The following is a 72,089-nucleotide window of genomic DNA, read 5'->3' on the forward strand; positions in this document are numbered from 1 at the left end:
TCCTCCAAATTAGTAGGTTCCTCCCCTGTCTCGATGCGCGACAGGTGGTCAGGTCCTGCGTTCAATCGTTCAGGCTTCACAACAACTTCAAAATCATATTCTTGGAACAGCAAGAGCCATCTGTAGATGTGCCCCCCCAACACAGGCTTATTGACCGGGTACCCCAGTGCGGAGTGATCCGTATACATCTTAAAGTGACCCCCTAGCAAGTAGTGTCGATACTTCTAGAGCGCATACACCATAGCTAGCCCCTTGCATTCAGTGGTGGAATAGTTCTTTTCTGCTTTGTATAATCTGCAGCTTGTGAACTCGATAGGGTGGTCCAAGCCTTCTCTGCCATCTTGTGTTAGTACTACTCCCAGCACTATAAATGACGCATCAACATGTACATGAAATTATTTCTTCCAATCCGGGAAAACTAGAATCAGTGCGATAACCATCTTTTCTTTCAATATATCCAAACTTTTCTTATAGTCATCATTCCAACAGAAAGAGACATCCTTCTTCAACAATTTTTCCATCAGCGCAGTGATCTGGGCATAGCCTTTGATAAATTTTCTATAATATCTCATATGTCCCAAGGTAGTGCGCACCTGTTTCACACTCCATGGCGCTTCCAAGTTCAGAATCACCGTGATCTTTGTGGGGTCTACAATCAACCCTTGTCTAAAACCACATGTTCCAATAGGTTCCCAAAAGTAACGCAAAATAGACACTTCTTAAGGTTGAGCGCGATCTGGTATCTTTGACAGGTATCCAATTTCAAATGCAAGTTCGCTACATGGCACTTAACCAGTCGAAATACAATCCATTCATCAAAATAGACCTCCAGGAACTTATGAATAAATTCCTTGAATGTTGCAACAACCACGCGTGAAAAGATAGCAGCCACATTCTTCAACCCAAACAACATTACAGTATATTGAAAGCAACCCCACTCAGTCGCGAAGGTTGTCTTGCTCCTATCCTCCGATGCGATTTTGATTTGGTGGTACCCAGAGAACCCATCAATGAAGGAGTATGCTTCCTAGCCACCTAAATTGTCCAACATTTCATCTGTGAATGGAGTTGGGAAAGGATCATGCACACAGGCGTCATTCAACTTTCTAAGATCCATGCATATCCTTATCTCATCCTTTTGTTTCTTCTCTTGCACCACCATTGGGCTTACCCAATCGGACTCTTCCATAGGCTCAATGATGCCTGTTGCTGGCATTTTGTCTAGCTCTAAGTAGACCTTCTCCTTGTATTTCAGATTTAGGCAGTAAGGCCTCTACTTAACTAGATTCGCGTCGGGCTTTAGTGTGATCTTCATCACTCCCAGGTCTCCGATTATTCCATTCAAATCCGTAAACTTGGTAGGGAATAAATCTTGATATTCATAGAGTAATTCAATGACCTTACCCACTGTCACGTTGTCCCAATAGTCTCCAATCTTCGCGAACTTGGGTTCTACCTCCATACCAATGTTCACCTGTCTAGTTTTCATTGGCACGGTTATATCAGGGTTCTCAATCTGTGGTCCTTGAACCTCGCGGTGGCCTTCTGTCTCTGGAATGTTAATCTTCTGCAGATCCTCGTCCTCTTCTTCAATAGCTACATTATAACATTCCAGCGCGTGACTCAGCTGAGTAGCCCATTCAGGCTGCGTCAGGTCTAAAGGATCCTGCAGTATCCTAAAGATGGCTATTTTCACCTCTTGTAGTGCTTCATCAATACCATCAAACCCGTCCTCAAAGCTAAATGTCATCATGAATCCTTCGTGCAGGATATCCTATTCACTTGTCCCATGGAAAAGCTCTATTTCTACATACCAGTTCATTGGGATAACATCCAGGGTATGGAAGAATATGTGAACCCACTCAACTTGTGGCTTTTCTCCATAAAACTGCATCCATTTGGCCATATGCGTGCACAGATTAGTCTGCCCATCGTACTTGTATGACAGTCACATCTTAGGCTTCCCAAATCATGTTCGCATCATATTTCTACATTCAAGCCAATCATCAAAACTCCCCTTGTGCGTACCCCACCATCTTGTGGGCGTAGCACGCATTGCCCAGTCTATGGCCTAGAAGCATTGTTTTTTTAGCACTTCCCTTTCGAATGCATCCAAAAGATATCTACCTCATTTAGTCCATCATAAGTAGGCAGATTTCTTTCTTCTGACGACACACAATGCAGTGACTGGGTCATCATATTGCAATTCAGCGTAGTTATTTCATGTAACCGATTCTGCTAGCGTTCTATTTCCTCGTCGAAATCCAAAGTGCAGGAGCTCTCACACTCCCATGTAATACACCCATCTACGGTGGGATTTACCTAGTCTTGGTCTCACGTTGTTATCTTATAGATGTAGTCCAAGTCATCATCACTCTCATAATCGTGAACCAGCTCCGTATAGCTTGATCCTTCAGCAAGATCCAGGGGTATTATTACACACAGTGATTTCTTCTCAAAGAATATTTTTTGCTTCTTCAGATTGATTACCCCGTTCATATCAATAGCCCGGTCAATTCCCAATAGCGCAGGGTAGGGATTGTTGTCATCAACAGTCTCTATTACTTCAAAATCTGCTAGTGTGCTCGCTCCCTCAATATCCACGGTCAATCCCTGTAGCCACCCCATGGGTATTATTTTTTGCTGATTCCCGATCCTTAGCTAAATCGGAGACCATTGCAATGTAGGTCTCCCAATTCGCTCCCATGTTTGCTTTGGTAGAACGTTCGCATCTGATCCCAAATCTAGAATGACTTTATCCATTTCGTATTCTTTGATCTGTGCAGTGAGTCTCATTTCATGCGTCGTCCTTGTTTTATGCTTTCCAATCTTGCGGAATACGTACGGTTCACCTGGCACGGTCCCAACACATCTATTGATAAATTCCTGTAACCCTTTCACAGCCTTACTATCACGCATTAACTTCATATAGGTTTCCAGGAAAGTTGTGAGCATGGATGGATCCATCTTCGACTCAGGCTTATCCTTGCTTCCTAAAGTGGAGGCCTGAGCGAAGCTCTTCTTAGCTTCCATGAATGCTTCACGAGCGTACTCCAAATCAAACTTGACCTCTTTCTTTGGGGCTTTGTGAACCCATGTACTATCTTCCGGCTATTTTCCCTTGTCATTCTCTGTCGCAATTCCACTCCGGAGCACTATATTTACGTTCGGGTCTTCCTCGCGTGGCACAGACCTCATCATCTATAGGTTCTAAGTCAGGGGAGGTGGTAGTGCCCCTTTGTCACGTATCCTAGCTATCAGTGTAGGAAAATATTTTGTTTCATGATCAAACAACATGCAATACTTGCACGACAGGCACGTTGGATTAGTGCAATCGTGGGAATAGTTTCCTGGTCCTCCGCAATTGTAGAAAATCAACTGTCCATGACCTCTACTAGGTCCTCCTCTACCTCAGCCTCGTCCACGCCCCTGAAATCCTGTCTGCACCATCCCTGCATTTTGGTCAAGGGTTCGCGTTTCGGCCTAAACCCTATAGGTGGGAGTTCTATCCATCATCAATTCATAGCTCTTGCAGGTACGCTCATCATGTCCTACCGATCTATGAAAATTGCAGAACAACTGTTGCAGCATTTGCACATACTTCTATAGTAAGTGATAGTTATTCGTAGCATGTTTTTCGGCTACCTGACAGATACCACACCATAAAGAATGTGCCACGCTAGGTCCTGCTTGATATTTTGGACTTAAAGGCATCGATCCTCCTCCTATAAGGTAATTTGTAAAGACTGGGCAGTGGTCTTTGTCATGACCATGACTCTTGCATTTCAAACACCATACCTCCTCATGCACCTCTAGTCAAAGTGTCCTGTCTTGCTTCAAACTTTTCATCTCAAGGCACAGATTCTGCAGCTGCACGTGGATCTCCTGAACTCCTAGATTAGGATCTTGCATCAGAGTCTCATGTAGTCTCATGGCAATCTCCAAGGCCTCTGCCTAAGTTGTTAGCTTCTGTTGCGACAACGCGCTCCTTAAGTGGGGTAGTAACGAAGCCACAAACCATTCACGATGTTGTCCATCTGTCAAATTCATATTGGCTTCGCAGATTTACACTTAAATATTTGATCCAATTCCCATGGTGTCTCGCCTGGTCGCATTGTGATTTCTTTGAATCCCACAATCGAGGAGACTTGGACTTAGGCCTGCTAAATTCCATATTTAGTGATGCTTGGATGTCCGCTACTCTCGCATTCGAGTTATTGTTAGAGTACTTAATATACCAGGTCAGCAAGAGATCCTGTGAATGTTGACCAGTGTCGCTTTCTTTATATGGTCATCTATAACACCTTGAGCTTCCCACACAGCCCTTACAATGAAACAGAATTGGTCCAGATCCTCATTTCCCAAACCTTTGAACAAAGCCAACTTCACTGTGTTTGCCATACTGAATCGCGGTGGTGGTGGAGGTGGTGTGGGTGAAGTTGGAGGTGATGGCAGTGAAGATTAAGGTGGTGTGGGCAGAGGTGGTATTCATGGAAACCCTTATCTTATCAACTGAATAGCACTTCGTGGATAGACCTTCGCTATCCCTTCTCCATCCCCTCGCGCAGGTGAAATAAAGGGGCTATACTCCGGACCCTTATTTTCTTCGTTTTTGTAACTTTTTCCACTTCGCATAGTCCCAAACATCAAGGTAGCTACATAACACATTTTTCACACAACAACGTTTTAATCCAAGTATTCAAAGATTTTGCGTACTTACCTTGCGGTCCTTTGAAAAATCGTCGCTCCGCCTTGCTATAATCGATTGAGGTATCGACCGTGAATTCAGTAAAAAAATCCTCCTATAATGTGATCGAGCCAATGATCAAAATCGCGCGCGATCTTATCCCCTAATGCTTCCAACCTTAGCACTAGCTCTCGGGTCCACACAATAGGACCATCAAGTTTCCACCTCCCTTCGCTATCTGCTAGCTTCGCGATCCACTCGTATAGCTCAGTAGGAAAGGATGTGAAAAAAAAATTTGTGGATCTCTGTATACAGGTATTGGTCTAACTACTATTCCTTTGACTGTCGTAGGTTTCTGTTCTCCTGCATCGCGAACTCGTGAATCCTTCTGTCCAACCAGCCTTCGATTTCTTTCTTAGTTGGATTCCAGTGATACGACATCACACATATTTATGCAGATTCTGGTCCCAACAATGGAACCATTTTTTGGCTTGTGGGAGCCTGACCCAGGTTCAACATTACTTAGCCAAACAAATCCCTACACTACTGGCCCTTTTGGCATCAGCCCGCAGAGTGCGGATTAAAATCTCACCTGAAGTAGTATGGGGATGATGGAACCAAGTTTTCACACCCTTGAGATGGATGTGATGTCGTTTTATTCTAGCTATACCTGCCTTCACACAAGTTTTTTAACCCTCTGTTCCACCTTACAGTACCTCCACGAAAGGGTACAATCATCTTTCGCACAGCCCTAACCAGGGGCTGAAGTCCTTTCGCACTACTAGGGCAACGAAATGTGATATCTTCCTAAATAGGCTAAGTGTTTTATTATCAGATGTTATTTAGCTTCGCGTAAATAGATGTTCCTACTTGTGGTCACTTATCCATCACAATTACATACAGTCGCGCATCATATAAGCATTATAAGTGAAATTTATACCCAATATAACAAATGCATAAACAGGAAATAAGGACGCATAAATTGTAGAATACTTCTCTTTATTGATAATTTTGAACGATTATAGACTCGACCAACCCTATGCACTCAGCTGCAGGGGTCCGCGTACTTAGTTGCGGACTTCTAGGCCTCTGCGCACTCAGCGACAGAGCCTCTACCTACGCTATGACCCAAACTTAGACTTCTATTCAGATCTATCTCTCATACATCATTCCATAATTCCATTATCTTATTGATTATCTCTATGCCTTAACTACTTAGAGCTTAGCTCTATTTATACAATCCATGGTTCGCGAACCATGGGTAGATATTCTATAGTTGACGTTACATTTTCAAAATAAGGGCGGACAACCCTATGAATCTTTAACAACTACACACTCTATGACTGTCTAGTCAATTTAACGTCTTAAATTGATCTACATAAATTATCAATCTGGGTATCATAAACTGATGAAGTGTGGTGCACCATATGTGCTTAGTTAACCTTTTTCTTACTTCGTTGTTTTATAGTTTTTGTTTTGTTTTGGGGTTTTGTTCTTGTTGATCTCCTAAAGTGTCTAATACAAATGGAAGTCCTATTCCTAAGTCTCTAGAAGGCAAGTATGGATGTAGATTTTAAGGAAATTATGTCCTCTATAATGATTTCCAGAACTTAACACTTCAGAAGGTCTTAGAATGTACTAGTGATGATAGTAATGCTTGAACAAGAATGGAAAATGTGCTGCTATTTAAACAAGTAAATAATGAACTACTGATCATGAAACTATTATCTCTGCTGCTGTCTAAATACAGAAAAGCGATTTAAGCTACTGCACTCAAAGAAATAAAAAATTGCAAGGAAAGTAAAACTAAAATCAAATTACACATTCATAATTCGATCCCTTGCCAGTAGTCCAGCTATGGCTTTCAGAGGTAATCATCAATGTCATGAACGATCTGATATCTAATTGCAAAAAAGTAAAACTAAAATAAAATTACACATCCCTAGTTCAATCCCTCGCTAGTAGTCCAGCTATGGCTTTCAGAGGTAACTGTCAATGATATGAGCAATTTAATATCTAATTGCAGAAAATTAAAACTAAAATCAATTCACAACATTCATAATTTGACCCCTCGCCAGTAGTCCAGCTATGGCTTTCGGAGGTAATCATCAATGACATGAGCAAGTTGATTTCTAAACTAACCAACAAAGCAAGTAAAGAAGACTGAAATCAAAACAGAACTGGAATTAAAAAAACTAAGAAAAGCAAAGTCAACAGAGAGGTTAATCTCATGTCACTAGTTGATGCAAAAACATGTAAAGAAAAACTAATCTACAATCAACCGGTTGAACACACTTGCACGAATTAAAATTGCATGAATGAAAAATCTAATCTATCAAACTTGAAAGCAATCAAATGACATAATGAAATCAAAGAAAAATTACAAAATGAAATCTACTCTACCTTACATTCTAATATGCTCCATGACATCTACTTCACATCTCCTTCCATGTTGAGAACATCAAAGCTTTATTCAAGTTCTTCAAAACTACAAAGTACAAAAAAGTTGTCCAAAGCTTTCAAAAGCCATCTCACAAGCTAACAAGCTTAAGAACTAACAAACTAACTTAAGAACTAACAAATGAAGGAGAGAAATCTCCTATTTATACAAAAAGATGAGAAGCCATATCATAATGAGAGTCCATGAATCTCTCCCTCTACCTCTAGAGTCCTAATCAAAATAGGAACTGATAAGACACATGTCTTCTTAGAGTTACAATATAATTAGGAGATGTGACACATATCCTCATGATCCCATGATTCTTTCCACTCAAATTCGAATATAGCCTTAGAGTGCCACATAAGGGTCTTCTAGAAGCCTCCTTTCAACCTACACATGTCAACAATCTCAACCCATTTGTTAGGTATAAGCATATGCACATTATTTTCTAATTTTTAACCACAAATTCACTTAAAAAGGCTTAGAATTAATAAAGATTGGAAAAACATAAATGTGGCCCAATGATAATGAAAGTGGGATGAATGTAGTGACATAGTAGTGAAATGGAGGTGATATAATGGACATAATAGTGAAAGTGTAATGGAAATGAATGACATTTTCAAGACCCAACATACTCCCCAATTGAAGTTATTGCATGTCCTCATGCAATATATATTACATTAACTTTTTTGATCCTTGAGCTTTGGCTTAACTTTGCATGATATCATTTGATAACTTCATATTTTTGCAAAGTTTTTTACTTGAATTGCAACATGGTTGGTTTTTGTGTTACAACCAATTTTTTTTGTTGTTGTTGCATTCTATTTTGATATTTTGAACTTTGCATAATGATATTTTGATTATTGTTGCAAAGTATATCTTTATTGGATTGCATGATGGTTGGTTCTTGTGTGACAACCATGATTTTGTTTGTATCCAATTTATCCTTTAAACACTTTTTGAAAAGCCATTGTATGCTCATAATAACAATGTAATAGTTAATATATGTTGGAAGTATGTGGGCTCCTGAATATGATATGGACATGGCAAGATATGAATATGAATGTATTTCCTCCCCCCCAACTTATGGTATTAGAAATTTTATGAAATGAGGAATGTTTTTTCAACAATTATCATTCTATCTTTTTATGGAATTATATGTTCAAAAGTTAGAAAATGACGTACCTTAACTTACCCTTTAGAATGGATGAGTTGTATATGTGGTGGCTGCAAAATTTTGATCATATTCTTCTTCAAATGGCTGAACAAGAGGAGTTATGGATAAAGAGTTAAGATGACTTCTTATTGCTTCTACTAAAACTTGTTGAATCTGCTCCAAAATGCTGAAAATAATAGTCTTCATGTCTTCAAAACTCATTGGCACAATTCCTACTATGTGAAAAGATATTCTGATGTCGAACATAGTAGGAAATTGTTGACTTAGTGGCCATTAATGGATGCCACTAGTCAACACGAGAACTCTCACCATTGATGACAATGAGAGTCAAGATGTCCAAACACATCTTGCTAGGTACGAATGATTTTTCCGATGTCGAGTCACCTAAAAGATCTGACGAACAAGGGACATTAATGTATTCCCATTGTTTGTCAGCATGAGGACTTACCATTAAGGCATGCAAGCCTCAAGGTGTTTTTACAAAGAACTTAGACTCAAAAGATTATGGACTCAATAATTTGCATTGAAGCAGGGCTTATTTGCGAAATGAAAATGACAAGAAATGGAAGATGAAAATGGAAGATGGAAATGGAGAGTAGAAATGACAATGGGCAATAAGCATGTGCATGAGCCTCTTTCTTTTATTTGTGGGTTATGAATGGACAAAATGAGATGGAAAGTGTATGTGAATGTAAATGGAAAATATGGAGTGAAATGAGATGAATCATTTATTATGAAGTATGAATGTGATGGAGACAATAGTATCTGAAGGTTTTTCAAGTGTTTGGATCTGATTTTGCATCAGCATATTTCCTCTTTGTTGTTGATCATCCTCTTATGAAAAAAATTGGTCTTTTAGAGAGACACCATTCTCTTGTAGTCATTTGTCCTTCCTCCTGGAACCTGCAAAAAAATAATACTTCTTCTGCAATGGAATGTAAGGTTATCAAAGGAGAGAGGTGATCAATCTCTCTAGTTATGATATTTACACACAAAACTAAGAATTTGTATTAATGAAACAAGTCGTCAAAGGAAAAATCAAAAGAATTTATACCTACTTTGGAATTGGTGCCCCAAGTTGAATGTTGCTTCTTTTCAGCAATTTATTTCATTATTTTCCATTTCAAACTCTAATGATGGATTTCTCATTGTGTAGATATTGTTGAGATCTTTCCAATGGTACTTAAATCATTAAAATATGATTTTGTATGAAAACGTTAGGCTGTTTTGAACAATAAGGTTTTTTTCAGCTGCGGAATTGGACTTTAGCTGCAGAATGTGCACGGTTTCTGTAGCTAAAAATCTTGAATACAAAGTTAGCCATTCATCTTTCATCATCAGTCCAAAATTAATCAATACCTTCAAAAAAGTGAGCAAATAACTTATTCATTTCATTAATTCAAAATTATTATTTTTTCTTGACATGCAGCGACTTAGTGTAGCGACTCGGTGTGGCGACTTAGTGATAACACACAACTTGACTTCCCTTTGACCAGGGTCTTTTTCATCGAATTGGATCAAATGAATATGATACCATCCATATACTGACATTTTCCCAGCTACCCATGTGGCTTGTTTTTCTAGATGACATCTGCAACCTAGAGTTTAACAAAAACAGCTGCGGAAAGTTGAATCAGTGGCGAAAAGTGGCTGCATTCCACAGCTAAAAGACAGTCAACCATTAGTTTTCTGATTTAGTTATTTTCTTCATTGTCTGCATGTAGGAACTCTGTGAATGGTAGTGGCATATGAAGCAAAACAGTTTCAGTGATGGAAATGGAATACCAGGATACCTCCTCTTGTGCTGCTCATTTTTTTTTTTTAAGATATACTCAAAGTGTCACTTTCCTACTGCCTTCTAAATCATAAATCTTGAAGATGAATTCAATCTTTTGGTTACTTAGTAATTAGGCACGGAAACAATTTTAGAGCACTTCGACTATAAAAAATATGCTTATGCAAGAGCGCAAATATGCAAGAGCTAGTATGCAGAAATGATAGATTATTTTCAAGATCAAACGAAAACCAATGATTTCAAGAATACCATTATAATGCCCCAGACTTTGATATGATTCAGATCAGCCGACAATTAGCATGCAAACAGTCCCAAAGTCTGACTTGAAAAACAAACAAGTTAATACTTATTGAGCCTTTAAGTGTATTTTAAAATACGTCTGTGTGAATAATGGATGAAGAAAAATCCATTATGTGTTAGCGGGGAATTGACATGGTTTTATGGAGAAAAATCCAGTGATGGTAAATGGAGAAACAAAGAACAAGTGGCTGGAATGAATTCAGGAAGCGGAGTGGAGGCTTACGTGAACAGGGTAGAAATGCAAATGTAACTTCAATAGAGCAGTAGGGGAGTAAAGTGAACCCGACAGAGTTTTAAACTGGACAGCTGTGGAGTTTGTGCAGCAGAGAAGAGCCGTGATCAAATCAATTACGTCCCCATAATTACAGGTGGAGTGTCAAAGTACAGCCAATATGAGTTAAATCCGAAGGCTGATCATAAAGCCGTTTGAAAATAAATACAAGAGTTGTGGAGGAATCATATAAAGGTCGTGGAACGATTATGGAAGTCTTCATGGATTCGGACACGTCTAACAGGTGTGATGAAGTATGAGTTGATTAAGGATGGGAGGTGTGTAATCAAGTTTTATATGCCAACACATAGTTAATTCCTAATTAGAACTCCCTTCCTCAGGCACGCCGAATTAAATCACAACATGTTCGTTAAGATCCGTTTTTCTACACGCAGCACGCAAAAATGGGCTCCAAATAACCAAGAAATTCTCATATACCGCCACAAATATCTTAAAATGATTTCTAGGTTATCTAATTGACCCTACTGGAGAAGAAACCCATGTTTTATTTTTTCGAAATTTGCCTTCGTTTGGCCAAATCGTGCTCTCAAAGTTTGACGTTTTTCTCTGTTTACATTTTTTTGAGTTAATGTTTTCACTGTTCTGCATTTTATGAATTTGTTGCATTCGGCCTTTTGGATTTCATTTGCTGTGTAATTTCTTTAGTTGTGCTTGTCACTAATGGTGGTCCACCTTCACGGAGCGAGAGTGAATGGTCCATAAATCGATTATGCTGGCTGAAGCATTACATAAGGAACCGAAAACAAAGATCCTTACAAATATGTTAAGCTCACTAAATGAATGCATTCAGATTTCAGGTTTGTTGCTTGGTCCTGGGCAGATTTGATGAATTCAAGCAGGTTATTCAGCTATCATGAGCAAAAAAAAACGAGAGCGCACTGAGAGATCAAGGTCTAAGGATTTTGATGCTGAGAAGGTTTAAAAATTTCTGCCACACAAATTGGACGCTGCACACATTATTTTGAAAGCCACACAAGGGTTTTTTTTCAATTGGCCTCATCTTAACAATCCATGCAATATGTTGAATTTGCACCTTCTTTCTGTTATTTTCTTTAATTTTTTTTTTAATTCTTTATTTTGTTAATAAAATTACATATGTTATATTTCCAAAAATTAAAAATATACATATATATTTTACTAAACAAAATAATAAAATTATATATATATATATATATATATATATATATATATATATATATATATATATATATATATATATATATATATATATATATATATTGTTTTGTTAATAAAAATATATGTTATACTTTCAGAAATTAAAAATATACATATATATTTCATTAAACAAAACAATGATTTTTATTTTTTTTTTAAATGTTTTTGCAGGTTTGTTTTAAGGCCAAAACTTGAACAGGGATGCAGATTTCTTATTGAGGCCATAGTGAAAGCTAGGATTCAAGATAGCCATAAATTGTTTCCCTCTCCTTTTTTTTTCTTTCTGAAATTGTAAATTTTTATAAGAAGGATTAATGTTTTTCAATTTCAGGCAGCAAAGACTTCAAGTAAAACGTGCTAAAAACAAGACTTTGACTGAGGTCTTAAGCTGATTTTTTATCAATCTAGGCTGGGTGACTAAGATAGGATCCATGTCGGGACAATTCTGGAGATACCCATGTGGTCGGTTTCTTCATTGGACGTCTGTAACCTACTAAACCTTGAAATCAGCTGCGGAATTCTCAACTAGCTACGGAGTTAGGCCACATTCCGCAGCTAAGTTGCAAAACCTTATTAAAATAGGATACAATATTTTGAGGACCACTACAAACCATAACCAGTCAATCTTGGACAGTTGAACCTATCAAAGCAGTTGAGTTTCATTTTTTTTTTTTATTGAATCAATTGAAATGATGAAGTTTATTTTGTCTCCTCTTTTTTTTTTTCTTTTTAGCATAACAATTATTTTTCTGATCCTCCAGATCACACAAAGTGCAGGAGGAGAGCATACTCAAGAATTATTAAATTATTTTTTTTTACATAACAATCCTTTTTCTGATCCTCCAGATCACACAAAGTGCAGGAGGAGAGCATACTCAAGAATTATTAATTTTTTTATTTTTTATTTTAGATGTAAGAAATAAGGTCTCTTAATTACACTTCCCTGGAAATGGTGCCAAAATGTCTAGTCAATTTAATGTCTTAAATTGCTCTACATAAATTATCAATCCGGGTATCGTAAATTGATGAAGTGTGGTGCACCATATGTGCTTAATTAACCTTTTTCTTACTTCGTTGTTTTATAGTTTTTGTTTTGTTTTGGCATTTTGTTCTTGTTGATCTCCTAAAGTGTCTAATGCAAATGGAAATCCTATTTCTAAGTCTCTAGAAGGCAAGTATGGATACAGATTTTAAGGCAATTATGTTCTCTATAATGATTTCCATAACTTAAAACTTCAGAAGGTCTTAGAATGTACTAGTGATGACAGTAATGCTTGAACAAGAATGGAAAATGTGCTGCTATTTAAACAAGTAAATAATGAACTACTGATCATGAAACTATTATTTCTGCTACTGTCTAAATACAGAAAAACGATTTAAGCTACTGCACTCAAAGAAATAAAAAATTGCAAGGAAAGTATAACTAAAATCAAATTACACATTCATAATTCGATCCCTCACCAGTAGTCCAACTATGGCTTTCAGAGGTAATCATCAATGTCATGAGAAATATGATATCTAATTGCAGAACAGTAAAACTAATATCAAATTACACATCCATAGTTCAATCCCTCTCCAGTAGTCCAACTATGGCTTTCAGAGGTAACTATCAATGATATGAGCAATTTAATATCTAATTGCAGAAAATATCTAATTGCAGAAAAGTAAAACTAAAATCAATTCACAACATTCATAATTTGATCCCTTGCCAGTAGTCCAGCTATGGCTTTCGGAGGTAATCATCAATGACATGAGCAAGTTGATTTCTAAACTAACTAACAAAGCAAGTAAAGAAGGCTGAAATCAAAACAGAACTGGAATTAAAAAAACTAAGAAAAGCAAAGTTAGCAGAGAGGTTAATCTCATGTCACTAGTTGATGCAAAAACATGTAAAGAAAAAATAATCTACAATCAACCGGTTGAACACACTTGCACGAATTAAAATTGCATGAATGAAAAATCTAATTTATTAAACTTGAAAGCAATCAAATGACATAATGAAATCAAAGCAAAATTACAAAATGGAATCTACTCTACCTTACATTCTAATATGATCCATGACATCTACTTCACATCTCCTTCCATGTTGAGAACATCAAAGCTTTATTCAAATTCTTCAAAATTAAAAAGTACAACAAAGCTCTCCAAAGCTTTCAAAAGTCATCTCACAAGCTAACAAGCTTAAGAACTAACAAACTAAGACTTAAGAACTAACAAATGAAGGAGAGAGATCTCCTATTTATACAAAAAGATGAGAAGCCATCTCATTAATGAGAGTCCATGAATCTCTCCCTCTACCTTTAGAGTCATAATCAAAATAGGAATTGATAAGACACATGTCTTCTTAGAGTTACAATATAATTAGAAGATGTGACACATATTCTCATGATCCCATTATTCTTTCCACTCAAATTCGAATTTGGCCTTAGAGTGCCACATAAGGGTTTTCTAGAAGCCTCCTTTCAACCTACACATGTCAACAATCTCAACCCATTTGTTAGGTATAAGCATATGCACATTATTTTGTAATTTTTAACCACAATTTCACTTAAAAAGGTTTAGAATTAATAAAGATTGGAAAAACATAAATGTGGCTCAATGATAATGAAAGTGGGATGAATGTAGTGACATAGTAGTGACATGGAGGTGATATAATGGACATAATAGTGAAAGTGTAATGGAAATGAATGACATTTTCAAGACCCACAGTGACCAAAAAATGTGGAGTCTTTACATTTGGATTATAAAATTGGAACAAAATCTGGGCTTTAAGCCCCAAAACTGCCCTTGGGGGATCCCGCGCCCAACAATCAATCAAAATGGAAACAACTCAATCACAAAGCTTACCTTCCATATTAATAATGGGTGCCTAAAGGTTTGCATGCAAGTTATCAAGTGTTGCATAGATCTAAGTAATTCTCTTACCAACATCCCCAACAGTCTGTGCCTCCTGAGCAATGTACATCTATGGCCTGCCACACTGGTACAATGGAAAATCTTTCTTGTGATAGTATTTTCCACAAATCCAACACTGCAGTGGTTCTCTGCCACTACCTTTATTTTCTACTCTCCAGGCTGAGGTCCAGCTCCCTTATCAACTTCATTAAACTTCTTGTAAGGAACCACATTTTCTTTCTCACTTGTATCCTAAGGTCTTCCTCACTTTTGAGGCCATTCTCTTTTAGCCTTCTCATTCCCCTTCCAATCACACTTAGGCTCATACTTGTGCTTCAACTGCTCATAACAATGCTTCAATTTCCAAATGAATTCCTCTAGTGACTGAAGCTCGTCACAATCAATTTGATCCTTGAATTCTAATAACAGTCTACTGAACCTTTGGACTTTTGTCTTCTCATCCTTGAGATAAGGCACATACCTCAACAACTCCAGAAATTTGGTCGTGTACTCTTCATCTGTCATGGAACCCATCTTCAACTCATAGAATTCCTTAGACTTTCCATCATAATATCTCTTAGACAAGTACTTCTTCTTGAAGAGTCTTTTAAACTCATGCCAACTCAACTCTTCTACCTTGATGCCTTTGACACAGTTCACATTTTCCCACTAGATATTTGGTTTTCCCTTAAGACCAGAGATCACTATCTTGGCCTTCAAAATCTCTGAATAAGCATGCAATTTGAAGAAATTCTTCATCTCAATAAGCCATGCTTTTTCATCTTCTAATTTATTCACATCCCCATCAAAAGTAGGAGTCTTAGATTTCCTTAATTCCTCTAGAAAATACAGCTTCTCACTCCTCCTATCAGGATGTTGGCGATGATGATGATGATGTCTCTCTGAACTAGAACTAGAATATAACCCATAAGCACTACCTCTCTTGTCAATTTTATCCAACCATTTGTGACCTCTAACTATATCATCTATGTCCAACCTGTATCATAATTGAGACCTACTACCATATTCCCCATCAGTCCTTTCCTCATGTCCATGACTAATCCTTAGTTGTCCTTTCCTCTACAAATTTGATAGGCTCTGAAGGATCATTTCATTAACCTTGGCTTGATTTTCTTGAGCTCTGGCAAGCCTTTCCTATGTCTTAATCAACCTATTATTATCTTCCTTGCAACTTCTTATTTTTGCCTTCAAACTTCTCAATGTATTTGTTATATCAGGAGAATACTCATATCCTTGTTTCTCGACTGATCTATAAGGAGAGTCGCGAGAATTATAATCCACCATTATTCTCATCATCTCTGATCTTCTTCTTCCTACAAACATACCATGTAAGATCAAATGAATAGAAAACATTATCAAACCATACCTCAATGTATCTCAGGGAAGGTTATCTCATCTGCAAAAATCAGCCCATATTAGCACAATATATATATATATATATCAGCATATCAACATCTCAACATCATACATGATGAAACAAAATTGCAATAATAACCACATGCATGATAGCTATAACCATCCCAATACATGTATATTAGGCACATATAAAATCAACATGCATGCATAACTACATACATTTACCCCGATGTCCAGTGCTGCAACCTTGCTCTGATACAACACTGTAATTCCCCCTCCCACATTTACCCACTTTTACAATATCTCCCAAGTAAACATGAGATGAGTGGCACTATGACATGACCCAACCTCCAAGTTCTAGTTATGGAAGTGGGGCCCACAACTTGAAAGTTTACTGACATCCCTTAGGGACTACATATCACTTAGGAGCATTACAACCACCCTAGGTGATCAATCCCTAAGCTGGAACTCTTTTTCACTGACTTAACACCCAACCATGCCCTTGATACATTGTACATGTGGTTATGAGGCTCCAACCACAACCATAAGCCTTCCTGTCATCCGTTGGGACCAAAAATCCCTTGTTTTTTGCATGTGATCGCAAGGTTTATGCCACGTTTTCAAGTAAGGACACAAACCACTACCTGTAACTTTCCAAAATCATAAATAAGGTGATGACAAGGCTAACCATTCAAAAACCTAACAAGATCTTGACCATAACATGCCTACTACAAGATAGAAATTTTGTCAAACCTATGATAAACATATAAGCTACATGTCATGAATGCATATATGATCATAAACTCCTGAACTTCATTTGAGAATCACCATGAAGGCTCAAGGCCCTCTATAACTAGTTGCAACAACACTTGTTATCCCATGTATTCATCAACCATTCAATGACTTGTCAAATCATGAAAGTGATACATAGCTAGAGCGCATCATATAACCATGCTTATAACCAACATATAACAAAAATAGAAACCATGAAAAAATCAGCCATAAAATCCACACAATAACAAGTACATTGTAAAAGCCCTGGTTTAAAAGTTCATGTAATAAAAGTTAATAAAGGAAAAATAAGACCAAGGTCTAGGGACACTTATTCCAAGATGAATGTTGGAAAAAATATCTTAGTGGGCATCATTTGTTATGTATTATGGCTAAGGGAAATTGGCAAAGGCAATGGCAAAGGCTTTGAAAAGGAGAAAGGGTATTATTGGCATTTTACTTATGAAAATAAAGAAAAAAAAAGGGGGGTGAAAGGTCACATGTTGCATGGGAGACATCAAAGCATCAGTTGGTAGCCTTTTGTCAATTCATTTTCAGAATTGGTTTTCATAGAGGAGAAGAGCACCAAGAAGAGAAGGAAAGCAAGAAATCAAAGGAAGGACAAAGAAGGACAAGGAAGGTCAAGGAAAGCAAAGGAAAGAAAGGATCAAGCAAAGAAAGGTTGGATCAAGTAGCTTCAAAAGGAATTCTTGCAAGTAACAAGTTGCATGGATGATTTCCTAGTTGTTTTTGGCATGCATGGTATGTGCATATGTGTATTTAGTTTCATTTTTTTTGGTGGCATGGATTTTTTTGGATTTTGAAAGTGGTTTTTAGCTTGCCTTTCCATTTCTAGATAGTCATGGTTTGATGGGATTCTTTCTTGATTCAGCTCTAGATCGCCGAAGGTTTTGGATCAGGGTGAGGTGGTCTCAAGAAAATACCATGGGTTGGGGGTGGAGATGGTCTTCTCCAGGAAGCCCTAAAAAAATGGGTGGAGACAGGAAAAATCCTCAAGGGATGGTGAAGAAATTATGAGGCATGCAAGCTTGGTTTGGTTTTGTGATCTCAGATCTAGTTTAGGTGAGATCACGGTATTGTGAGGGTGGAGGTGGTTTAATATTTGTATTCTCTTGGTTATTTATGGATTGGTTTATCCCATGATATCCCACATTCATGCTTGGAATATGGCACTGGGGTGATTGGCTGAAAGAAATATTTTCTTCAGCCCAATCTATGGTTGGGTGGTATGTGGAAGTCCCTGACTTGGTTGGATTTTGTGTATGGTTAATAAGAGCTAAGTTTATCTTCTCTTTGATAAGTAAATGTACTTTTTATTATGTGGCTTTAATGGTTGTTCTATCATTGTTATCTATCTGGTTATATGTTAGTTATAAGCATGGTTATATGACAGATCTAAGTATGGATCTTATCCAATTTCATTCAATGAATGTCAGTTTAATTAATGCATGACCTAATTGGTGTTATGAAATTTATCGTAAGAAGGCATAAATCCTTCTTGTTAAACCTCAAATAGGTTTTCAGATCCTTATGTTCAGATATGCATTCATGACCTATAGGTTTCATGTTCATCATGTGTTTGACGAAATGTCAGTCTTGGTTGGGAGAGTTCAGGTCAAGTCTTGGTTTAAATTTTGGTTTGGAATCCTTGTTTCTATGTGATTCATCATTTCGGGAAGTTTCACTGAGTTCTAGGCAAGGACCTAACTCTTATCCCTAAAAAAGTGGCTCAGAATTTGGGGTTGTTGGCATAGAAATGAGTGACAAAATCCACATTCATTGGGAAGCAGGCATATCAGAGTGACTGGAGGGTTACAGTTTCTTCGAGGCCTTGGCAAGGGAGTGATCAAGGCTCTAGGCCAGTGAAACAAAGAGTTAACTCAGGGTTTAAACACTTGGATGAGTTGGGTTGCTCCTAGAGGTCTTGTAGCACCTAAGGGAGGTCAATAAAGTATTAATTTGTTGACTCCATTTCCTTAAGGTCATATAGGAGGTTGAGCCTTATCATAGTGACCCTTAGCTCATGTTTACACTGGACAAACTGGTGAAAGTGGGTAAATGTGGGAGGAGGTGGTTATAGGGTGGTATAAAAGCAGTTGTGCTCTCTTTGGGTAAAATATGATGTTGTCAAAGTTATGGTTGTCATGCATGGGGTTATGGTATACATTTGGTATGGTCATGCATGATGTTGTTATATTAATGTGATTATGATTAGACATGTATCATGCTTATGTGTTGAGAAATGGCAACAAGAAATTCTAGTTTAATTTGTCCTTGAATTAAATTGAGAATTAAAATCAAATTCTATTCTCATAGCAACTTGTAAATAGTTAATTAAGTTTAATTAACTTAATTAGCTTAGGAATTTCGAGTTGGAAGTCTTTCTAAAGTCATGTATATGTTCTCCCTAAGTTTTAGGGGTCCAGGATGAGTTTAATTGTGAGTTGTAATTAGATCACTCAGTTTATTGATTTATGTTTAGTTAAATTAGTTCCAAATTGTTTGAGGAACTAATAGAGAGTTAACAATCAGTTGGTGCACTAGTGCATCCACAAGTGTCACTCTAGTTAACTGAAGATTCCCTCATCAAAAACTCATGCATGTTGATTCTGAGAAAGACCCAGTTGAGACTAGAGTGCATGGATGGTGTTATCAGTTGTGTGATTTACTGAGTTGTAAATATCATGCATGCAATCAGAGAAGGACCTATGTTTGGATTGTGCAGTTTTGGAAGCATGAATTCCCTTTAAATGTGGGTTATTCATCCTAGGAATTACGTAAGGGATTAGGGGCTTGGAGAGATACTAAATAGGCTAATAATTTGGCTTGATCTAGCTTGTGAGCTAAGAGAGTTGAGCATACTTGTGCGGAATTGTTTTAGTGAGCACGAGCTTTGTATCTTCACTCATATTTCTGATTTAATGCATTATAGATAGGTGGGGTTTTCAGCTGAGGATTTCCCCTAGAAAACTTATTGTGTTATGTGCCATTGATTTGTCTTCTTCTTGTTCATATTGTTTTCATCGATCTATTGGTTTCCGCTAGTTGAAAGTAGAAATAGATTCTTGTCCTATGCTTTAGTAAATTGCATGATCTTGTGAATCTACAGGATTTTCTACATGGTATCGGATCTGAGAACAGTATACTAGAGGAGATTTCAAAGTTTTAAGTTTTGTATTATAGGTGAAATTCGAATTTGCAATACATACTTCAGGATCGGCAGATGGTGCTCTATAATTTACAGCTTGAGTATGCCTTGGAAGACAGTTCCAATTTTATATCATAAATGGACATAATGGAGGTTGTGATAGTGTTGGATTGAGGGGGCTTGGACCTTCAGAGTTAGTTGCACTAATAAAAAAAATACTACAATACTAGCCCTTTCACCAACAACTCGCGTAGCGCAGGCTACGGTCTCACTCAAGGCAGTATCAAGGGATGCTAGAACTCGTTTTCTGCATCCAAAGGACTATGTGATGTGTCTCTATTAAACTTAGGGATTTATCTCAACCTTTGCGAACCCTAACCCTTAAAACCCAAAAATTACAGCAATTAACAGTTAACAAATTCAAACCCTTCGTCGATTGCACTAAACATTCATAACATCATGTAAATAAATAGATCTACATCTTTCGCGCATCTATTAAGTACTTTTTAGATTAATTGCATTCAACAGGTCAATAATACGGTAAATTCAAAGATAAACAATAACACATAGATACATGGATAATGCTTCAAAACATCCTTTATTATGCTTAGATCTTCAATTACATACTCTTCCAACCCTTCACACACAGCTACAGGGGCCCGCGCCCTTAGCTGTGAACTTACCAATGTCCCCGTGCACACAAGTGCAGGAGCCTTCCCCTTCACCCAAGTACAAAATAGGAAAAATAGACCCAACACTTTCCTTTTTATGCTCTTCACTATCTCCCTATGACTCTTCTATGACTCCTTTTTATATGATACTTCATTACAATACCATGGTCTGCGAACCATGGGCGGGTCACAAAACAACTTAACTCTTAACAAACTAAGGGGATTTGACCTTCCTAAATCCCCTTTGACTCCTATCAACCTGCGTCCTCCGCTCCTCAAAATGCAAAGACTTTACAATATTAACAAAACTTTTACAAAATTTAACCCTAGGGGACCATGTCCAAATAGCTCGAGGATAATGGCTTGAAGGAAATTATTGATCAAGAAATTCCTAAGCCAACAACATCAGATGCATAGAATTTGGCCGAATGGAAGATGTGTGTGGCGAAGACGAGGTGGATAATCGTTGAGGGATTTCAAGACCACATTGTCTCGAGTCTCCATGGTAAGCAAACTCTATATGCGATGTGGAAAGCATTGACGAACTTGTATCAGATCAGCAGTGACCAAAGGAAATTGACACTGAAGGATGACGCCCCATAACCCTCAACAGAATGGGGTGGCCGAGAGGAATAACAAAAGGATAGTAGGGGAAGTAATGGTGATGTTGCATGATCAGGGCCTACCATTACAATTGTGTGTTGAGGCATGCAACACAGGGGATTATGTTCAAAACTGTAGCCCACAACAAATACTTGAGATGAAGACACCAGAGGAGGCTTATTCTAGTAAGAGGCCAGATGTTGGTCACTTCAAGATTTTTGGGTCATGGTTATATTTCCATGTGACCAAAGATGCATGGAATAAGCTTGAGCTGATAGCAGAGTTGGGGATATTTCTGGGGTACACTGATACACCACACAACTAACGGTTGTACTTGTCAACCAACAGAATGACAGTGGTTCACAGGATGTTAGATTCAATGAGTGGAAGGCCATGCAAGTTCCCTCGAGAGGGAGCTTGAGCTACATTCAGATGAGGAGATTTTAACTCCTAAGGTTGAGGAGCCTTGGATTGATGTGGAGCAACCACATGCAGAGGATTCGGGATTGGAGACATCCACTCAAGCAGAGTCTTCTAGAGATGGGATAAAGCACACCAGAGAGGCTGAAAAATTGTTCCATGATGCATGGTAGAATGTGAGAGCACCCACATCTCAGTGTGGGAAAAGGAGGTCACCTGAGAGGTACACTGGATACATGTCTCTTATGAGTGGATGTTTTATGACAAAGCCATCTTCCTTTGAGGGAGTAGTGAAGAAGCCGGTTTGGGTTGATGCCATGGTGGAGGAGTATGACTCCATAGTTCGTAATAGTGTTTGGGATGTGTTCCCAAGACCAGAGGACAAGTCAGTGGTGAGATCTCGATGGATTTCCAAAGTAAAGCAAGTTGCAGATGGTAGTGTGGAGAAGCATAAGGTAATATTTTTGGCCTGTGGCTTTTCACAAGTCGAGGGGATTGACTATTATGAGATCTTTTCTCCTATAGCAAAATACTCATCGATCATATCTATATTGGCAATATCAGCACATATGTGTTGGAATATACATCAGATGGATGTAAATATAACCTTCCTTAATGGCATGATTGAGGAAGAGGTGTACATAGAGCATCCTAAAGGTTTTGAGACCTTTGACCATGAGTCGCATGTGTGCCAGCTGAAAAGAGCGTTGCATGGGCTGAAGCAAGCACCTCGTGCTTGGTACACCAGGATAGACATTTACTTCACCGGGTTGGGCTTCAAAAAGAGTGAAGTGGATTTGAACCTGTACCACATAGTGGTGGAAGGTAAATTGTTCATCATTTTACTTTATGTTGATGATCTCATACTGACAGGTGATGATCAGCTGATCAAATCTTGTAAGGAGGACCTTGCAAGAATGTTTGATATGAAGGAGATGGGGCTCATGCATTACTTTCTTGGCATGGAGGTATGGCAAGGAGATGGGGAGTTTTTTGTGTCTCAAGGCAAGTATGCCAATGAGATACTCAGGAGATTCTGCAGGGAGAGAAGAAAACCCATGGAGACTCCTTTAGTAGGTAATTGGAGGAAGGAGGATATTAATTTAGGGGAAGTAGTGGAAGTTATTGTTTACATGCAGCTTGTGGGTTCACTCATGTACTTGGTGAACACACAACTAGATATGTGCTATGTAATTAACCATCTTAGTCAAGTGATGGTTAGGCCTACCAAGTTGTATTGGAAGGAGGCAAAACATGTGTTGAGATACCTCAAGGGCACTTCTCAATATGGTTTATGGTACAAACGAATAGAGGGAGTGAAGCTTCAAGGCTTCACCGATGTAGATTGGGTAGGGATTCCATCTGACAAGAAGAGCACATCAAGAGGGATCTTCGATATTGGATCAGTGAAAATTTCTTGGTACAGTAGGAAATAGAGATCGGTTGCACTCAGTTTGGTAGAGGCAAAGTACATGGTTGTGAATCAGGGATCGTGTGAGGCCATTTGGATGAGGAAGATTTGGGTTGATTTGTTTGATCAACAGATGGATCCAATTGTGATTTATTGTGATAATCATAGTTGTATAAAACTCTTTGAAAATCTAGTTTTTCATGATCAGTCCAAGCATATTGATATCTGATATCATCATCTCGAAGATTGTGTATTGAGGCAAATTCTGTTGTTAGAGTACATTCCCATGGAGGAGCAAGATTCTGACATTTTTACAAAGGCTTTGTCAAGATGTAAATTCGAGTTTCACAGACATAGGATCGGGGTAGAAGATAATCCCTTTCTTGTTGAGAGGGAGTGTTGAGAAATGGAAACAAGAAATTCTAGTTTAATTTGTCCTTGAATTAAACTGAGAATTAAAATCAAATTCTATTCTCATAGAAACTTGTAAATAGTTAATTAAGTTTAATTAGCTTAGTAATTTCGATTTGGAAGTCTTTCTAAAGCCATGTATATGTTCTCCCTAAGTTTTAAGGGTCCAGGATGAGTTTAATTGAGTTGTAATTAGATCACTTAGTTTACTAAGTTATGTTTAGTTAAATTAGTTCCAAATTGTTTGAGGAACTAATAGAGAGTTAACAGTCAATTGGTGCAATAGTGCATCGACAAGTGTCACTCTAGTTAACCGAATATTCGCTCATCAGAAACTCACGCATGTCAATTTTGAGAAAGACACAATTGAGACTAGAGTGCAGGGATATTGTACTATCAGTTGTGTGATTTATTGAGTTGTAAATATCATGCATGTAATCAAAGGACCCATGTTTGGATTGTGTAGTTTTGGAAGCATGAATTCCCTTTAAATACGAGCTATTCATCCTAGGAATTACACAAGAGATTAGGATCTTGGAGAGTTTTTGAATAGGCTAAGGATTTGGTTTAAGCTAGCTTGTGAGCTAAGAGACTTGAGAATACTTGTGTAGAATTGTTTAGTGAAAACAAGCTTTGTATATTCACTCATATTTCTGAATTAATTTAATACAGATAGGTGGGGTTTTCAGTTGAGGCTTTCCCTAGGAAAACTTATTGTGTTATGTTCCATTGATTTGTCTTCTTATTGTTCATATTGTTTTCATTGATCTATTGGCTTCCGCTGGTTGAAAGTAGAAATAGATTCCTATCATATGCTTTAGTAAATTGCATGAGCTTGTGAATCTACAGGAAATTCCACATTATGTGGACTGGTTTTGTAAATGAGATAAGCCTCCCTTGAACATCAATGAGGTATGGTTTTGATTTTGGTATCGATTTGGTTTTTCTAACATGGCCTACTTGAAGGAAGATGAGAATCAGAGATGACGAGGAAAATGGTAGACTATAGTTCCTATGACTCTCCCTACATATCAATTGGGCAACAAGGGGATGAGTATTCTCCTAGCATAGCAGATACATTGAGGATTTGGAGGGAAGAGATCAAAATTTGCAAAGCAGACAATGACAGGTTAGTTGAGTCTCAGGAAAGACTTGCAACAGCTCATGAAAAGCAGGTAGAATTCAATGCAGCAATTCTTCAAAGCTTGTCAGAATTGTAGAGACAGGAACGGTTGAGGATCATCCAAGAGAAGGAAGATAAAACTAATTGATCATATGGTGTCAAGTATCGGTCCAAATATAGGTTCGATAAAGGGGATACAATTAGAGGTGGCATATCATTAGACACACCTGAAAGGAGGCCTGGTATGTATGTGTATCATTCCAGTTCCTCATCTAGGAGGAATTATCATCATCATCATTGTCATCATCCTTATAGGAGGAGTGAGTAATTTCCTTAGAGTTCAAGAAATTCAAGCCTCCTACATTCGATGGAGAGATGAAGAAGTCAGAAGATGCAAAGGCATGGTTTCTTGGGATGAAGAAATTCTTCAAATTGCATAACTATTCAGAGAACATGAAATCCAAAATAGCCACCATCAGCCTCAAAGGGAAAGAATATAGTTGGTGGGAATATGTGAAGAATGTTCAGGGCATTCGGGAAGAAGAGTTGATTTGGGATGAGTTTGATAGACTCTTCAAGAATAAGTACCTATCAGAGAGGTACTATGATGACAGAGCTAAGGAGTTCTATGAGTTGCAGATGAGTTCTATGACAGATGATGAGTATACTAGAAATTTCCTGGAGTTATTGAGGTATGTGACTTACCTCAAGGATGATAAGGATAAGATTCATACATTCTGTTATAACTTTCTTTTATATCATAAGAGATGTTACAAATTTTTAAAATTTTGCTAATTAATTCTGGGCGAAAAACCTTAAGGTTTATAAAAAATTTATGGGAGAAATGTTATTAATGGGTTATATTTTTTAAAAGAAACATAAAAAACATTGGACCAAGCATCCAATCTCCAAGTTTATATGTCAAAGTTAATTATTCATTAGTGTTAGTCCACCAAATAAGCGCCTAATACAACATGCCAAGCTATAGGATAAAGGAGCAAAGGAATGCATTACGTGTCGAAAGGAGTTATAAATGTTTAATTATATGAGGGATATATGTTAATACAATTAATAAAATTTCGGACCCCCTCATTCAAAATTTGCTTGAAAGAGAGGGTGTCCCGAAATTGGCAGTTTGACAAAACCACCTTTGTCTTACGTGGCATGCTTTTGTGAATTCCGGCACCCCTTGCAGTAAAACCATTTACCAACAGACACCCCCCCCAACCCCCAAAATCCACTTATGGTTTCAATACAACAAAGAGATTGATAGTGGGGATTGATATAAATGTCCATTGGGTACCTGTTACATTCACAATCACAACCAGTTTCTCTCGGGTTATCTATATGGACTTGGGTTTGGATGTGCAGGGGGAGAGGCAATCGAATTATTATAGTGGTACCTAAATCATGGCCCCTGTTGTGTTTGACCCTAGAGCTCACAACTAATTTCCGTCGTTTGTATGACTGGATTACAAACTATGCACTGCATTTCCCCACATTTGAAGCCAAGTACATGTGTTTTATGCTTCTCTTCATGGTGGATCCTGCAAACATTGAGTATATTCTCAAGACCAATTTCTCCAATTATGTCAAAGGTCCTGCAGCTCATCAAATCTAATATGACCTATTGGGTGATGGCATATTTAATCTAGATGGAGAAATGTGGAAGCTCCAATGCAAGTTTTCCAGCCTTGAGTTTTCATCTAAGATGTTACGAGATTATAGTACATATACCTTCAGGAAATATGCCCTCAAATTAGCCATGATTTTTGAAGGGAGAGATTGCCCATAGTAATAACAAATTGGTGGCCAATATGTAGGATCTTTTCATGTGGCTGACATTTGATTCGATATACAAGCTGGGGTTTGAGGTTCAAATAGTTTCTTAGGCTTCCTCTCTTCCAAATGTTCCATTTTCTTCATCTTTTGACAGGTCTAACGCCCTCTGTGCCTATGGATATTACGACCCTCTCTAGAAGCTCAAGAAACGCTTCAATTTTGGCTCTGAGGTCAAGCTAAAGTAAGACGTTAGGGTTTTCAAAGATTTCACTTATGGAATTATACAGAAACACGGAAATATCTTGAATGCACATCAAGGTGAGGTAAAGTTCGATCTTTTGTCAAGGTTCTTTTTCACAGCCAAGAAAAATCCGGAACTCTACACTGACAAAATTGAGAGATGCAATTATGAACTTTTTTATAGCGGGGTGTGATACCACTAATGTCACTTTTTAGTGTCAGTCTTTGCAGCCTTCCACCAGTGATCAAAAAATTCTCTTACAAAGTGGTCTTAGGGTGTCAAAGTCAATTTTTTGTCATTTCAGTGAGTCTTCAAGTAAAAATTTGGTCACTGGGTATTAGGTCTAGGATTGTTTTCACTCCTTCCTAAGTTTTCCAAGTATTGGTCCATGTCACCATTCGGCTGAGTGTACCATCATTCAAAGAGTTGTCATCATTATTTTAGGTTCCAATGGGTCATTTTACACCTTGTTTGTGCTTCAGTTGTGCTTAGGTAAGGCTCATTTCCCTCTCCTAGGGTTTTGAAAGTATTTTTTCTTGGATGGTCAAATCATCAACAAAACTTGTATCCTGATGCTTATACACCTTCCCCTATCCTTAATATACCTTCTTAAACACTTCCCATCACTGATATCCCTCAAATTCATCATTTTCCCACAAACCCTAGCTTATTGCTACAATTTGACACTTTCTTAGGTTAGGCCTATGCTTTTCCCTTTTGGACCCCTTCCCCTCACTCAATACTTGAAATTCTACTTTCCCCTACTTCCTAACATCCCTACCTACTTCCCAAAATTTTCTCAAGAAATTATAAACCCCTCATCCCCTTCATTTCCCTTCATTTCTACAAATCTCCTGTTCCACACATCGGGATAGGTTTTATTAAAATGATGTTTCTGAGCAAGAAAATATGAATTTGACAAAAGTGAGAGAAGTTTTTGTCCATCATAGACCCAAGAAGAAAAAACTCCTTAATTTTTTACACATGTCTCATGGTTTGGGAGAAATGTCCAAACAATCATTTGCCACAGGACAGTCGCTGCCCTTTTGGAGTGACCTTGGTAAAATAAAATTTTATCCTAGATGGAATGTCCAAAAGACTTGTTTGATGAGTCAAATGATAACCAAACACATAGAGATTTTCAATGAGCTATCATGAGCTCAATTTGGAGTTGAGGAAGACCTCCAAACGTTGACTGAAACAACACTCTACATTTTGGCAGCCTCATTCTTCACATTTTGACCAGTCTTGGGAGATTGAGCTTTTGATAGGGAAAATGAGCTTCAAATTGAAAAATTCAAGATGTTCTGGAAAGTATACTCAACAATATTTCCAACGAGCTATCCTACACCTAATTTGGACACCAGGAAGGTAGTAAAACGTTGTCTTGAAGTGGTGTTGTGCGTTCAAGAAGTGGTGTTGCACGTTCAGGAGGTGGCCCTGCACGTCTATGGGTTGGCGCTATGCATTGAGAAGAAGGGCCAAAAAGGCCTCAAACTTCATAAAAACTTAAATATTTCCCTATATTCCCTTCATACAAGTAAGTTTTCCTCCCATACTACATTGTTGGTGTGCATTCAAACTTTTTAACATAATTCCCCATGGCAAATGTCAAACCCTAAATTCCCCCTTGGTTATGCCTGAACCCTAAAACCCCAATTATTCCTCCTATCACTTATCACTAAAACTCCAAACTCTTTCCCTACATCATTCCATAACATCCACATCCCTTTATCCCTCTTCCCAAACAGCAATATCTCAAACAAAACCAAGCCCTCCCTCTCACTTTCATAATTCATATCCTTCCCTTCCTTTTCTAGTCTACCAAACACCTCATAAGGTCATCTCCCATCCCCTCACCCCCAAATCACTCTTGGTCATTCCCTTTATCCCTTTTCTTGGAGTGTATAACATCAAGCCTTGCAAACATGGACAGATGAGAAGGCCAAAGAGACTATAGCTATGGAGGTGCCTAGGACTTACATGACATATCAAAGGGGCACAAGGAGATTGTTTGTAGCTGATAGGTAAGTGTTTGATCCACATGATGTGGAAGGGACCTTGCCTTCTTCATCAACTCGTATGCAAATGCTAGCTCCACAGGATGTGGAAGGGGCTTTTCCTTCTTCATCAACACAATAGGTACAGGTGTAGCAGCTACACAAAGGGAAAGAAAATATGCTGGAGGAAAGTTTTGATGATGAGGAGGAAGAGAGAGACTTTGATTTGATAGAGCATAATGAGCCGGAGAAACATCATATTCATCATATCATAGAGACAATTGACTTGGAGGCTCAGGATGAAGCAACCAAAAGAAAACATCATCATATAGGAGAAAGAGGCTCAAATCTAAGCATTGATGGACAATTTGGAGACGGCCAAGTATGTCATCACATATTTGGAAGAAGAAAACAAGTAGTTGAGTGACAAGCAGGGCCTTATGGAGCTAGAACTTCTTAAGGTAAAACAGCAAGGTGACGAAGAGGCACAGGTCGCTTCGACTCCTATTGAGAAGGAAATTGAAGATCATAGAGAGACTTGGCTTGAGAGAGTCAATTTGCACCTATAGAAGTTATTGCAGAAGGCCAATAGAGGCAACTAGATGATGAGATACATGGCCTACCATTACAGGACTTGAAACAAAATTTGCAACATGAGGGTCAAAAAGATGAAAGTTAGGCTATGGCGGGCTCTAAAAGGCAAAAAGGAGGAGAATAGGCTTAGGTTTCTTGCTAAATCTTCCTTGGCTCATCAGGATACTTGATGATGGTGCTTCTCACCAATTTTGGGCAAGTTTGGAAGAATTTTTGTCATTTGCAAATTTGGGAATTTTACACACAGAAAATCTGCCTCAACGCACAGCGTCACTGGCATTGCGCTTTTCCTAGGGGAACCCAATGCACAAATGGTTTGAATTTTTGGATTTATAACAATGCGTGCATGCACCTTATGGATTTTCTAAGTTTTTGGGGTAGAACTGGTCCACCAAAAGGTCAAAAAACACCCTAAAAATGACCTTTCTGCCACGTTTTGGACACAAAGAAGTAGTCATGGGAGAATCAAGTTTTGAGGGTCCAAATGAGCTTCAAATGAAGAAATTATAGGTGTTTTGGAAATTAGATTGGAATAAATTTCCAATGAGCTATCATGAGATCAATTTGGATGCCGGGAAGGCCTCCAAAAGGGACTTGAAAGTGACGTTGTGTGTTGGGCCAATGGCACTACGCGTAGGCCAAATTTGCACAGGATGGCTATTTTTCCATTTTTTTTATTGTGTTCATGGATTTTCTCTCATGGAGGATGTTGTACCATTGTAAATGATGACTTGGCATGTAAATATGATGGATAACTAGTAGTAGAAGGTAAATTCATTACATTAAAAGTCATTTTGAGCACAAATGAATCAGTTTCCTCACTTTTAGAGGCAAGTTGTTAGGATGCCTAGATTCCAGTTTCTTGTTCATTGTTGGTTAAATTAGCTCCTCATCTTAGGGATTCGACCCCTGAGGATGGGAGGAGGTTGAAACAATGCCTATATCTTCTTCTTCTTTCTCATTGTAAAGGGTTGGACTCAGCTGGTTGCTTAGGCCTTGATTGTACATCATTTTGTAGCAGTTTAGTAGGAGATTAATAAAAATTGCAGCTATTTATTTGAGATCCATGTGGTATGAAGTTTAGTTTAGTTTCTTCTCTTGTGATCATATGTTAGAATTTCTTGTGTACTTCATTAATCATTTCATTTCTTCTAAGTGAATATTTTCAAGTTGATAGGCAGAATTCATAACATCACTGCTCTGCTTTGGGAAAATATTCAACATTATATGTTTTCTACAGTTTAGGAAGGATCCATGGTGATCACATGCTCTTCATAGCTTCTCATCAGTATTAAAACACTTCACCCATCAAGCCTTAGAGTGCTAAATCTTATGCCTACCTTGCCCTATTGAACACCCTGCAATTTTGACCTAATTCCCTAGCCCTCACTATCTGGATCCTCCTAATCCAACAAAACCTCTTCAAAATAAAATCAAACCTTGTGCTATCATACCTAGCCTAATATCCTTTTCTTGATCTAGTCATCTTGGCTGAGATCCTTATGGAGAGAGCCCTCTCTTGGCCTAGTAGGGCTCACTACTTGCCTAAGCGTGGTTTGTGGTTACCCTGGCATTGCCTTCCTTCAGCTTGAGGTTCAATCCAGGTTCGATATGCGAGCTGTGGTTTGAGGTTCAAATAGGTTCTTTGGCTTCCTCTCTTCCAAATGTTCCATTTGCTTCACCTTTTGATAGTTCTAATGCCCTCTGTGCGTATGGATATTATGACCCTCTCTAGAAGCTCAAGAAACGCTTCAATTTTGGCTCTCAAGTCAAGCTAAAGTAAGATGTTAGGGTTTTCGACGATTTCACTTATGGCATTATACAGAAACATGGAAATCTCTTGAATTCACATCAAGATGAGGTAATGTTTGATCTTTTGTCAAGGTTCTTTTTCATGGCCAAGAAAAATCCGGAACTCTACACTGACAAAATTGAGAGATGCAATTATGAAATTTTTTATAGCAAGGTGTGTCAGGCGGAAAGAGTCGATTGTGCGGACACAACCAACCTCCCTAGGAGCCTAAGACTCTCTAGTGACAAACAAGACAAACAAGAGCAATCCTTCTCTAAACATGCATTTACTATATGGGAAATCAAGTGTTTAGATCCTACATGTAACCCAACGCTGTTGTAGCAGTCCAGCTCCGCTGATCCGGATGAGCTCCTCCTTTACTTTGAAACCTACATACACTAACAATCAAATGATTAAATAGCACTTGATAATCTCATAGAATAAAACATATTTAACACATAGACCAAGGAGTACATGAAACAACTCATAAATAACAAGTTATTGAGAAGAATGGACTCATTTGCATTAATAGGTAACAAAAGGAACAAATACAACCTGAGCCTTGGTGTTGTGCAAGTTCCTCCCAGGGTCCATCAAGAGTTCTCCTTTACTTTGACAAAGCTCACCCACTTCCAAATAGAACAAGCAAAGATGGCAATCTCTCCTCACAAGCTTCTAAATGGGAGTCCTAATTCCAGCAGCATCTACCCATAGAAATGTATAGCTTCCAACCTCTCCTCCTTCTGGCCCAATGCCTGTATTTATAGTGCTCAAGAGGAAGTTAATCAGGTCCACCATCAATGGGATAATCCCCTCTTTGGATGGGATAGCTCCCTTATTGATGGGATAAGTTCCTCTTTGGTAGGGGTGCATGAACCATCTGGAGGCGCTCAATACACGTCGAACAACCTTCTAGAATGCTCTAGAAATGACCACAAGTAACTTTTTAAAGATGAAACTTGTGCATTTTGACCTTTACAGGGGGACGCACCTGCCCCTTTACATACAGAGCGTCCAAAGACGCAACTTTTGTGAACATTGGGTGCGTACCCGCAGGTAAGGTTGAGAGAACCTGCGTACCCAGAGATAAATACATTTGTAAAGACTTTCTCTCTTTTTGGATTTTGACATGGAGAGCAGAGGCATAAGACTTGCCTAAGAGGATAGCATGACTGTTGATAGAGCCATACTAACTGTAAATAGCCATGGTGACATTTTTTAGTGTAACAGATTGCCCCCTAAAGTGCGAAGCCTGTAATAGATTAGGGTTTTGTATTATCTAGGAAGGGTGAAGCGCTTTATCATTTCAAGGATTATCTCGTGGAGAGCCTGGTCAGAACCTGCAATTTTCAACACAAAATACATGTATAAGATTATATCATCACTGAGGTAGGCATTCCCATACTCAGATCAAAACTTTAACTAACAGACTAACTACTCTGATACAGGAATGATCTTGTAGTACATCATAATCATAGACTTTTGTAGACACAGTATGGGCGCAGCCATCTGTTTATGATTAGTCTACTTGGATAATGAATACAAAACTCCTCGCAGCCTGGATGGTGGAAACTAAATCCAGGGTCTTCATTTCTACTTCCCGAATTGGTACGATTCTAGCCATGCGAATAAATGAGTTGATGTCGAACATGGTAGAAACCACTTGATTACCAGTCGATGATGAAAACTGTTAACAAGCGTGAGAGAGACCACCAGTAATGTCAATGGTTCTCAAAGTACCCAGTACAATCCATGAGATGTGAATAAATGAGTTGATGTCGAACATTTCACGGAATCCTTCGATCGAAAGTCAATGATGTAAACTGACGTCAAAGGCGAGAAACCTGCCATTGATGCATGTAGACTTCAAGGTACTGACGATTTCTAAGTCATCTCTCTAGATAATGCGCTGATGTCGATAGAAAGCGACCCTGTTGCAGGCAAGCCCACAACACGAAATCATTGTTCAAGTTGAAGAAATGTTGCTGTAAGGACTGACTCAGGGATGGTCAAATGGATGACAAGTATTTTGCAGATGAAAGTTTTGCTTGCAGACCTCTTGAACACATAACGACACGACAGATGGCTTGGTGATAAACGACTCAAAGTTAATCCCCGGAACCCGGCTGAAGACTTTCAAAGTGGTTTGATCAACTGTGAGGCAAAAGATTTCCCAACCCAGGTGAAAGAAAAGTGTCGTGTCCAAGAGTGGTAATAAAGTTTCTTCTGAGACAAAAGATAACAAACAGGTTCATTCTTCTCTCTTTTCCCCCACCATTTCTAGCAAGTACCTCTTTATTTTTAACAAGCTTGAGGAGGATAACATATGCTTGATTATAAGCTCATCCTTCGGATGAGTCCAACCTAGTTTTGATTCGAACCCTAGGAAGGAGTGGTTCGTTCCTGTTTGTAATTGAACAGGTCCTTTACTGTGAAATGTTTAACGAGCCCAGTATAGGAGAAACTCGGCGTTTTTCAATTTTAGAGAGTCTGAAAAACTTAAGAAGACTCCAAGTTGAACTTTTTCGTAGATTTGTGTCCCTCAAGCCCGAAAAAGTATAAAATAATACCTGGGGGAACCGCTTGATCTTGCGACCAAGGAGTACTTTCATAATTAGTGCCACTGACCTGAAAAGTAAAAAGCGATCAAGGAAACGTCGTTTTATTTCCGTATCGAGTTTGAAACGACAAAAACCCGGCAATCTTTTCCTGATTTTATGGTCAGAAAAGAGCTATAAGGGGACCGTCTTTTAATTCCGTTTTAACGAGTGTAAAAGAAACGCTCGGCAATCTTTTCATTTTTTAGGAGTCAGAAAAGGGCTTAAAAGATGACTTTGATATTTTGGTTTGTGAAAAATGACAATTTTCCCTCTTAATCCCTTTGTCCTGCACAAAAACGACACATTACTCATACCTGTTTAAGATAGGCAAAAATACATTGAAAAATATCCTTCCATGGTGAAAAATGAACAAACCTAGCATTCATTCATCCAAAAAACCTATAAAAAGACTTTTTACCATGTCATTTTTACCATTTTACTGTTGAGGTTGAAAAAAGGGCTTTTGGCAAGAAACTTCCCGTGGTCGCTGCGGAGAATCCGACCGTCAGAATCGAACGCCGTCTCTTCCAGGTATTTCACAACATCCTCCTCTTCAATTTCATCCGATTAAAATTTTGTTTTAGGTTTTAGTTTTGATTTTTGGGGGGTTTTGGGTTTCAAAATTCGCTCTGCGGGGTACGCAGGTGCCCTTAGGGTGACCTGCCTCCCCCGACTTTTTCCTGTACAGGAAAACGGTCAGGGGACGCAGCCCACCTTCAGGCCAGCTGCGTCCCGACGCTCTGTGTCCTAAACGTGGGGTGCGTCCCCCGCGAAAGGCCGAATTTGAAACCCCAAACTCCACAAACAACCATTTAAAATTTCCCAAATCAATTCTAATCTTTGTTTCTTGGTGTGTAGGGCACTCACCATGTTGGATTGGAGAGAAAGAGAGCACGAGGACATTGATTTAGCCACAATTGAACATCAACCTTCCATTGATGCCCTAAAAGCATGCGGACTATATAAATACTGGGCCATACCTGGCATGAGGGCTCAGGTGAGATTCTTGGAATGGCTGGTTGAGAGATGGAACATTCACGAGCAATGCTTTTACATCGGAGGGCACCAGCTCGAGATAGAGCCCTCTGACATATACTTTCTCACTGGCTTGCCAAATAGAGGCGAGCAACTCAATCTAGCCGGGACTAAGCCGGGTGGCCAATCCCTTGCTAGTCTCCGGGCAGATTGGTGCACACCCAATGCACACCATGCGAAAGGCGTAGAAATCAAACACATCTCTCTGCGCGAACTCAAATTTATCGCTTTCACGGTTACCAGAATTTGCGGTGCAGCCGCTTTACATATTGCCACCGGGTCCCAAATGCGGATGGCGATTGACTGTTTCCAAGGCACCATTTTCAACTGGTGTGAAGCTGTGTCGGCTAACATGAAGAGCCAACTGACTCGGGCAAAGAACGAACAACTGAAGACCTTTGGATATGGGCCTCTAGTTGTGAGCTTTGCCTTAGAGAGAGTTCTGATGCTGATCCCTCAGCAACTCACTGTTGAAAACTTGGGTCCTCGGGAGCCAAAGCTGATACGATGGGTTACGGTGATGGCCCGACATCTTGACGAGGGCACGGCGATTGTTCGATTCTCTGATAGTTATTTTCACTGGTTAGAGGACCAGGTTTTTTCGATCCAGGACTTTCCGTATGCCGGAGTAGATTTTCGAGGTGATCCGGACATGGTTCTTCCACAGGGAGAACAATGGGATGACAGAGGTACTTTATTTTTCACAAGTTTTCAAATTATGTATTTTTTTTTTTTTTATATATATCATCTCAAAACTGACAGTAAAAATTTTCAAAATGCAGATGTTGGTCCACAGCGCCCAGCCAACCTCCGGCCTTTTGAGAGGAGACATCTAGTTGCACCGGTACCGGCCCCACAGGACACGGCTGCAGAGTCACTAGCTGAGTTGGAGCAGGATCTAGAGCGTCTGACGGTGGATATACCTGAGACTACCATAGATGATATTCCTATCAGACTTCAGCGCTATGTAGTCGCAGTCCCTGGACCGTTTAGGAGATTTTTGTGTAAGGTAGCCCGTGCAGTGGTGTCGTATAGGGAGCACCACCAGTGATTGGCTAGTCACTTTGTAGACACATGTGACATTTTTGACTTTTTGTACTTATCATTTTGCCGATCATAAGGTGTTTTTCAACCTATGATCGAAGACGATGTATATTTTTGACACACTCCTATCTATATATATATATATATCACTATTACCGGCTTATCTTGTTTAACATATGTGATGAAATGTTTTTTTTTTAAATTTACTTGCATGATTATCGTAAATGTCTGTCTAACATTCGAGAAGCAATTGCATCTGCTAATGTATTTAAAGACCTCGGAATATGCTGATATTCAATGTAATCAAATTCACATTCCAAGAGACGCACTCTCAAAAACAACCTTAATAACACAGGATTTCTAATGGCATATACTCTATTAAGCTGTAATACAACAAGTTCAGAATCTAACCTCACTATCAAACGTCGAATTCCAAATGAAATAGATTCGGATAATAATTCAACCACTGCACTGTATTCTGCAATGTTGTTTGTTGTTTGACCGAGGCTTACCCCATGCATAGAAACTAACTCGTCAGAGGGCGAATAGATAACCCAAGCTGCGGAAGAGATATTCCATGTACTATGACAAGCACCATCAGCAAATCCGATGTATGTTTGGAGAGGCGTCGACATCTGCAATATCAAGAGTAAAACCAAGATAAGCCAGAATAACGACGAAAAACACACTCTCTAAGCTAAGCACACTGACTAAACTAACAAACATGCTAGCTAGAAAGAAAATCTAACCTAACTAAAAATTCTCCATACCTACCATTTAAGCATAATACCTCTTTAGGTAAAGTCCATTTCTGGGTTTACCCAAAGAGTCCCCATCAAAATCTACCAGCTCATAAGCCCCTTTTGCTAGCTTTCGCTTTACAATGTAGGGTCCATGCCACATAGGAATGAATTTTCCAGCACCTAGCTTATCATTAGCTTGATCATATAATAGCACTAGGTCTCCCTCCGAAAAACTTCGAGGGGTCACATTTCTATCATACTGAGCTTTCATTCGCTTCGCGTGAGTCTCAATTGCCAATGTAGCGTCACGTCGAGTCTCATCTAATTTAGCTAAGTACAATAAACGTTTCTCCTCTTCGGAAGTAGCTGGAAGTAATTCGACAGCCATTTGAAGTGATGGGATTTCGCATTCAATAGGTAACACAGCTTCCAAGCCATAAACTAGCTGGAAAGGAGTGAACCCTGTTGAAGTTTTCACTGAGGTTCGGTATGCCCATAGCGCTGAAAATAACATGTTGTGCCAATTCGACCGATGAATACCAATGGTTCGTCGGATCATGATAACTAGAACTTTGTTGATAGACTCAACCAAACCGTTGGCTTGCGGATAATAAGGAGTAGAGCTATCGTGGCGCAAGCCAAGCTAGCTTGTAAGTTCAGTCATCATGATGTTTCGAAAATGGCTCCCATGGTCAGTAATGATTGCTTATGGGACACCAAACCTAGTTATAATATGATTGAATACGAAAACTGCAGCTGTTTTGCCGCTTGCGTCGAATGTAGGCATCGCCTCGGCCCATTTAGTAAAATAATCAGCCGCGAGGATGATATACGCATGCCCCCCGGCCGAGTGAGGGTTACAAGTAATAAAATCGATACCCCATTTGGCGAATGGACCAACGACAATTATAGGGTGGAGAGGAGCAGGTGGTGCACGCATCTTGCGATCAAACACTTGATAGTTGTGGCACTTCCGGACTGCAATGATACAATCTTTAAACATAGACGGCCAGAAGTAGCTAGCGCGCAACACCTTCTGAGCTGTGGCATACCCAGACATATGACCGCCACATGCTCCAGAGTGACAATCATTCAAAACCCGCTCAGCCTCTTCGTGAGTTAAACAACGTCGAAAAACTAAGTCTGCCCCCCGGCGATAAAGTGTATCTCCAATAATCTTGTATTGCTGGGATTGAAACCGAATTTTTCGACGTTCCGACTTTGAAGCTTCAGGCCGAAAGGTTTGGGTTTGGAGATAGATGATTATATCCCCGTACCACGGATCTACAGTACTGATAAGAAACAAAGATTCGTCCGCAATGGTCTCCTCTGCCACAGTTTCTGTGTCAGCACGCAGGAAATCACACATCAATTCCGCGAAAACTAAGGATTTCTTAGACTTGGACTTCTCAAACTCCAAGTCGAACTGTTGCAGGATAACGATCCATTTAGAGTACTTGCCCCCTAGCAGTTGTTTTGTCAAAATATAAATCATAGGGTTGCAATCCGAAATAACTGTAGTTTTACGGAGAAGAATGTAGTGACGAAAACGCTGAACAGCTTGAACGGCTGCCAGGGTCAATTTCTCCACATGCGAATATTTTAGCTCGGTGGGATTTAAGGTCCTACTAAGATAATATATCACATGTTCCGCTCCGAATTCATCTTCTTGAACTAACACCATTCCAATGGTGGAATGCGAAGCTGCGAGGTATAAGAAGTAGTCTTGGTTGTAGTTGGGAGGATGCAACAACGGTGCATGGGTCAACGCGTGTTTAAGTGCATCAAAAGATTGTTGGGCAATCTCGTCCCAAAAGAATTGAGCGTTCTGTTTCAACAACCGTGTAAAACCTTTAGTGACCTCGGCGTAGTTTGGAATGAATCGGCGTAAAAAGTTCGCTTTCCCTTGCAAACTTTGGAGTCGGCGCAAACTCGAAGGAGGAGGCAATTTGATGATAGCTTCGACCTTCGAGGGATCGACGCGAATGCCGGCTTTTGAAACAACAAATCCCAGCAATCGACCTGTTTCTATACAGAAAACACACTTGTGGGGATTCAACCGAATTCGATAATGCCTACACCTCATAAAGATTGCTCGTAAGTGGACAAGGTGATCAGCTCGATGTAAAGAATGAGCAGGCAAATCATCGAGATACGGTTGCACAATGTGCTTGATGTCATGAAATGCATAAGACATCGCCCGTTGAAAAGTGGCCCCGACATTCTTAAGCCCAAAAGGTAATTTACAATAAGCAAATGTCCCCCATGGACAAATGAATGTCGTTTTTGGTTGGTCAGCAGGTAGAATATTGATTTGATTATAGCCTGAAAAACCATCCATAAAGGAAAACATTTCACTTCCGGCACAATCATCAATAATTTGATCGATATAAGGCATAGGATAGTTGTCTTTTGGACAAGCTCGATTTATATCCCTATAATCGATACAGATTCTTGTTGTTCCTTGTTTCTTGTTGACCGGAACAATATTCGATACCCAATCCGTTAACGGGATCAGATAAATGAAACCTGCTTTCAACAGCTTTTCGACTTCTGCTTTAATTGCAGCCGCTTTTCGAGGGTGAATCTGACGCAACCGTTGCCGGACGGGTTTAGCATCCGGGTAGGTCTTTATTTCATGAACAACAATGGCAGGATCGATTCCTGGCATTTCCTCGTAAGACTAGGCAAACACATCACGGAATTCTTGGAATAGGGCCTTGTAAGTTTGGATTTCATCTTCTGTACAGGCGGCACCTATATGAATGTTCTCCTCAATTCCGGGCTTCACTGAAATATCAATGGGAATAGTACGAGAAATATTCCCTAAATTCAGCTCTGAATCAGAATGTTTCGTTGGATCCTGAGCGTCTTTGACATATTCAGCGGTAAAGATGGATGAAAAATCATTTTCAAAAGCATCATCCTTAGGTAAAAACGAAGATCTGTGATGGAGATCTTCCCATGGTAGATCGTCTACACTTAGGATTTCGCGAAGTTGCTCGTCAGATGACACGACTTCGGGAAACGTTATCCGTTCTAAGGTTGAGGTGAAAAGTGATTCTTCACTGACCACATTCATTTGGTCAACCTGGGTTGAACGTGAGTCGGTAAAAGACATGACAACTTCATAAGCAATTTCATATGGACTCAAAGGCATAGCATCACCGAATGAGTCTATCTCAGATTCAGATGGGACAATCCAAGGATCATCGTAAATAATGTTTTCTGATGTAATCATATGAATTGATGCAAATGAAGGGTCTGCGTTGATTGGAGGGAAAGGAAAAGTTCCCAGTAAACCGGAATCTTTAACTAAACCTACGCCAACGTCCCTATAAGGGATTGTCGTCTTACCGACATGCTGGATACTCTCTGAAGAGGCTGGGTCAGATGAAAAGCATGTCAGCTGATCAATAGTCACGATCTTACCGTTATATGGAAACTTAATTACTCTGAAGACCGATGAAACGACTGCTGTCATAGCATATGACCAACTTCGACCCAAAAGAAGGTTGTAGTCTAGAGGGGCATCAACCACCTCCACATCCAGACTAACGGTTTTACCTTCTACCCCTATAGGTAATTCCTGTAGAATACCAAACGGACGGAACCCACGGCCATCAAAGGCCTTAAGGATGGTGGGGGATTGGTTCAACGAAGGAGAACCAAGCGATCTCCAACATTGAATCGACATAATACACGTAGAAGCTCCCTCATCAATCACAGTCCGATGAATAGGCCTGTTTTTGACTATCACTGGAATCTGGAAAGCCATTTGATGGGGGAGACGCGGTGTACTATTTTATAGATCGAAGATTATCAGGTTCGGGTCCTAAACATCAACAGCTCCGATAGCCGACAAAAGTAATTTTCGCTGTGCTGGGCATGATTGCAGCACTTCTAAAGCCGACATTGCTGAGGGTGAAACAGCTAAGTCCTCAACAATGTTGTAATTTTGGGCCGCTCTCGCATGTGGATTGAAAGCAGACCTTCGAAGTACACCCTTGGCGGGCAGTTTGATTACTAGATCCGGGTTAGGTTTCTCGATCTGTAGTGGATCGGAACCAGGAGCTGAGGTTGATGGGTTAGAGTGAGAAGATTCTGCTTCCTTACCATCAACAGGAGCCTTACTACCATAATCTTGTGATCGAGTCGCAATCCTCACATGAGACATCATCAAAATGGGTTCTTCACTGGCATTCGAGGAAGAACCTATCATCTTATTCTCCTGCTCCGGAAATGGATTTTTTAACACAGCAGGAGTGGGAGAACCTTTGACTATTTTCACAACCTCGGCTCGATGAGGGAAATCTCTCGTAAAATGATCCTCTTCACAAATAAGACAAGGATATCGAGGTTTGCGCTTTTCGTCATTGGTTTCCGACTTTTCTGTTTTCTCCTTCGGAGCCTTGTCTGCTTTAGCCTTCTTCTTTCCTTTCTTCTTTCCACCGTTTTTTGATTTGGCCGTAGACGACTCTACAGCGTGAATATCGGCGGTAAGTTCAGGAGAAGACTCTCCTGTCGGGGAATCAGGCAAAGTGATTATAGGAGTAGTTGAAGCCTTGGAAGACTTCTTCTTGCTCTTAGTATTCACGATACCAATCATACCATCAGTGGCATGAGATCCCGAAGGAGCAGCAACGATTTGATTCGATTTTGGAAGATCCGGAATCTTCTCGTGTAACGTACCCGACTGAGTGTAAACTAAGTCAAGGTATTGTGCCTGAGCAATGACTTGCTCCTCAGTAACTACTCCGACCTTGGCTACATCTTCAGTAATCTTCGGTAATAATGATTTAACAAACCATTCAGCTAAGATTTGGTCCGGGATAAAAACTTTCACTAACCTTCTTCGACGTCTCCACTCATGAATGTGATCAGAAATATACGTGGACGTCGATTGTTTTAGTGAAGTTAATAACTCCGTGCCGTTATCGTATCTGACCGGCAACTGAAAGTGAGTTAAGAACGAAGTAGCTAACTGGCTAAAATTGTAAAAAGAGGCCCGTGGTAACTCAATGTACCACTTGGCCGCGAGACCAATGAGTGTACGCTGGAAAAGACGTAAGCGGATCGAATCATCCGAGATAGAATTTGAAGCACACCAGAGGTGGTAAGTCATCACATGATTGGACGGATCCTCTCCAGACTTGCCTTCGAACTTGGGTATATCACTGGGCAACTTATTTGGCATTGGCGGCCAGAACTGAAGATATTGAATTGGATCATTCGTTAGGCGCGTCAAGTCTGGTAAATCCAAAGTTGCGATAAACGGTAACTGCCGGTTAGGATCTCTAAAACTCTGGGTCACAAGACCAGTCCCAGGAGGAGGATATCCAGGATAACTAGGAACAGGAGTCGCATTTGGGATATTATATCCTCCTGGAAAACCAGGATTAACCGGACCGTACTGGGGTTGTTGAGGTTGTTGATAAGTGTACCCATGATACGGTTGATACTGGTAAACCGACTGTTGGACAGCTTGCCCAGGTTGGTACTGTCCCTGGTATGGTTGGTGAACAAATTGAGGTTGAGTAGTGACAACCGTACTTGTACCAGGCTGACCTGTAGGCATCTGGACCGTGGTTTGAATCGTAGATCCAGACAACGGTAAAGATGTCTGAGGCGTGGTCGCAGAGACAGTAGAAACCGGAGCCGTCGATACTCCAGAAGTAAGTATGGTAGATGTGGTGGTAGTTGCAGCAGCCGTTTGAGATGGAGTACTAGGTGCAATTGGCGGCTGAGTACTACCGAAGTTGCAGAAGTTTGAACATTTGACTGGACAGGTTGCGGTTGCTGGGGTGGACCAGAAACTACGGGTTGTCCAGCTTGAGGTACCAACTGCATACTTGGCTGCAACACCTGTTGACCCTGTGATGGATCCCACACTAACATTCCGGGGTATTGACCCGTAACAGGTTGAGGATACTGAGATCCATAACCGGATTGAGGATAGGATTGATAATTGTAAGGTGCGGTTCCCATACTTGGAACATATGACTGACCTTGAGGCGGTTGATAACCTTGACTTGAGTATTGACCTTGAGGTTGATAACCTTGAGGTAAATACGGATACTGGGGTTGACCTTGACCTTGAGGTTGGTACCCTTGAGGTTGGTACCCTTGGGGTTGATACCCTTGGGGTTGCCATCCTTGAGGTTGCCATCCTTGAGGTTGATATTGATACTGAGGTTGACCCTGGGGTACATATTGAGGCTGGGGTTGACCTTGAGGCATGTATTGCACCATAGGTGCATACTGACCTTGAGGTTGCCCCCCAGACACGATTTGTGTACCTTGAGGTTGCCCCCCAGGCGTTAACTGAGGTTTCCCCCCAGGCGGTAATTGGCCACCTTGAGGTTGGGAAACGGGAACTGAACCTAACATCATGTAAATGTCTCCTACACCCAATGGTATATTACCACTGTTTCCAGCTAATAACCCATGATCAACGGGTTGAGGAGATGCCCCCGCAAAGGTACCAGAAAGAGATTGATACCCGGTGGGAACAGAAGGACCGCCGTGTAAGAAAGATTCAGGACTTTGAGTAAACACGGACGACTGACCAGACATATTTACAGGAGTATAAATACCTCCAGGTGGAAAAGGAGTACGAGGTGTAGAAAAACCTACCCCTGAGTTGTCTAAATAATTGGTTAACGAAAGGTACCAAGTAGTACTTCTAGGAGGACTGTAAAAGATGGATTCACGCTCCCTTAGATCAATAGTAAGTTGATCTTCAAGGTTAGAGACGCCTATTTCTTCCTCTGGAGCAAGTTCTTCAATAACAATCAAACCAGTAGGAAGATTTTCGGTGATAACTCTTTCTATTCTCGGTGAATCTGGAACACTAGAAGTTGGAGTAACAGGTTCAGATATTTCAGGTTCTTCGCCTGTATCACTAGCAGACGAAAAACTACCAACAAGTTCAGAAACTATAACAGCTTCGGGATTATAACTTGTCTCTAAGCCTTGGTAATCTGAATGGACTACCAAGGAAGATTCTCCTTCTTCAGGTGAACCTACTCTACTGCCACTAGGAGGAGTTACAAGGACCTTTAAACCTTCTAGATTACCCGGGTCGTCTCGAGGAGGTGATCCCCTAAGTCTACGGGATCTTCTCAACAATTCGGCCACAGAAACAACTTCAGGAGACTGGCCCCGAAGTCTACGGGACTGTCTCGGTAATTCCGCCACAGCTAAAACTTTTAACTACTACACATGAAAACAAAGTAAAATCTCAAATCAAGCCACCTAAAGTCTCTAAAGAACCAAACAAATTTGAATCACACGCCTAAAGAATCTAGGGCGTCAAACCAAGCACAAACAGTAACCTTCCAGACCAAAAGCGCTAGTTGGTGATGAAACCCAACATCGCCGGATTCAGTACAGAAGTGGCGAGTGGAACAGTTACCCCGGCAACCTGCTTAATGAATAGACCGGCACAAGTTCCTCCACTTTAACCATCTCGAGTGAAGTGAACCCCCCGGAAAATCCAAGTGAGTCTAGCCGACGTCTGCTCCAGGTACAGTGGGATCTTCCCTCCACCGTCACCTCGGTAGAATCCTAAAGATAATGGTCGCTAAGGTTACCAACCGCAACAAATGCACCTGGGGGAACAGTCTACACTTCGACAGCACGCAAGGGCAGAGTATCAAGCTCAATCCCCTTGCCGGTTCCTTGATAATAATCCAAGGTTTACCGACAAGTGACCCCTGGCTCCTCGACAATGGTTAATTCGAGGTTTACCGTTTGTAATACGTGCGTGTCTGGCATCGTTCCCAACGAGGGGGGATTGATCCCCTCACTGGTTCGGACACGAGCTCGTGCTTCTCCTTTAAGAGGAGCTTTCCCAGAGTACAAATGAGACAATTGGATTTATTCTATCACAAGATAAGCTACTTGTTTGGTTTTGTTGTCTTGGAGAGTTAATTACTCACCTACTCCAAGACACTAGCCTGATCTAAATTGGTGTTTCAGAGCCCTAGTAAATAAAAGTTACTACGTTGTTTTTACTTTAAGCGTTAATTTTATGGTTTTTCTTAAAGACAAAAGGTAGCGGAAGTGAAACCAATGGTGTGTAGACTCGACTCAAACCACTACAAAGATGCACCTAAGATGATTTACGTTACTTTCCTTTTTTTCAATGAAATTCCTAACTAAGAGAGTTGAGAGATGCAAATTTTATAGAAAACAACTTTCTTAGTAAAGACAATCAAAGAAACAATTCTCTTTATCTTTCCAAGCATACAAACATGACCACTCCTTACGTGCACGAAAAACTCTTTTTATTTCAAAACTCTTCAAAGCTACTTGAAACAAAACTTTTCAAAGGAGATGTTTTTGTATTTTCTCTTTTTAATAAAGCATATAAATCTATTTTAATGAAAAACAATCTTAAAAACTATAAAATCTATGAAAACTTGACTCACAAGCAAATCAAAAAGGAAATTACTCTAAGCAAACCTAACGAGGCAAAAGCCTACAAAGATGATTCTAGGTTGTTTTACTTGACCAAAATCAAATCAAGGACCAGCTAATGCAGAATCAAAAGACTAGTCAAAACAAAACTCAAATCTTTTTGTTCTTTTTGTAAAATGGAATTCAAGACTTAATCAACAAGCACTTCGAAATTTGCCCAAGAGACCAATCAAAGGTAAGTTGCTCTCACAGGTAGACTTTATGACAGGTCTGACTTCTAAGAATGCTGACAAAACCAGAGAGATCTAAGGCTTGACAACTTCTACCGCCAAAGTCACTACAAGACCTACTCAAAAATCAAACCCTAGGGCTTAAACTTCTATGAAATCCACTAAAACACTCAATGCTATCGAAACAAGTTCAAGTGAAGATCTTTGACAAGAGACTAATGGATCTGGGCAGTAAAAACTAAGAAAAAGCAAAATCTAAGAGAAAAAATGCAAAAAATGGAATTTTCTCAAATTTTAGCAGGGGACGCAGGCAACCCGTTAAGACAGGTGCCGGCTCGCTCTGTGCACACAGCGACAGTGCGTCCAGGGACGCACTGTGCAATACTCAGAGGGTGCGTCCTACTGGAAAATTCAAGAAAAACTAAAATGAATCTAACCCTAAGCTAACCCGCCCAAAAACAAAGTCACAGAGCCAAAAACCAGAAAAATAAACCAATTTTCTCAGAGCAAAGTTCATACAAAGGAAAAGACTTTCACATCAATGGAGTCCCCAGCGGAGTCGCCAATTTGTCAGGCGGAAAGAGTCGATTGTGCGGACACAACCAACCTCCCTAGGAGCCTAAGACTCTCTAGTGACAAACAAGACAAACAAGAGCAATCCTTCTCTAAACATGCATTTACTATATGGGAAATCAAGTGTTTAGATCCTACCTGTAACCCAACGCTGTTGTAGCAGTCCAGCTCCGCTGATCCGGATGAGCTCCTCCTTCACTTTGAAACCTGCATACACTAACAATCAAACGATTAAATAACACTTGATAATCTCATAGAATAAAACATATTTAACACATAGACCAAGGAGTACATGAAACAACTCATAAATAACAAGTTATTGAGAAGAATGGACTCATTTGCATTAATAGGTAACAAAAGGAACAAATACAACCTGAGCCTTGGTGTTGTGCAAGTTCCTCCCAGGGTCCATCAAGAGTTCTCCTTTACTTTGACAAAGCTCACCCACTTCCAAATAGAACAAGCAAAGATGGCAATCTCTCCTCACAAGCTTCTAAATGGGAGTCCTAATTCCAGCAGTATCTACCCATAGAAATGTATAGCTTCCAACCTCTCCTCCTTCTGGCCCAATGCCTGTATTTATAGTGCTCAAGAGGAAGTTAATCAGGTCCACCATCAATGGGATAATCCCCTCTTTGGATGGGATAGCTCCCTTATTGATGGGATAAGTTCCTCTTTGGTAGGGGTGCATGAACCATCTGGAGGCGCTCAATACACGTCGAACAACCTTCTCGAATGCTCTAGAAATGACCACAAGTAACTTTTTAAAGATGAAACTTGCGCATTTTGACCTTTACAGGGGGACGCACCTGCCCCTTTACATACAGAGCGTCCAAAGACACAACTTTTGTGAACATTGGGTGTGTACCCGCAGGTAAGGTTGAGAGAACCTACGTACCCAGAGATAAATACATTTGTAAAGACTTTCTCTCTTTTTGGAGTTTGACATGGAGAGCAGAGGCATAAGACTTGCCTAAGAGGATAGCATGACTGTTGATAGAGCCATACTAACTGTAAATAGCCATGGTGACATTTTTTAGTGTAACAAGGTGTGATACCACTGATGTCACTCTTTCATGGTTATTCTCACTTTTGTCTAAGAATCTCTCTGCAGAGAAAAAAATAGTGCAAGAATTGGAGGAAGTGGAGTAGTCACAAGGGGGCCTAAGCATAATAGACCATCATGATGAATGTCATCGCTTGGAGAAATATTCACAGTTCCTGACTTATGACAAGCTGAGTAAAATGAATTATTTGCATGCAACAATTAGTGAAAGCCTATGCTTATATTTATTTGTGCCACTGAATGGAAAGATTGCATTGAGTAATGAAATTCTTCCAGATGGAAACAAAGTTACAAAGGGGAATGTGATTGATTAGGTCCCTTATCCAATGGGAAGAATGAAAATACTCTGGGGTGATGATGCTCAGGATTTCAAACTTGAGAGATGGCTAGATAATGATGGTGTCTTCCAACCACAATCCCCCTTTAAGTTCACAGTGTTTCAGGCTGGGCCTAGGATTTTCTTGGGAAAAGACTCTACCTACTCGAAAATGAAAATAACAATAGCTGAGCTATATAAATAGGTCATTAAGTATGAGAAAGATTCATTCATTACAACAACCATTGCTCATTTCTTGAGCTTCCTCCTGTACTAATATCGAAGATACTCAATTGTCTCGATGCAAAAGAACTCAACATTGTTTCCTGTGTATATGTTTATTTTCAGGAGGATTTGCTCAGATACCCATGGATGGAAGGAATTATATTTTGAGATATGGGGGCTTCCTGCACATCGAAAAATAGGACACCAGCTGAGGGTGAGTCTAAATGCCCATGTTGGCAATGCATACTCTTTGGAATGTAGTCGATCTGGCCATTTGTTCTTTAATGGAGGTGAGAATGGAGCTATTCATATGTTTGAGGACCAATATCCTCGTCATCACACTAGTCATTCTGATGATTATGTTATAGTTAATGATAAGCCAATTGTTTCATGGGTTCCTCATTCCTGCCCAGTTTATTCACTTACAGTTAAATAAAGCATGGCCTACATCTAATAAGCTATTGGTTCTATGTATGTTGCACTAAAGCAATCTATCCTTGAGAAATCTTCATTCATTGTGGATTTAAGCAAGAAAGATTTAGGATTGTTCTCCTTAGCATATTTTGAAAGATGTGCAAGGTACTCTTGTTGCATGAAGTAGCTAAAATTTTCAATTATCGTTGCATGTACTTCTATTCCTAGCTTGTATTTGAAATGGGCAACTAGAAGGAAAAATTATGCATCTTCAAATTTGGATACATCCTTAGATGTTAACGAGAGACATCATGTCAACAGTATGAGTCTACAGGATCAAGATTTAATTCAAGACATATTGATATACTAAGAGAATCAAATGAACAATTTGAGGAAATGTATCGTCATTTGAGAACCCGAGGATATAAGTAACAATAGCTTATCTTCATTTGCAGTTTTTAGGGCTAATAGGAAAAATATATGTGCAATAAATAGTGGAGGCCATAGCCATCCATATTATTTTTGTTGCAGCTAGAAGATTAGGCACTGAAGGTGATACAAATTCAGTTCATTTGCCTCATTTTCAGTATGATGATGAATAAGTATCTCTTTCATTCAAAAAGGATGCTTCATCAATCCAATCAGAAGAAATAACTCCAAATAAATTAAAGGAATAGTTCAATCCAATGCTACTTGAGAAAGATAAAGAGTACCTTCAAAAAAGAAAAAACATATAGGAGTGAAAAAAAGTGTGGAATTGACTTCCAAGGTTGTGTAACATTTGCAAAACAAATGATCCAAGTGACGGAGGAGTTGATAAACCTAAGGATGATGGGAATTCCTTGGGGAAAATGCTACAGTAAGGACATTTGCATAAAATCAACATAAAATAAAATTTGGACATCCAAATCAACAAGTGGCGGAGCTTCTCAAGGGTGAAGATAAACACATAAGTGGTAGTTTAAGTCAAGTAATTCCTGATTGGTCACAAATGGCTACATTTATAAATCAACAACCGAGAATGAGGTAGCAGAGTTTTGAAGCACAAAATCAGCAGCTCCAGATTTCAAGGCCATGTTACTTATGTGGATTATAGTGGAATATTTTTCGAGGTATAGTGGGATTCTTCAAAGAATGCAATCTTGTTATTTGGACTTGTTATTTGCACATGTATGATATGCATGATATTTTCTTGAATGTCAACTAATGTATCTTGATATGGTTTCCACGATGTAATTGTTTCAATATGGAAACCTCATGATGGTAATATTTCCAAATTTGATGCTCTATTCCTATGTGCAAAAGAGCTACAAGCTGAAGACAACAAAAAGACATTTAGGAATTTTCTATCCTACAATTCCATATTTCGAAATAGCACCTAGGAGTGGGAGACCTTTAGCATATCCTGGGTATTGAGTTCATCAAAATCATAGTTGCATTAGAAACAATGACAGTTGGCTATTAAAGGTGGCGGAGTTTGCCTATTATAAAGGACATTCGATAAATTTCAGGAAATAGGTTTAATAGCCCCAGATTTCTAGACATAGTATTTTGCAATTTCAGATTTCCAACAAACAGTGAACCAATCCCAAATTTATATGCATGATACTTGCAAATAGTTCAAAGTTTCTAGCAAATAAATTAGAGATATTATTTTATTTTTAGTTATTGTTCAATATTTTATTCTAGAATTATTGTAACAGTTTAGGAGAGATTTATTCTATATATTATTTCATTTGTAATAAACAAGGGTTGGATTTTGATGCCAAAACATGTCATATTTGTAAAACTTTTATTACAGAATTCCTGATTAAAGCCTTCTGGCTCCAGTTCATCACAAAATTTATGTTTCATGTATGTTCTTCTAGTCTTTTCATAACTTATTTCTGCACACATTCAAAGTAACATAGGAGATTCTAGGTAAGAATAGATTGAGTTTCAATCTCTCTAAAATCCCCTGCAAAGTTATAATAATTTAAAGGGATTAGTTTATTGAACAGTCTGTCCGAGATAGCTCCTCTACATCTTTTAATTGTTTCCTTTTGTCATCTCTTGAATGTGTCATGTTTGGTTGTAGAAATCTTCTACATGCATCCATAGTCTGGCAGGGAAAATTTTAAGGATGGAAAATTATATTGAAGTTTAAAAACATTGGTGAATCTCACTAGTCCCTAATATGCAAACTATAAAATGTTTATTAATGTATTTATAAAATTATTCCAATTTAGAATGATTTTATATATACTATCTACATAATGTTGGTGATTTTTAAGGTAAAATAATTTTATAATGTAAAATTTGGGCGAATCATTTTTATAAAAAATGGAAATTAGCGAATCTTTTTTTTGGAAAAATCATGGAAAATTAGCCCACCTATGAATATTAGCCCCTAAAATTTTCCATGTTGTCTGGTTGATTAAGTATTTAGTATGACTACTTAATTATCATGAATTCTTTCATTCTTCTATCAAATTCTGTAAAAGTCAAGTTATTCTGTCAAACTAGATGCTAACACTTTGACCAAGGACTCTGCAAGAAAGGGATTTATTCATGAACAGAGATTGTGCAGTCATCATCAACCACCCAAAATTAAATCATAAATATGGCCATTATGCTTCATAGGTTTTGGTCCAATGACATTGAACAACGTTTAACAAGGCCTTGTAACTATTAAGGGATCCCCCTCTAGTTCAATGGCTAGTTTGAACCTAAAGACTAGTTGAGTTGGTTTCTCGACATAGTTCGTTCGTTGCCGGGGAATGAAGTGACGAATAAATTTTTCTCTAGATCATGATAATGACTAGATCTACTCTTTATTGGTGAACAAAGACTATAAAATTGATATGGTCAAATTGCCTTAACCTGACGACTCCACTTTGTCATATGGCGATTCCACTAGTTTCTAGATTCAATTGGTTCAAAATGATAGGTGCATAATTGGCTGTGATAATAGCATGAAACTGTATGTTTTTCTTCTTCATATCGATAGTTGCATTCAGCAACATATATTTTTTATTTTTTATAATGAACAGAAGTTTCAAACATCAACAAGGGATGCAATTTTCTGAGTTCACATGTAAGTATCTATTGTCTGTAGAGTATGCATTTTATATTGTAAATATGTTTCAAGTTTTTAGTTGTTGGCAAAGTGATATGCCAATAAATCCACTCCTCACTTGGTTACATTGGAAAGAAGATTACACCTAATGGTGGAGATTTTAAATTCAGTGAGTTAAAGGCTATGTGGGATTGAATTAGTTACTTTCAAATTCAGTGAGCAGTAGATTATTCAGTTTTGGTGTGCAGTATATGGGTTGATTTAAGTTTCAATAAAGCATATTGTAGATGAGATTGCTACAATTACAATTTTATTTCCAAAATAAATGAGACCTGAAACAAGGATATTGAAATAAGCAATAAGTTTGTAGTTTGCCAGATTTTGGAACAGTGTACAATTTTCAGATTTCAGCATGGTTGCAATTCACAGTTACAGGTTTTAGTGTGTAGTTGCAGGATATTCAAATGACAAGATTGATTCATGGGGATTGGTTATACTTTTACATGATTGCAGATGAATGGTTGATGGTTTTATGGTATGACTCCATGCCCAACACTTAAGTCAGTTGGTCTACTAGTTATCTATGTCCCATGGGGGGAGGAAATCCCCATTGGAGTCGTTGTTGTAACTTTATTTTACACCATAAAAGATACAAATTTTCAAAAACTGGCTAATTACTTTGGGAAAAAACCTTAAGGTTTATGCAAATTTTAAGGGTGAAACATTATTAATGGGTTATATTTTTAAAAAGAAATGTAAAAAATATTGGACCAAACATTCAATCTCCAAGTTTATATGCAAAAGTTCATTATTCATTGGTGTTAGTCCACCAAAGAAGTTACAACATGCCAAGTTGCGGGATAAAAGGAGAAAAGGAATGCATTATGCGTCAAAAGGAGCTATAAATGTTTAATTATATGAGGGATATATGTTAATACAATTAATAAAATTTTGGACCTCCTCATTCAAAAGTTTCTTGATAAGAGAGGGGGGTCCCAAAATTGGTAGTTTGACAAAACCACCTTTGTGTAACGTGGCATGCTTTTGTGAATTTGGCACCTCCTACAGCAAAACCATTTACCAATAGAGCCTCCCACCTCCCCCCCCTCAACTTATGGTTTCAGTACAACACAAATATTGATAGTGTGGATCAATATGAATGTCCACTGGGTACCTGCTACATTCACAGTCACAGCAGTTGTTCATGGGCTATCAATATGGACTTGGGTTTGGATGTGCAAGGGGAGCGGTAAGTGACTTATTACGATGCTACCTAAATCATGGCCCCTGATAAGTTTGACCTAGAGCTCACAGTTAATATCCACCATCTATATGAGTGGTTTACAGACTATGCAATTCATTTCCCCACATTCGAAGCCAAGTACATGGCTTTTAGGTGTCTCATCACAGTGGATCCTGCAAACATTGAGTACATTCTCAATACCAATTTCTCTAATTATGGAAAAATCCCTGCAGCTCATGAGATCTAATATGACCTATTGGGTGATGGCATCTTTAATCTAGATGGAGAAATGTGGAAGCTCCAACGCAAGTCTACCAGCCTTTATTTTTCATCTAATATGTTATGAGATTATAGTACATATACCTTCAGGAAATATGTCCTCAAATTAGCCATGATTTTTGAAGGGATAAATTGCCCACAGTAATAACAAATTGGTGGCCAATATGTAGCATCTGTTCATGTGGCTAAAATTTGATTCGATATGCAATATGGGGTTTGGGGTTCAAATGGGTTCTCTAGATTCCTCTCTTCTAGATGTTCCATTTTCTTTGCCTTTTGACAGGTCTAACACCCTCTGCACCTATGGATATTACGACCCTCTCTGGAAGCTCAAGAAATGTTTCAATTTTGGCTCTGACATCAAGCTAAAGTAAGGCATTAGGGTTTTCGATGATTTCACTTATGGCATTATATAGAAACGCGGAAATATCTTGAATGCACATCAAGATGAGGTAAAGTTTAATCTTCTTTCAAGGTTATTTTTCATGGCCCAGAAAAATTTGGAACTCTACACTAAAAAAATTGAGAGATGCAATTCTAAACTTTGTTATAGCGGGGTGTCATACCATTGTTGTCACTCTTTCATGGTTATTCTAGATTCTATGTAAGAATCCCTTTGCAGAGAACAAAATAGTGCAAGAATTGGAGGAAGTAGAGCGGCCACAAAGGGGCCTAAGCATAATATACCATCATGATGAATGTGATCACTTGGAGAAATATTCACAGTTCCTAACTTATGACACACTGAGTAAAATGAATTATTTGCATGCAACAATTAGTGAAAACCTATGCTTATATTCAGTTGTGCCACTGAATGGGAGGACTGCATTGAGTGATGAAATTATGCTAGATGGAAACAAAGCTGCAAAGGGGAATGTGATCAATTATGCCCCTTATGCAATGGGAAGAATGAAAAGACTTTGGGGTGATGATGCTCAGGATTTCAAACCTGAGAGATGGATATATAACAATGGTGTCTTCCAACCACAGTCCCCCTTTAAGTTCACATTGTTTCAGGTTGGGCCAAGGATTTTCCTGGGGAAATACTTTACCTACTTGGAAATCAAAATAATAGCAGTTGAGCTATATGAATAGGTAATTAAATATGAGAAAGCTTCATTCATTACAATGACCATTGCTCATTTCTTGAGCTTCCTCTTGTACTAATATTGGAGATCCTCAATCGTCTCAATGCAAGAGAACTTAGCATTGTTTCATGTGTATATGTTTCTTTTCTTGAGGATTTCCTCATATACTTTTCGATGGAAGGAATTATATTATGAGAGATGGGGGATTCCTGCACATCGAGAAACAGGACACTAGCTAAGGGTGAGGCTAAATGCCCATGTTGGTAATGCATACTCTTTGGAATGCAATCGATCTGGCCATTTTTTGTTTACTGAAGGTGAGGATAGAGCTATTCATATGTTTGAGGACTAATCTTGTCGTCGTCACACTAATCATTATGATGATGATGTTTTTGCTTAAGGGGGCCTAACCCAAGTTCAGAGTTGTTCACACCAATCAACAAAACCCTAACTGTCGGCCCTTTCAGCAACAACATTCATAGTGCAAGCTGCAGTCTCACCTGAAGCAGTATTGGGGGATGCTAGAACTAGGTTTCTGCATCCAGAGACATGTGATAAACGATTCTTAGGCTCTGATAGTTCAGATCTGCCTTCGTGCAAATCAGTATCCTTCTAGGGATCCTCACTATATCTAAGTTAAGATGGCTTCTAGACCTTCGTGAAGGTCTATGATCAGTCTTTACGGACCTTAACTAGACGATTTATCTAATTTTGTGTATCAATAAACAACCCTAGTTCTGAGTTCACGCAGATCTATCCAATTCGTCAGGAAACATAGCAGAATTTAACTATTTAAATCATGCATTAATAAGATAGATCCAGTGACTTCACACAACATTCATTCATTATTTCATAAAACATATCATTAATCAATAGAATATAACATAAACAAGTTCAACATAAATACATAGTAATTCTTCAAAAATTGTCTTCATAGATCTTCAATGTTCAGATCACAGACTCTTCTACCCTACGCACTCAACTGCAAGGGTCCATGCACTCAATTGCGGACTCTACCCAGGCCTCCTACGCACTCAACTGCAGGAGCCTTCCCTTCTTCACCTAAGTACAAGAAGTAGAACTTTCCTGCCTTGGTACTTGCCCAAGACCACAAAAAACTTTCAGCGTACCCAATTCTCTATCAAAAGTTATCTCTAAGACTCGCTATGACTCAACTATTTATAGCTTTCCTTCATACAATACCATGGTCCGCAGACCATGGGAGAATCTAAAACTGACCAAAAACAAGGTCTAAGACCCTTTTAACTACTATTTATCAATGCGCTTCAAATCCATGTTTTGTAGAGACTTTACATTCTTTTTACAAAAAAATTTACAAAATTGGGTTAAATTAACCCCAAAACTAACCCTAGGGACCCTATCCCAATAACCTGCAATTACTGAAAAAACTATGGAGCAAACTACTAACTCCTTCTTTTGTTGAGTGGTATAGCCTTCTAGAGCAAAATGGTTGTCTACAACGCATACCGCAAAGAGCTACGCGTCTGGCAGTCCTTCCTCTAAGCTACTGGATTCTTCAACTATTCTGATTTTTGATAGATGGTCCGAGCCCACATTGAACCTTCCAGGCTTCATAATCACCTCGAATTCATACTCCTGGAACAATGGCAACCTCGACAGACCTTCCCCCCCAACACAAGCTTATTGACCAGGTACTTCAGCATGGAGTGATCTGTGTACATCTTAAATTGTCCTCCCAACAAATAATGTTTGAATTACTACAGTACGTAGACCATCGCCAACCCCTCATGCTCTGTAGTGGAGTAATTCTTCTTATCTTTGGATAAATTTTTGCTCGTGAAATATATCGGTTGATCGATCTCTCCCTCTCCTTCCTGGGTTATTACTTCTCATAGCGCGATAAAGGAGGCATCAACATCGACATGAAACTACTTTTTCCAGTCGGGAAAAACAAAAATAGGCGCGGTCACAATTTTCTCTTTAAATACATCTAAGTTGCACTGTATTCTTCATCCCAACAAAAGATCGCATCCTTCTTTAGCATATTTTCCATTGGCGCGGTTATCTGGGCATACACCTTGATAAACTTTTTGTAGTCCCTGTTATCACCCCAAGAAACTCTCCTAGGTTGTAGCTCGGAGATGCTCGAGAACATTACAAATTCAACTTATTGTTGCAAATGGATGAATGGAAGAGATGATGCTTGTTCAAGCCAGATAACAATTTCTACTATGCTTAACTCCAGACATGTGTGAACACCCCTAGACTACAAGGCTTTAGACCACCAATTACTCACAGTTCAGAGATTGGGTGAATATGGAGAATATTGACCACACCAGCAGATGCACAAAACCTTGTGATGGCCGGCTACAACCAGTAAAGAGGTCTGCAAATATAATTCCCTATCGTACAGACAGGATGAAAAATCTCTGTCACTAAGTGAAAAGAAACCTGAATAACACATTCACTGATACATGCAAGATTTTAATACAGAGGTAGGATGACAGCTCCTCTAATGCTAAACATCAAGAGTTCAGGAAAAATGCATATCAGGCATAGTCTAGAATAGAATAGAAATGGAAAATGAGCAATTAACATCAAAAGAAGCTTGTATAGCTGAAAATGAAGATGAGACACTGCAAGTATCAAAGTAGTTATAGTCTCCAGAAGTTGAACCTTACATCAAAACATCAACCATCAACCCTGATTACATCTTGTTTCCGGGTATATATAGAGTTTCATTACAAAGGCACTCAGTGATTCTAAGTATGGAGGGGTCATAATTGACCACCAACCGCTTTAACTGCTTGATGGAGTTTCTGGTGCATTAACTTGCTTTAGTGAATAAATCTGATATTCTCAGATGCTCTACTATCCTAGCGGGTAGGTGGAGTGCCATGTAGAACGAAATCCCATAACTATTAAATGCATTCACCTACTCGGGCTCCGTCTTTTTCCCTTCTGGCTATGTTTTCCGTGGAATGTATCTATTGAGGAGCAAATGCATCGGGTACTGGTAACTGGCCACGTTCATCCTTTGGGTGCTCGAAACAGTCAAGGTACGTGAATTGCACAGCAGGTGGGAGAGTCAAATGGAGGAGTAATATCAGTCATTAGATTGGGCGGATCGACGGCGGGGATTGCTTGGCAGGGAGTATTGGGAGATATGGAAGTGGAGTGCGAATAGGTCGTTGGATCTTGGGTGGACAGATCCATAGTCATTGGGCGTCGAAGATATGTGGAGTTTATCGGGCGAGGAGAGAAGTTTTGGCGGGAGGCGGTATTCATCGCACCGCCTCAGGGCATAAGGTGGTAAACTGTGGTGGCGCGCGATACCATTTAAAGGATGACACGTGGTAGTGGAGGGGAGGGGAAAGCACCATCCATCGCATATTAACACAATGTTATTTCATGGGCACGGGGAGAGTGGACGCTGTTCAATCGTGATGGGGGGTGATCGGATGGTGGGGAATCAATCAAGCTGGTTTTTTGTCGGATGTGATGAGGGACCGTTAGATGGGGGTGTGTTATAGACATTTTTGTGCCTTACAGCATGAAGCATGAAATGTCAATAATCTAAGGGATCCAAAGTCCCTAAACATGTTGTTCCTACCCCTAGAGGAACAAGGTCAGCAAACCACAGCACTAAATATCAGTTCTCCACCTGAAAACACTCAAAAACAAGCTAATTCTGGATCATGTCAGCTGCTCCACTGAGCATCTGCGTTGAATGTCAACTGCTCCACTCTGTACCTGCGCTGAATGTCAACTCTAATGAAGGCTACCTGCGCTGGGCAAGATTGGCCAAGTGGCACAGTCATTCTGCAAGGTGTCAAATGCCCAGGAAGCTTCCAAAATGACACTTGGATCAGGGAATTCGCCTTGTGATGAGTAAGAGGATCTAGATCTCCAAGTGGAAGAAAGAAACTCCAAGTGGACTCAAGAACTGAAGAATAACTGAAGTGGGAGAGGACACTAGTCAGCTTCATGCCAGCCTCAAGCTGACTCATCCTTTCTCCAAAACTCCTATATATAGAGCTCTCTCATGAGGTCTATGGAGGTTGGAATCTGGTGAATGTAAGGAAGTGCTGTTGGTTTGAGTATAGAACTATTGGGTGATTGCTTTGAAGGAGGTGAAGAGGAGATTTCTTTCTGCTGGTAGGTGTTGCTGGATTGGGCCTCTTATGGTTGTAACACTCTCAGAACTTTACTTCTTCCATTAATAAAGCATTTGAGGTTCTTCTATATGCATGTGTCTCTGTGGCGTATTGATGCTTGTATATTTGATTTATTCTAATCCTTGAATCAATTATGGATGTATGCTTCTTGTAGTTTCCTTTTCTTGTGCTTTTGTAGGATCTTTGTGTAGCTGGGCCAGTGAAAGAGCAAGGAGCTGGGAGCAAGCAGCAAAGAGGGAAGATTGGATCAATCATTAGCGGAAGATAACGGTTATTGGATCTCTCTCTCCTCTCTCTTACATCTCATAAAGAAGTAATCTTGAATAGCTTTGCTTTGATTGTTGCTGAGGTACTATCACCCTTAGAGTGGGATAGGGTCATTCCGTATTGGATACTTTTCCCAACAACAAATTGGCGACTCCGCTGGGGATCATATCTTGTTGGTTGTTTGTGTTTTTTGCTATTCATTTCATAAACAAAGGGAGTACCGAATCGAACTGCATTTGGATCTTTCAAATGCAAAGTAGAGGGCAGCTACTCTAGCTCAGTTTCTGGGCAAGTTTATGATTTGAAGAGCTGATCCACAAGGACTCTAATAAGCTCTTAGTGATAGCTTTTCATCCTCCTTGTCATCCCTTAGTGTGTCCTTGACTGATAGCTTCTGATTTGGCCAAAAACTGTGAATTTTTGAGCAATCTGTGACCCGGAAACCAAGAGAAACGAAAGTTTCGTTCTTCAGTGCAGGCTATGTGAAGGCTGTCTGCATTTCAGCGCAGTTCCCGAAGGGGCTACCTGCGCTGGACCAGTCTTGCCTTGTGCTACTGGGATTTCCTGCTGTTTCTTGCCCTGTTTTCACTCTTGTTTTTGCTGCCTGTTACCAGTCAATGTGCCTATCTGAAACCAACTTTCCTTGCCACTATTCCGCCTCGGTTGTATAAAGAAACTGTGTTTGTTCTTTGTGTATTTCTTGTATCATTTACAGTTTCCCGTAACGAAAGTGAACTAGTCTTGCTGTGACCTCTTAGATCTAGACCTGTGATAAAGTGTCGTTTTGATCTTAAGAGTTAGTTTGTTTGCTGTTCATAGCTGATTGAGCTTTTGCTTTCGTCATATGGTTTGAATTTTTATATTTCTAGTGTCGAAACAAGTAAATCTTAAGGTGTCTTTTGGTTTTGGACAAGCTTGTTTGCTTTCACTTGAAATTGAATTCAAAGTTATACAACAGCTTTCTTTTTGTGTCGCACAAACATTAAGAAAGAGAAAAGAAATACTTGCATTGTGCATGTGCATTATGACAGCTTGCATGTTGATTTAGGAAAAAATGCATTAGTGTGTGCTCTATGATCTGTGTGAAAAGATGTTATCTTTCTTTTCCCTCAGTAGTTAAGATTTTCAAAGTTGAAAGATTGAAAAGCTTGCTTATCATCTTAGACTGCATTTAGGAGTGTTACTATACATCTCGTGGTGATCCATAAAGGCAAACTGCTAAACAAGATCAACCTTAAAATAAATTGAATTTACATAACAACGCATTGAAACATAACGCAAACACATAGAGGTCTAAGCTAGAGACGTGTTTCGGCGTCGTTAAACGTGATATCTTAGCGTTGAGTGGTTGGGTGATTCCTCCACGGTGAAGCGATAAGTATCAATACGGACTTGTGCTCCCACGTACCGTCGCGTATATATTGGGAGACCCCTATAGGAAAAAGCCTTTATCCATAGGAAACCGTGTCGGCCGCCCTACTGATCACAATGCAGTGAACACAGCATTCACGAAGATCGACCACTCGTACCGTAAAACGTATTCTGTGGTTTTGCGAAAAGTTTGGCACACCCTCTGCCTAGATCTCCAGAGCAGTTTATTTTGGCCTTTTTCAAACTCTATAACTGAAAAAGTCCATCCGAGCATTTGTCACTTCGGGATCGTTAATACATCGAAGGAGACTAGAGTCATCTTTAGCTTTTTCTCGACTCTTAAAAAGTGAAAAAGCAAGTTGTGTCTAAAAGCGTCTAATAAAATTCATTCAATTCGGAAACACAAATTTCCCCTTTTAATATTTTGGTTGATCGAGTAATCTGCAATCGTGGAAGAAAGTCAATTGAAACCCCGTCGTTCGCGGAGGCTTACGAGTCAACCGTCTTTGTCTCCAGAATCGAAAACAGTACGGGCAAAGCGAACTCGTTTAACCGTATCAAAATCTACTTTGAAAGTTAGAACAAGTGTTCCAACTGCATTTGAGGTTCCGGTTACTCCTAACATTTCTGGAAACCCTGCCTCTCTAGAAGAAGTTCAACAGCCACAGAAGGACAGTAATACTGATCCTAGTCTGGGGGCAAATACTTGTGTAACTGAACCAGTTCCATCTGTAACCAGTCCAGAAAGTTTTGTTCCTCAAACAACTGTCGCTGTCGAAGCAAACACTTCTTCGGCACCAGAAATATTTTACGGACCTGACGGTCTTCCTCTTCCACCGGGTTTGATTGCGATAGAGGAAATTGCAGAGGATCCGCAAGCAAGTACTCCAACTCATTTTGGAGTCGGGGTCACTCTATTTCCTTCATCAGAAGTTAATCCACCACAAGTGGAAGTTCCTGTAGAATCGCTAGGCAATCTATTGGATAGACTTAAAATGTCTGAACAACCGTCATCGTCTAGGACTGTGTCAAATGACACAGTGACAGCAGAAGCCCCTGCCGTCACTCCAACGATGTTTGTCGGCATACCAGTTGTCCCAACTAGCTCTCAACAGCTAGAAGGAGTCCACCAAGGGACTATTTCGATAGTATGGTCTGTTCCAGTTTTTTCATCCGGAGTAATACCCGGCAACTCTTATGTTGAAACTCGCCAAATTGATCCATTTGGAGGTCAATCTGAGCAATCAATCCCCTTGAGTTCAGGATTGATACCGTATGGGGGGCAATATGCCCTTTCATTACCCCCTCTGGGAGGGTACCCATACGTGAGTTCGCAACAGTATTCAGGTTATACTGGAATTGCATCAAGTAGTTGGGTACCTATGCTACCTCAACAACCAAGGATTGTATATTCTATGCAACAGTGTGTACCTGTGACGAACATCCCAACCACACCAGCTATTGTAACCGTGTCGCAAGTTCAAGCGATACCTGTTACATGTCAACCTCAGATTTCTCAGGTTGTAATGCAACAGTCGCTTGACCATGGGTCACAACCACAGTCGCCAACTGGTGGGACGACACAAGTACAAACGGGTACAATTACCCCACACCTTGGTCCAACGGTTAGCATGGCACAACAGAACATGGCGTCACAACCATGGCTTGTACAATACCAACAACCGCAATTCCAGCAAGTGTACCAAGGTTCTGAGCAGCAGATCTTTGCGAACAGTGGACAACCGTATATCCAAAACGGTCAAAACCAACCACTTTACAGTGGTCAAGTCCACCAACCGTATCAGTCATACCAACATCAATTACATTATGCTGGTATGCAAAGACCCACTGCTCAAGCGATTCCATTGTACCCTGGTTACGCTTCGCCTAACCTGAATCAACAGTTACCATTCGTGGCAACTTTAGAGTTACCCGATTTACACCAGTTAACGAACGATCCGATTGCTTATGCCCCTTGGTGGCCAGCGATTCCTCATAAACTTCCATCTGACATTCCTAAATTCAATGGAAATCCAGGTGAAGACCCGTCGAATCACGTGATGACTTTTCATCTGTGGTGTTCGTCGAACACCCTAAACGACGATTCGATAAGGCTTCGCCTTTTCCAGAGGACATTGACAGGTCCAGCGGCTAAATGGTACATTGAATTGCCAAGAGCCTCTTTCGACAATTTTAGTTCCCTAGCCACGACTTTCTTAACCCATTTTCAATTACCAATAAGGTACGAAACGGGAACAGAAATATTAACCAACTTCAAACAGACAACTGCTACCCATATATCTGATCATATACATGAGTGGCGTCGTCGTCGTAGGATGGTGAAAACATATGTTCCCGATCAGCTATTAGCTGAATGGTTTATAAAGTCGTTACTTCCGGCTATTACGGAAGATGTGGCCAAGGGGGGAGTCGTAACAGAGGAGCAAGTAATTGCTCGTGCACAGTATTTGGACTTAGTTTATACTCAGTCCGACACGCTCTACGACAAAATACCCGACGCCCCTAGACCAGAATTTTCAATTCCTCCCCCTCCTAAATCAAATAGTGACTCTCATGCCGGTGATGGCGTGATTGGCACGGCAAACGCGAAATCGATAAAGGCTTCATCAAAGAAAGCCCGTAAGAATTCGGATCAAAATGCAAAAGAAGAAATTCTTTCTTCGGAAGTAAATGCCGTATCGGAAGATAAAGGCAAAGAAACCAATCAACCAGGAAGCAAGAAGAAGCAAAACAAAGGGAAGAAGAAGAAACAAGGTGAGTCATCCCCTGGAAAAAATTCTTCAAACCCTCCTGGCAAAGGGAAACAAAATTATCCATGTCTAATATGTGATGATAAGGATCATACCACAAAGAATTGCCCATTCAAAGCTGAGTTAAAGAAGTTCTTTAAAAGTTCCCAAACCTCAGCTATGTTAACTGATCCATTTCCCAACCCAGGTCAAAATCTGGTTGATAGTGGAAATGCTTCCCCGTCGCAAGTCCTTATGTTGTCGGTTTTGAAACAGCAGAATGATGCTTTGATTTCGACAAGAAACAAAGATTATGGGAATCCTCAGCTGTCGAACGAAAAAGGTAAAGATCAACCAAGTAGTTCGACAACAACTTCGACAGAAGTTGTAACGCCCACCATCCCTGAATTAACAATAAAACCGCCAAAGGGTGTAGTACACAAGTCGACATTTAATCCTCGCGCCAGAGCGGCGCAGCATTATAACATAGTGGAAGATTTGGCCCAATCGCCATCCGCTATGTCGACTCTTGAAGTGCTACAGAATTGTCCAACCCAAAGGCAGGCGTTGTTATCGGCAATTGGTGGGGTTGATCCCAAGGATTCCAATCTTGTATCCTTTGATCACAAGGGATATGATCCTCAGTTACCAGCTCAGCTAGCTTTCCTTATTCAAGTGAAAGCACTCAACAAAACTGTTCACAGAACAATAATCGATGAGGGAGCCTCGACATGTATTATGTCGATGAGTTGCTGGAAAACTTTAGGATCTCCAACCTTGTCGCGATCATCGACAACATTAAAAGCTTTCGACGGAAGGACTTATACCCCATACGGTATCCTTAATAACTTGAAAGTTGAACTAGGAGGGAAAATAGTGGAAATTGATGTTGAGGTCATTGATGGAAATCTTGACTATAACATCCTACTGGGTAGACCATGGATTTATGCCATGGCAGCTGTCGTGTCGACTTATTTTAGGAAGATCGCATTCCCATTTGAAGGAAGTATTACGATCGTCGACCAACAGAATTTCCTCCCTAATAGTTCACAAGTTACAGGAATCATTCCCATGATCCATGAGAGCAACCATTCAATTCAAGATATCGGAGTAGGATTATTGAAAGACCCCACATTGATGGGAACTTTCGCGCTACCACCTCCTATTTTTATGGGAAATGTACCGTTTGTAGCAACCTACAATATGATATCTTCCACGAAGGTCGACATGGATCGTTCAATGGTTTTGCCCCCAAGCCCTTTAGAAATATTGTAGCAATCAATGTTTCAAGCATGGGAGGCGAGCCCAAATCAACGCTCGTCAAGCGTTTGGGTAGATAGGTCTAGAGAATATGGAACCCCATTAGATCCTTGGTCGAAAGTACATGGGACTGACAAAGGAATCTTACAATCAATGATGATTGAGGGGGCACCATGGAATGATCACCACCATCATTCCCTTCTTCCGGAATATGAAGAAGATACTCAAAGTGACCTTTATCACCCTTCAGTCTTTGAGTTCCTAACAAATACTGTAAATACGGTGGATTCCGAGCGAAACCTATCCAATATTGAAGAGACTATAGCCATAAATATCTCGACTAAAACAGATGTTGTAGAGAATATTTATGTCGGCAAAGGTTGTTCCCCTTCAGAACTGGAAATATATAACGCTCTTTTTCGCGAATTCAGAGATGTCCTTGCTTGGTCATATGATGAAATGCCAGGCATTGACTCGAGTATCGTTGAACATGAAATTAAAATGTATCCTGATGTCAAACCAGTAAGACAACGGCTTCGGCAAGTGCACCCGAAGAAAGCCGCTGCCATTAAGGCGGAAGTTGAAAAACTCCTCCATGCTGGATTCATCTACCCGGTTCCTCTAACCGATTGGGTATCGAATATTGTCCCTGTTATGAAAAAACAAGGGACGATTAGAGTGTGTGTTGATTATAGGGATGTAAACCAAGCTTGTCCGAAGGACAACTACCCTACACCCTTCATCGACCAGATAATTGATGAATGCGCCGGATGTGAAATCTTTTCATTTATGGATGGAATTTCTGGGTATAATCAAATTAATATCCGCCCACAGGACCAGTCAAAGACTTCATTTATTTGTCCGTGGGGCACATTCGCTTATCGAAAATTACCCTTTGGTTTAAAGAACGCAGGGGCGACATTTCAGAGGGCAATGAATTATGCCTTCCATGACATCAAGAACATTGTTCAACCTTATCTCGACGACCTTCCAGCTCATTCGCGAAAGCGGACTGATCATCCGCAGCATTTAAGAGCAATATTTCTACGTTGCCGACACTACAAGATAAGACTCAATCCACACAAATGTGTGTTTTGCGTCGGTTCTGGTCGTTTACTTGGCTTTGTAGTCTATAAGGACGGGATTCGTCTCGACCCCTGCAAGGTTCAGGCAATCATTAATTTGCCTCCACCTTCAAATTTGCTTCAGATTCAGAAACTCCAAGGGAAAGCAAACTTTCTGAGGAGGTTCATTCCAAATTACGCAGAACTTGCTAAGGGTTATACTCGTCTTTTGAAAAAGGATGTACCTTTTGTCTGGGACCAGGTGGCGCAAGCTTCCTTTGATGCTCTGAAAGATTGCCTAGTAAAAGCATCATTAATGTACGCCCCGGACTATCAAAGAGATTTTAACCTGTATCTGGCTGCAGCGGATACGACCATTGCAATGGTTTTAGTTCAAGAAGTCGATGGAATTGAACATCCTATCTATTATTTAAGTAAAAACTTAAACGATACAAAAAGTAAATATTCTTATGTTGAAAAACTAGCGCTTGCAACTGTTCAAGCGATTCAAAGGTTTCGACATTATGTCCTCTTTCGGAAAACTACCATCTTGTCAGATTGCAACCCCATGACTTATATACTATCGCGACAGTTGCTGGGGGGCAAATATTCAAAATGGATAGCGATCCTTCAAGAGTTTGATCTGGAATTTGTGAAATCCAAATCAAAGAAAGCTCTAGTTTTCGCAGAATTATTATGCGATCTCCCATCGTCGTTCAACGATGAAACATCGGAAGAGTCAATCATGGACGAAAGTTTGTTTCTGATATCTGTAAGCGATGAGTGGTATGGAGATATCATAGTTTATCTCCAAACCCAAAAATTCAGGCCTAACACCTCTCACTCCGAACAAAAATGTATACGATACCAAGCAAAAGACTACATGATCGTCGGTGATACACTTTACCGTCATGGTGTCGATACAGTTCTGAGGAGGTGCCTTACCCATGAGGAGGCCGAAAAAGCCCTGAATGATTTTCATTCAGGCGCGTGTGGGGGGCATCAGTCTGGATATGCAACAGCACAAAGAATCTTACGAGCAGGATACTTCTGGCCAACCATGTTCAAAGATTGCATAACCGCAGTCAGAAGTTGCCATGCTTGTCAAATTTTTGATAGCAAAACCAGACAACCACCCGCACCTTTGCAGTCGATAGTTGCTGTTGGGCCCTTCGCCAAGTGGGGCATCGATTTCATGCAATGTAACCCCACCTCGACCGGGGGGCATGGGTATATTATAGTCGCTGTTGACTATTTTACCAAATGGGCCGAGGCGATGCCTACATTGGATAACACTGGTGAAATAGCTGCCCTTTTATTTTTTAATCATGTAGTCGCCAGGTTCGGCGTACCACAAGCCATAGTTACAGATCATGGGTCACATTTTCACAATCACATGATGGTCGAGTTAGCTGCCAAGCTAGGGCTATCTCACGACAGCTCTACCTCGTATTATCCGCAAGCCAACGGACAAGTTGAGGAAATCAACAAAGTCCTGAAGCGTATGTTGCAAAGGATGATCGGGGTTCATAAAAGAAGATGGCACCTAATCCTGTACTCAGCTTTGTGGGCTTACCGGACCTCGGTAAAGAACGCAACCGGGTTCACACCTTTTCAACTGGTGTATGGCCTGGAAGTAGTCTTACCAATCCAGTGCGAAATTTCGTCGCTTAAACTCGCAATCGATCTTCTCCCCGAAACTTCAGAAGAAGAGGCTCGTTTTTTGGCTAACGAAGCTCATAAGAAACGAGTCAAGGCTCAGTTCGACAAAAATGTCAAACCCTGTGTCTTCTCAGAAGGTGATTTGGTCTTGCTTTATGACCAAGAATCCGATAAATTGGGAGCAGGAAAATTCAAGTCCTTATGGATGGGCCCCTATATTGTTAAAAGGGTGTTAGCAAAAGGAGCCTACGAGTTAATGGATTACGATGGAATTCCACTGGCGCAGCCCCGTAATGGGTTGTACCTCAAGCGTTACTATGCTTAAATAGTGACCAAGATGCATGCACGTCGATTTGCATTATTATGTTGGGGGCATGCAAACTTAATCGAGCAGTTTTACCGCGGAATTTATGCTCGTTAAAAAATAGAAAAGCGAGATCCGAGTAGTTTTAGCACATAGTTCATGCTCGTTAAAAAATAAACATAAGATTGAGCAGTGTTTTGGCGCATTCGAGCTCTTTAAAAAATGAACCCAGTACCGGTAAATAACCATTGTGATCGTAAATTTATTAGCCATAAAAAGCCTTGGTCGTGTTTTGCACCTGCCACCTCCATTCCATTTGGCCGATCGTTCACATCCATATGATTGTTTACTCATTTTGAGGAACAGCTGCGAAGAGTGATTTCACCTAGCCATCCTTGTGACACTGCCGTGATTGGAAAATTCCAACCTGTACCTGGAATCTGCTGCTATCCCTGTTTATCACTCGTTCCTCAAAAGACGAGTCTTCTTTGAGCTCTTTTCATCTGACTCGTAAAATATGAAAAGTTTGCCGAGTTTTGGCCTTCCAGCTCGTTAAAATGACCGGAAGAGCTATCCCTCCTCTAGATTTTAATCTTTTTGGACCTGAGGGATTATTGCACAAAAAGGTCGAGCGCTTGTTTTATTCGGCTCGTTAAAATTATCGAAAACTCATCCCTTCTGTATTGTTTTATACTTTTTCAGACTTAAGGGATTAGATGACAAAAAAGGAATTTTGGAGTTGACTTTTTGTACCTTTTCAGACTCTCTAAAAATGAAAAGGACCGAGTTTTCCTTGTCGTTAGACTCGTTAAAATGATTAAATAGCGACAAACTTGTCTTTAGACGAGAACGAGTTTCCCTATCGCTAGGCTCGTTAAAACATAGCGATGGGCTTGCCCGAAGGGCAGGTTATAGAACAAGCATATGTTATCCTCCTCAAGCTTGACAAAAATAAAGAGGTACTGGTCAGAAATGACTGGGGAAAAATTGGGAGAACCTCAAAGCTTTAATGGTAGCAAGTCGCTCTTGAACATGACACTTTGTCCTCCGTATCACATCGGGTTGGGTTGTTTCATTCACCGGTCTCATCACCATGGTCCTCGCCAAACCATCCACATTTGGGGTAATGCTACCGATCCATCACATCAGTGTCGTTATATGTTCAAGAGATGTTGTTCGGAAAGAGTCAACCGTGTCCCATCCACTGCCATACATTATCCTTCATCCACCCATGATCGCCACCCTGAATCATATCTCACAGATTGTTTTCACCTCCACTAAAATCATTAGCTCCGTTCCGTGTCACTGATGTGGGATTCATTAAGGCCCTCCTTTGACGGATCGCTTCTTGTCGACTTCAGCTCATTATCCAAGAAGTTGATCTAGGAACACCCCCCTCAGTACTTTGAAGCTTGCATGCCTCAATGGCAAGTTTCTCACTTCCGGTGATAGGTATACATTAATGACCTTCGACCAGAAGATTTTGTGTGGTGTTCGACGCCAAGTTCTTTATTCACACCACGTGAATTGTACTGCAGTACCTTGAGGGTCATTGTCATTATTGGTGATTCCTCTCGCGCTTGTTAACGGTTTACATTATTGACCGGTAATCAAGCGATGTCTTTCCATGTTCGACTTCAGCGCAATTCTCACATGGATCGACTTGTACTTAGAGTGAAGATCGAACGAGTTTGAAGACCCCGGATCTAGTTTCATCCATCCGGGCTGCGATATATATTCAGGAAATATAAAGACATTTGATATGTACATCATTGCAGCAGATGATCATCCTACTCAAAGGATGATAATTTCAGCAGAGAATTATCAGTCTACCATCAGACGATCATCTGTTCTATGTACCAAAATGAATTTATAAAGCTGAGCATGGGAATGCCCGCCTCAGCTAGATCATGAAAGCAGAATGAAAAATAATGTATTGTATTGTATTTCATTACAGGGCGCCTCTCAGCGATTGAATGAACTTCGGATCCTCCTGATAAAGCATTTCACCCGATAAACGACCTCATACTTTAGGGGGCAACTGTTATAGACATTTTTTTGCCTTACAGCATGAAGCATGAAATGTCAATAATCTAAGGGATCCAAAGTCCCTAAACATGTTGTTCCTACCCCTAGAGGAACAAGGTCAGCAAACCACAGCACTAAATATCAGTTCTCCACCTGAAAACACTCAAAAACAAGCTAATTCTGGATCATGTCAGCTGCTCCACTGAGCATCTGCGCTGAATGTCAACTGCTCCACTCTGTACCTGCGCTGAATGTCAACTCTAATGAAGGCTACCTGCGCTGGGTGAGATTGGCCAAGTGGCACAGTCATTCTGCAAGGTGTCAAATGCCCAGGAAGCTTCCAAAATGACACTTGGATCAGGGAATTCGCCTTGTGATGAGTAAGAGGATCTAGATCTCCAAGTGGAAGCAAGAAACTCCAAGTGGACTCAAGAACTGAAGAATAACTGAAGTGGGAGAGGACACTAGTCAGCTTCATGCCAGCCTCAAGCTGACTCATCCTTTCTCCAAAACTCCTATATATAGAGCTCTCTCATGAGGTCTATGGAGGCTGGAATCTGGTGAATGTAAGGAAGTGCTGTTGGTTTGAGTATAGAACTATTGGGTGATTGCTTTGAAGGAGGTGAAGAGGAGATTTCTTTCTGCTGGGAGGTGTTGCTGGATTGGGCCTCTTATGGTTGTAACACTCTCAAAACTTTACTTCTTCCATTAATAAAGCATTTGAGGTTCTTCTATATGCATGTGTCTCTGTGGCGTATTGATGCTTGTATATTTGATTTATTCTAATCCTTGAATCAATTATGGATGTATGCTTCTTGTAGTTTCCTTTTCTTGTGCTTTTGCAGGATCTTTGTGTAGCTGGGCCAGTGAAAGAGCAAGGAGCTGGGAGCAAGCAGCAAAGAGGGAAGATTGGATCAATCATTAGCGGAAGATAACGGTTAGTGGATCTCTCTCTCCTCTCTCTTACATCTCATAAAGAAGTAATCTTGAATAGCTTTGCTTTGATTGTTGCTGAGGTACTATCACCCTTAGAGTGGGATAGGGTCATTCCGTATTGGATACTTTTCCCAACAACAGGGTGGTTGAGATAAACGGATGCAAATGAGGGTGGCGATGGATTATGGAAGCATGTGGTCATGTGAATACAGACTTACGGGGATTGGGCTTTGTGCTCAGGGCTTTGAGAAATAAGTGTTTATCTGGGGTTTTGGAGGAAAAACATAGGCAGCAGGGTCATGAGAGAGTTAGCGGAGTGAGGGAGAAGGAGGAAGATGACTGGTGCGAGTTCTCTTCTGAACATGGAAAATACGGCTAAGCTTGCATTTGATTCTCAAAATGTCAAAATATGTGGCAGAGCTAACAGTACCCAGTGTGTCCCAATGTCGCACGTAGTTGTTTCACATTCCTAGGTGGTTCCAAATTCACAATAATAGCGATCTTCGCAGGATCCACCATCAATCCCTGCTCTCAGACAACGTGTCCAAGAAAAAACCAAAAAGGCACACACAATATACGCTTCTTCAAGTTCAGCGCGATCTGAAATCTTCAACGTGTATCAATATGAGGTGCAAACTCACAACATGGCACTTCACCAACCCAAACATGGTCCAATCATCGAAATATACTTCCAGGAACTTATGAATAAATTCCTTAAACACCACGATCACTACCCGGGAAACGATTGCAGGCGCATTCTTCAATCCAAATGGCATAACTTCATATTGGAAGCAGCCCCACTATGTCGCAAAGGTTGTTTTGCTTTGATCCTCTAGTGTGATCTTTATTTGATGATAACCCGAAAATCCATCAGTAAATGAATACGCTTCCTATCCACCAACATTATCTAATAAAAATTCAATAAACGATGTCGGAAATGGGTCATGCACCCAAGCATCATTCAACTTCCGCAAATCTACACATATGAGGATTTCACCTGTCTATTTATTTTCTTGAACCACCATTGGGCTTACCCAATTGGATTCTTCTATAGGCTCAATAATGCCAGCTTCCAGCATCTTATCCTATTCTTGTGCACCTTTTCCTTATATTAGGGTTCAATCGATAAGGTCACTGCTTAATAGGCTTCACATCCAGTTTCAATGTAATCTTCATAACGCCTAAATCTCTGACAATCCATTTTAAATCTGAAAAATTTGTGGGAAATAAATCCTGGTACTCGTGCAGCAGATCAACTACCTTATCAACCATATCTTCGTCCCAATAATCTCCTATCTTCGTGAAATTGGGTTCTTCTTCAAACCCAATGTTTACCTGTCAAGTTTTCAGAGGCTCTGATATATCTAGGTTCACCACCTTCAGTCCTTCGACTTCGCATTGACCTTCGGTCTCATGGATGGCAATATTCTACGAGTCTTCCTCTTCTTCAGCAGTTATAGTATAACATTCCAAAGCGTGGCGCAACTATTTTCTCCAATCTAGTTGAGTCCATTCTACTGGTTCCTTCGGTGTTCTGAATATAGCAACTTTTATTTCTTGCAGCACTTCATCAATACTCTCAAATCCATCCTCAAAGCTGAAAGTTAATAGAAAACTTTCTGTTAAAACGTCCCATTCAACTGTCCCATGGCGAAGCTCTGTTTCCAAATACCAGTTCATTGGGATCATATCTAGCGTATAACAGAATATATGCACCCACTCTGGTTCTGGTTCTGTTCCCCAGGCTTTAGTCCATCATGCCAAATGATCGCGCAGATCATCCTTCCCACTGTGTTTTTCTGTCATCCTGGTATTAGCGTACCCAAACCTTAACTTCATCATTCTCTGGTATTCTCTCCATCCAGAAAAGCTCTCCTTGTGCGTACCCCACCAATGGGTAGGCATAGTGCACAGTGCCAACTCCAGGGCCTGAAAGTGATGCTCTTCCGGTACTTCCTTTTCAAATCCATCTAAAAACAATTCCACATCAGTAAATCCATCATAATGCGGAATATTTATTACCTCAGTCGAAACACATCTTAGCGACTTGGCCATCATATTGCAGCAGAGTGTATATACTTCATGTAACCTATTCTGCCAATTCTCAAGTTCTTCATCTGAATCTAAGGCGTGGGAGCTATCCCTATCCCATGCAATTTGCTAGTCTATTGTAGGATTGATCCAATCCTCATTGCGCATTGTTATCTCGTATATCTGATCGAGATCATCGTCACTTTCTACATAATCACGCACAGGTTCAGTGTAACACATTCCTTCTATAGGTTCTAATGGAACTACTACCCTAAGCGACTTCTTCTCGAACGATATCCAATTTATTCAAGTTAATTACCCCATTCATATCAATATCTCAATCAATTTTTAGCAATGCGGGGTATGGGTTACTGTCATCCATTATCTCAATGACCTCAAAGTCAGCTAACGTACTTGCACCCACAATTTCCACTGTGACACCATATAAGCGCCCCATTGGGATAATTTTCTGCTGATTTTCCATGCGCAACTGAATAGGAGACCACTATAGTGCAGGTCTCCCCATCCTCTACCATGTTTGCTTAGGTGAGACATTCGCATCAGACCCCAAATCCAAGACGAATTGGTCCATTTCATATTCACCTATCTGTGCAGTTAACCTCATCTCGTGTCCCATTCGTGCCTTATGCTTACCAATCATTCTAACTGAGTGTTTCTTCATAAGAGTCTTTTCCTTATTGGCACACTTGTCTATTAAGTCTTGCAACCCTTCAACTGCCTTTTTGATCACACAGAAGCTTCATGCAAGTCTTCAGGAAGGTAGCTAGGAT

At 39.9% G+C, this 72,089-nt stretch overlaps 2 pseudogenes; both read left to right on the top strand.

Annotated features, from left to right (window-relative positions):
- Nucleotides 1-24,578: 24,578 nt before the first annotated feature.
- LOC149251494 (cytochrome P450 704B1 pseudogene) lies at nt 24,579-47,363 on the top strand (annotated as a pseudogene).
- A 4,647-nt stretch (nt 47,364-52,010) lies between these two features.
- LOC149251495 (cytochrome P450 704B1 pseudogene) lies at nt 52,011-53,472 on the top strand (annotated as a pseudogene).
- Nucleotides 53,473-72,089: the final 18,617 nt, after the last annotated feature.

The sequence above is a fragment of the Pinus tabuliformis genome, chromosome 7 (assembly GCF_031772625.1).
Source record: "Pinus tabuliformis cultivar Carrire ecotype Pingquan chromosome 7, CPIR1, whole genome shotgun sequence".
Taxonomy (NCBI): domain Eukaryota; kingdom Viridiplantae; phylum Streptophyta; class Pinopsida; order Pinales; family Pinaceae; genus Pinus; species Pinus tabuliformis.